General features: G+C 42.8%; 1 protein-coding gene across 1 annotated transcript; it reads left to right on the top strand.

Annotated features, from left to right (window-relative positions):
- Positions 1 to 17,190: 17,190 nt before the first annotated feature.
- On the top strand, positions 17,191 to 54,381 carry LOC307126920 (tripartite motif-containing protein 16-like). Its single transcript, XM_079817791.1, has 6 exons — positions 17,191 to 17,842; positions 38,453 to 38,548; positions 38,635 to 38,868; positions 41,143 to 41,302; positions 41,456 to 41,503; positions 52,369 to 54,381. The coding sequence occupies exons 1-6, from the start codon at positions 17,279 to 17,281 to the stop codon at positions 52,899 to 52,901; spliced, it is 1,635 nt and encodes a 544-aa protein (XP_079673917.1). The 5' UTR covers positions 17,191 to 17,278; the 3' UTR covers positions 52,902 to 54,381.
- Positions 54,382 to 57,274: the final 2,893 nt, after the last annotated feature.

The following is a 57,274-nucleotide window of genomic DNA, read 5'->3' on the forward strand; positions in this document are numbered from 1 at the left end:
ACTACTCCCTGGTGAGACTCGTGTGCTAAGGAAATCAGTGTATGTCGAAGAGCTACAGGGACTAACAACCTTGTTCCTCTGAAAATGAAAGCATCTTTAACAGCAAGTTCATCTCTCACCCTGAAGTATGGAATCATGTCTTGACTCACTGCTTTGATGGAGGGTGGCCAGCCATGTGCAATTTGTTTTCGCAGTGTTTCCAGTTCCGGACACTCAGCAGAGGCAGTTTCAAAGTCAGGTACTGAAAGAGAGCATAATGTTGAAGAAATGAATGCAACAATTTCAGGCTCTAGATCAGCCGAGACGTCAGCAGGTGCTGGTATGGGAAGACGAGACAAGCAGTCTGCTGTGTGATTCTGGGACCCAGGCCGATAGACAACGTCATAATCGAAACAAAGCAGACGTGCTGCCCAACGAGCAATCCGCATTCCGGCTCTTCCCATTCCTTTTGTGGTAAGTACGGTGGTGAGTGCCTGGTGGTCTGTGCGAAGTGTAAAGCGATGGCCCCACACGTACGTTCGCCATTTCTCAGTAGCCCACACGCATGCCAGAGCCTCCTTCTCCACTACAGAATACTTTTTCTCAGCATCAGAGAGTGTGCGGGAAGCGAAAGCCACTGGTTTCTCAGTTCCGTCAGATTGTATTTGGGCGAACACTGCACCCAACCCGTAGTCACTTGCATCTGTTGAAATTACTGAATGAAGTGTGGGGTCATAAATGGCAAGCGCAGGACTGGACACAAGCATCTGTTTAATGTTCTCAAAACTGCTTTGAGCAGCCGGAGTCCAAGAAAACTGTGTTTTTTCTTTAGCACATTCACGCATTGGGGCAACAACTGTCGCAAACCCAGGAAGGAATTTGGAGTACCAGGACACTAATCCAAGGAAGGACTGAAGAGATGTTGCATCCGATGGAGGAGGAGCTTTACGGACAGCATCCAGATGCTCCTGGTCAGGTAAGATTCCATTGGCGTTGATTATGTGGCCCAGGAACCGCAATGACGTCTGTCTGAAATTGCATTTATCATCATTCAACACCAGCCCAGCTTCTTTCAGTTTAAGCAACACGGCCCTGAGGTTCAAGTCATGCTCCTTCTCCGTTCTGCTGTACACGATAAGGTCATCCAGGTAGTTTTTTACACCTGGTAGCCCTTCCAGAATAGTGGCCATCATCTTTTGGAAAGCAGAGGGTGCCGACGCCAGGCCATAGGGAACCCTGCAAAATCTGAACAGGCCTTCATGAGTTATAAAAGCTGTAATGTCTCTACTATCGTCATGCAGGGGAAGCTGATAGTATGCATTAGCTAAGTCAATAGTAGAGAATACTGTTGCGCCCCTGAGGCTGGTAAGCATTTCATCGATGTGTGGTAATGGATAGCAGTCAGTAATGACGGCTTTGTTAACTTCTCTTAGATCAGCACACATTCGTATACCAGCGTTTTTTTTCCCAGTAACCACGATGGGGGACACCCAGGCAGAAGCATCCACACGTTCAATTACACCTGCTTTCAGCAGACGGTCTAATTCAGCAGAAACAGAAGCTCGGACTGCAAATGGTAAACGTCGAAATTTCTGACGCACCGGTTTTACTGTGGGGTCGATTTTTACTTTGTGGACAAAGTTCTTTACACATCCTATTCCTGTGTCTGCCAGAGATGTGGTATTGGTGGCCAGAACAGATGTGCAGACATTGTCACCGTTGATCTGGAGTTTTAGGGCAGAAATCAAATCCATGCCTAGCAAAGCAGTCCCCTTATCCACAACAAAAAATGTGGCATCAGCTGAAGCATTTGATACACACGCTTGTGCTTGCAGACATCCGAGAACAGGTATCTGTTCCTGTGTATACGTCACAAGACGGATGGCAGGTGTTGATAATTGTGTGGTGCTGAAGTGGCGTTTGTACATATGGAGAGGCAGTATAGATACAGACGAACCTGTGTCCACCACGAATTGTACTGCAGTGTCAGGTGAAGCAGGAGTGCTGACAGTCACTTCGCAATGTAGTTTCTTTGGTACTTCGGCAGAGTTCTGTAGGTACAGCACTGTGACGTCATGCACTTGCACCTCGCGCACATCGTTCGCTGGGGCTGAACGGCACACCCGAGCGAAATGTCCCTTCTTGTTGCATGATTTACAAATCACTTTTGCAGCAGGGCACTGTGCAGAGTTAGCTAGGTGTCTGTCTGACCCGCATCTAAAGCATGACTTACAGGACGAAGCGGGGGCAGCGGGTGGGCGTGAACGGTATTTCCCTCTCGCATGGTGCGGCTTGACTTGTACGGCGCGCACTGGTGCATCTCTGTCGGCCGTCATTCTCTTTGCGTGCTCAGTCGCTGCTTCTAATTGTGTTGCGAGGTTAGTTGCTGTCTGCAATGTCAGGTCCGGCTCGAGTAACAGTCTCTGTCTAATATCATCACTGTGCAAATGTTCCAGCAATTGGTCGCGGATCATATCGTCCACTTTATCCCCGAACTCACAGTTAGCGGCGAGTGCATGCAAAGCAGCAACATACTGTTGTATGCCTTCATGTGGCGCTTGTACTCTTTTTCTGAATGTATGCCGCTCCACGACCACATTGACTTTGGGAATGAACTGTTTTTTTAAAGCAGCAATTGCCGTATCATATGTCTCACCGGTGTCTGGCAGTGCGTAAAAGATCCGTTGTCCCTCGGCGCCTAAACAATGAAGCAATGTAGCCCTCTTTCGTTCGTCAGGCCAGGCAGAGCCCACTGCGTTGATTACCAGCAAATAGTTGTCGAACATGCGTAACCACATGTCGAATGGCATAGTAGGCTCTCCCGGAACGTAGACGGTGCAGGGACATTCACAGACATGTTGATCAGTAACGTTACTTAAAACTTAGTATGCTCGTCGCCAATTTGTTAGATCTGCTGGTAGTAAGCACCGACACCATGTAGCTTCGTAGTTCTCGTATATTTTATTTGTCAGTCAGAGACCCGCAACTTCACATGGTCATATCTAAAACAACTCTCTTCTTCTCCCCTATACTAACTCTTCCTCCCGCCTACTACCCAGCGTCTCTAGAGGCAGCATAAGGAATTACATTACAAGACACAACATTGAGTAAATGATGAGCTCCCACTAAACGAGATAAAAATAATGTCAGAGAATATTTAGGGATGAGTGAGGGTATAAACAACTGCATGCTACCAAAAATATATTATGTATCATGAAAATCAATAGCTGCATTGTGGTTTGTTTAAATGCAGCAAAGGTATAACAACAAACTTGTCATGAAATGGCAGTCTGATATACTTTTGTACACTCTCCACTATCTGAAAATGTTTCACCGTCATCGACAAGTTAGAAACCATGAAGATGTCTAACTCTCTAGAGTCAAAAGGGTATTCAAAGAATGATTCCTGGCATCTGTACTCCCTACCGACAATATATTCCACTCCCCTATCAACAATAATATTTTCAACCAACACAACCCTTTTCTTTGTTTTGATGCAGGAATCTCTATTTGTAGTTTTGATAACTGCACCATCCATGGACAACACTTTGAACTCTTTTACTTCTCCCGTGAAAAATTTTATTACTGGTCCTTCAGTATGTTCCGATTTATAATATTTGGATGTCTGCGCATTAAGATTACAGTTGGGGCTGGCTTCATCAATTTCAGACAACCTGCAGATCACTTGTGTCGAAGGATTTCGTGGACCTGTAACCAATTTTTTAAGATGACCCAAGAAATTCTCAAAGATTAAAATAAATACATTTTTACATCTTCACAAAGAAGCACCAAATCATGAATATTGTAAGCAAAAAATGATTGTCCATAAAGCTTATCAAAATGTTCAACAAAAGATACGGCCAGATTGTTCATCGTCAAGCAATATTCTGAACTCAGTAATATGTATACGCCAACTGACAAAAGCATGAAATTGTCATATATTTGAGACTTTAACACACCCTTCAGTACAACAGGCCCAGTGTACAGCAGGAACTGACAAAATTCTGATGCTGCGTTCACACCAAACGCGAATAGAGCGTCAAAATCGCGTCTACCGCGTCTAGTTTGACACGTGAACATTTTGAATCCATTTGCGCATCTGCGGCGAATTGGACGCGCGTAGAATGCGCTCCAGGAGAAATATGTCATAAAAGACCTCTCTGCCTCTTTTCATTCTCATTAAAAATATATATTAAGCATTAATAGCCACACAAATGTGGTCCAGGCAACTCCTTCATTATCTTCACTGCATGTATATTTAAATATCCTTAAAAAATTAAGTTATGAAACTTCTCTTTGCCCTCAGTCAAAACGATCTGGCAGACAACAAATTATAGATTCATGACAGCAAAGATCGGCCGTTAGATCCACACAAGATGCACCACTACAGGACATCAGAGCCAGCAGCAGACGTCAGAAGGACTAGGCGAGGTAAGGCTGCTCTCGTCGGGGTCGCTGAACGCCCGGTGATCGCCTGGATTTCACAACTCCAAAAACACATTTTTCACATTTTTCAACTCGGGCGTCAGACACGAATTCGCTTCAAACGCGTGAATGCACAAAAGCACCACTCGCATGTAACATGCGTATCGCGCAAGACGCTCAATTCGCGTCCAATATGCGTCATTCGCGTCACCATGTCAATATTAAGGTCAGCCAAAGGTGAGCGTTCATGGTGTTGGTTTACATCTGTATTTTTGTCTAAAGCATTCATCCGTTCTACGCCTTGCACCTAAATCAGGAAATGCCATTCAATGTCCTATACGGACACCAGTTTGGTGACACTTGTCACATCCATGGTATGCACAGTGTGATTTCACTCCTTTGACAAAGGCTCAGGCTGGGGTGTCACATACAACAGAGCAGATGTTCAAAAAGAACCTCTTTCCCTGAAATACAAACCAACTGCTCAGTGACTTTAATTCACTCACCAGATGTTGCAAATACTCTGACAAAGACTTTGGTTTAATGTTTCTCGCTGTACCCCTGCAACATACCAAGAATGGGCCAAAACTGAGTACTACAGAGGTTTTGAACAGAGGTAGACCGTCAAAATTCAGCTGTAATTTAAATAAGTGTCTATCTGGGACAACAAACCACACCTTATTCAACGGTCCATGAAATGAGCTTAGTATTCCAAAGTAGTGAAACATTCCACCTGATAAAGTTTCTGGGCCCTATCTTGCACCCAGCGCAATTGACTTTGTACACCGACGCATGTGTCATTCCTATTTTGCACCCGGGCAAAGCGCGCTTTTCCCTCCACAGAAGCACGTCGCTAAACTAGTGAATGAACTTGCGCGCCCTGGGCGGTTCAGCGCAAAAAAGGAGGCGTGTTCCGGCGCAAACAATCCCTGGTGCTATTTTGCTGTTCCATTAAACAATTGCGCCACTGACCAGAAAAAACCTAGTCTAAAGTCAGTGGCGCGTTGCGCGTTGTTCATTATGCTATTTTAAGGGCGCATGCTTGACCATAATGTATAGCGTGCACAACGCGCATACACTTTGCTCATGTAATCTACACAGATGCAACAGTTATTTTTGCAAATCATAAATTGTTACACTAAAAAAATATTAACATATGAGATGACGGAAATCATTGTGGTGTGCCACGAAGATGTGAAAAAATAGGCATAAATCTAGCTTACAAATGATTCAGGCTAATTGTAATAATTAAGGATAAGACCTGTTTGCCCAATAGTGGCAAGACATATATGTATATAAGGACATCTGACAAATTGGTTTGTCCGTCAAGAACCAGGAAAAAAAATCGACTGAAAAAACTGAAAGACTGAAAAAAAAGACTGTGAAATCACCTTTACCATAATGTACGACATTACAACTTCACTTCTCTCTTTTTCACTGCTCTTACAAGCACATCAGTCTCCTCGGCTGTGAACCGCTCCTGGCGTGCGCCTGGTAAATACGCCATAATAATAGCAATCCATAATGGAACTTGCGCACCTGCTTTTAAAGGGAATGTTGGATGACGCTCGGATTGGTTTATTCACGTTACGCCCAAACCACACCTATGAATAATGAAGCTACTTCAGACCAACCCATTTTAGATTTGCGCCGGGCGCAAGAGCCATTTATCCCGCCGGGAAAATAGCAACAGCGCCGAGACCCGCCCACAAAGTTACTTGCGCTTCGCGCTTTGACAATTGCGTTTCAGATCGTTAAAATAGGGCCCTCTATGTTGTATGTTGTTTTTGTTTTAAGTAATGTTCGCCCATCTTTTGGCAGAGAGGGATGGTGAACGTGTAAAATGCAGAGCAATGCTGATAACGCAATCAAGGGAATGCTAAACTCAGTGGCCCAGTCAGCAAGAGAATCCTTCAAGTCATCAATAGTGTCACTGCATGCATCACTATGATCCATTTCCTCCTCATCGGACACAAACCTATCCTTTGCAGTAGGTCCATTGCTCCTCTCATTGTAACTCCAATTACCCTCCATCCAAACAGTCTGTCTCAAGTTTTCTTGCCCAAGCACAGTCCTGTAAGAGAGAGAGAGAGAGGGGGGGGGGGGGGGGGGGGCATATTCAATGTTCAATTTAACATTGAATATGCCTATTCAACTATTCAAGATTTACCAATCTAGGACACTACTAGGCCAGAGGTTCCCAGTGTTTGTTTGTTTTTTTAAGTAACTAATTTCATTGTTTTTATCAATCAATTTATATCCGCATCTAAATATTTTATATTTAATTATTTTATCCATAATTATTACATTCCCTTTAATTTTATACATTTTTATTCAATTTTATATTTATAAAGTTAATACTTGATCCTGGTTTCAGTTTTGGCCAATTGTTCATTGCATTCCTAGATGTGACCTCTAATCATTACCCAGGTTGAGAACTATTGTTTTAGACAACAAGTAAAATCACGTGATCTATTTAATTCTTTCAGTGTAGTTATTTTAATGGTACAATATAATTATTTTTCTGCCAATCTCATACAAATATGGCACACATGGGAATGAGATGACTAGCAAGACATGAAAGAACTAAGCAGGCCTTTGTGATCACAAATAAACGAAACATGGAGGATGTCGTTTTTATGTGAAACAATGAATAATTTAAATTTTTTTACTCTACATGACTGATGCAAAATGCTAACACAATAACAAATAGCTTTCTTATTTTATTACGAATTTCTAGCTAAAACAAAAATATCAGACATATTCTGATTATCAAAGTCACATATTCGATTTAGATATAATTAAATCTGATTATACAACCATTGAATCACTTTCAACTTTTCAAGTAAATTACTGTTGCTGATTTCGCTGTGATTTTTCCTATCCTTTTAACAGCATTACATTGTTCCACACACCGGATAGGAGGCACCGCGCCTCGGACATCCCGCAGGCCGATCTATCACACCCCGGCCGTGTCAGTCTGTACTCGCGTACGCGTGTACTCACGCCACAGGCTCCAGTTCAGAGTTCTATAGAAGTCTATCGGACTACCCTGCACCAGAGGTGGGTAGTGTAGCCAAAATCTGTACTCAAGTAAAAGTACAAGTACTTACGGAAATATTTACTCAAGTAAAAGTAACAATCGTAATATTTACTTGAGTAAGAGTAAAAAAGTATTCGATGAGAAAACTACTCAAGTAGTTAGTTACTAGTTACTTTCGATCTGATTGATAAGAAGCGAAAACTCTGAATGTTAACTAATGTAAGCTAATGAACTATATATATATATGTGTGTGTGTGTGTTTGTGTGTGTGTGTGTGTGTGTGTGTGTGTGTGTGTGTGTGTGTGTGTGTGTGTGTGTGTGTGTGTGTGTGTGTGTGTGTGTGTGTGTGTGTGTGTGTGTGTGTGTGTGTGTGTGTGATTAATGGTTAAACAGTGTAAATTAATAGTGTGCTGGGCTAACTAGAGCTCTTCTTAAAACATACTTTGTTCTTATATTTTTATAAGTATATAGGCTATTCTTTAGGTAGGAATAAAATACAATACCGTTTTTATTTGTATGTATTTTCTACACTTCAGACAGGTGTCTGTCCGGATTTGTGTATAAATGCAAGACGTCACATTAGGCTATTCAATTTGTTTCGTTTTGTGAAGAAAAGGATATGTAAATGTGAAGATGTGAACGTTTGTTCGTGGACGTGTGTTGTTTGGAGGATTCAAACGATTTGTCATTGCTTGCACAAGAGCGCATATGAGGAAAACACTCGGACATTGCGTGAAATAGTATTATAATAAGGGAAAATTTCTCATAGTTACCAAATGACCGTTAATAGTGTTTGTTCAAATATAGGAATCATTGTGACACTTACCGCTACATGTTCTTTTCAGGGTGGAATTCTTGTATGCTGAGAGATGTCAGTTCGTTTTGGTGCACACAACATGCATCATCGCATTATGAAACTATTCTTTTTGACATCTTGGAGTGAAAACATAGACTGAACTTGAGGCCACGGGTGATCTGCCTCCCGTAGCTCACACACATCTTCCTCCGACTAAACGCACGCTAATTATAAGCGGGTGATGCGTAGCCACCTCTCGCGAAGCAGCCTCTCCAACATTTTCGCAAGACTTGCAAAAGTCATATTAACTTATTTAAAATAAATAATATAATTATTACCATTTGACAGTAACGGAGGAACGCCACCAAATGTAACTAAGTAAAAGTACAGTTTTTTCACAAGAAATTTACTTGAGTAAGAGTAAAAGTACCCATCTTTAAATCTACTCTAAAAGTACAAGTTACCCAAAAAATTTACTCAAGTAAATGTAACGAAGTACACAAAGCGATTGGTCATGAAGAGTCGAGTAAGCGCAACAAGTGCTGGAAATACTGAGACCGTGTATATTGCTCAGTGTAGCACAGGCTAGAGTAGGGAGGGAAAAAGGAGGAGAAAGAGAAAAGGAAAGTTTTTTTATGAGGTTAAGTAGTCACGGAAGGAGCTGAGTTTTTAGTTGACTTTTGAATGATGTCAATGATTCTGCGTTTCGGATAGCGTTGGGAAGATCGTTCCACCAGCTGGGAATGTTGAATGAAAATGTTCTGGAAAGGGATTTTTTGCCTCTCTGTGATGGTACCACAAGCCTTCGCTCCTTAGCTGAACGAAGGCTTCTGGTGGGGGTGTGACGACGTAGAATCGAGTCAAAGTATGCAGGAGCTGAGCGCGTGGTGAATCTGTAGGCAAGCATCAGCGCTTTAAACTTGATGCGAGCAGCGAGTGGTAGCCAGTGCAGAGAGATGAAGAGAGGTGTGATGTGGGTCCTTTTGGGCTCGTTGAAGACCAGACGTGCCGCTGCATTCTGGATCATTCGAAATGTTTGGATCGCACAAGAGGGGAGTCCAGCCAGAAGCGCATTGCAGTAGTCAAGTCTAGAAATAACCAGGGCCTGGACAAGAAGCTGTGTTGCGTGCTCTGTTAGGAACGGTCTGATCTTCCTGATGTTGTAGAGCGCAAACCTGCACGAGCAAGCTGTCTTAGAAATGTGTTCTCTGAAGGACGTCTGGTTTGTTATTGTTTGACCTCGTGCGAACTAACGCGTTTCACTGGGCGTGGCCATAAGCCAGCGTGGTATATAGAGCGTTCATTGTTTACTTTGAGTTAGAGAGAAGCATCGAACATCAGGGAAAACAGCTAGTGTGTAAGTACTGTTTACATTTTCCTCATTTGATCTGTAGTTCAGCTGTTCTTTAGAACGCTGTCTGTTTGCTGTAGTTGGCTGTTTGTTGTAGTCTGGTTTGTTATTGTTTGACCTCGTGCGAACTAACGTGTTTCACTGGGCGTGGCCATAAGCCAGCGTGGTATATAGAGCGTTCATTGTTTACTTTGAGTTAGAGAGAAGCATCGAACATCAGGGAAAACAGCTAATGTGTAAGTACTGTTTACATTTTCCTCATTTGATCTGTAGTTCAGCTGTTCTTTAGAACGCTGTCTGTTTGCTGTAGTTGGCTGTTTGTTGTAGTCTGGTTTGTTATTGTTTGACCTCGTGCGAACTAACGCGTTTCACTGGGCGTGGCCATAAGCCAGCGTGGTATATAGAGCGTTCATTGTTTACTTTGAGTTAGAGAGAAGCATCGAACATCAGGGAAAACAGCTAGTGTGTAAGTACTGTTTACATTTTCCTCATTTGATCTGTAGTTCAGCTGTTCTTTAGAACGCTGTCTGTTTGCTGTAGTTGGCTGTTTGTTGTAGTCTGGTTTGTTATTGTTTGACCTCGTGCAAACTAACGCGTTTCACTGGGAGTAGCCAGCTGTATTCAATAACGACATTTAATGTGAGTATAAATGGAGTAGTACTCCGCGGCAGCGGAAGCGGCAGCCCTCGTGTGAAGCCCTCCTCGTGTGAAGACCGAAGAGTGTAAAGACCATTCGACTCTACTCTGCGCGACTCCACTCGAGCAAGGACACGACAAGGCACTTGAGTATAGCTATATACATATATATATATACTTTGTCCACTTTTGTGTTTTTGCTTGTTTTCATCTGTTAATTTCTCTGACCCGTATTCACAATGTGCTTCCAAATCTCTACTATTATCACACACACCCGTAAATCACGCTCTGTACATTCTAGACGCCGTAATCCTACTAATCTGCGTAGTGTACCTATTTCCTCTGCTACATTAATGTCCATTCCAATTGGTCTCTGGAATTGCCAGTCTGCTGTAAACAAAGCAGACTTTATTGCATCGATCTCCACTCATTCACATCTCAGTCTCATGGCTCTAACTGAAACCTGGATCAAACCAGAAGACACTGCCACTCCTGCGGCCCTCTCAAATAATTTCTCTTTTTCACACACCTCTCGTCCGATTGGGAGGGGCGGAGGTACTGGTCTGCTCATCTCAAAGGATTGGAAATTTGAGCCCATCCCTTCTCTATCTGGCAATGGGTCATTTGAATCGCACTCAATCACTGTCACTCACCCTGCTAAAATCCATGTTGTAGTTATTTATCGTCCTCCAGGTCAACTGGGTAACTTCCTGGAGGAATTGGATATGTTACTCTCTCACTTCCCTGAGGATGGCACTCCTCTGGTACTGCTCGGTGACTTCAACATTCACCTTGATAAACCCCAGGCTGCAGACTTCACCACTCTTCTGACCTCATTTGATCTTAAGCGAGTATCTACTACAGCTACTCATAAATCAGGTAACCATCTTGATCTTATCTACACACGCTACTGCTCCACAGACGTCACTTTAGTTACTCCTTTGCACACCTCAGATCACTTTCTCATCACTCTTAACCTCCTACTGACTCCTAACACAACACACACTCCTCCGCTGATTACCTTTCGGCGTAATCTACGCTCACTCTCTCCCTCCCGTCTATCCACTATGGTTTCCTCCTCACTCCCTCCACCTGCTCAGTTCTCAGCACTGGACACTAACAGTGCTACTGACACTCTTTGCTCCACTCTAACATCTTGCTTAGACAACTTCTGTCCCGTTTCATCCAGGCCAGCCCGCACCACTCCCTCTGCCCCCTGGCTGTCTGATGTTCTCCGCGAACATCGCTCTGGGCTCCGGGCGGCAGAGAGGAAGTGGCGCAAAACTAAAAACGCTACTGACCTGACCCTGTATCAGTCTCTTCTCGCTTCCTTCTCTACTAACGTCTCCACTGCTAAAACTACATACTACCACAACAAAATCCACAACTGCTCTGACTCTCGTGCACTCTTCAGAACGTTCTCTTCGCTCCTCTGTCCCCCCCCCCCCCCACCACCCCCCCCCCCCCCTTCATCAACTCTTACAGCTGACGACTTTGCATCATTTTTCACAAAAAAAACCTCCTCCATCAGCACCCAATTCTCCGCACCACAAACCGACACGCACATCTCAACAACCATAACACATACGCTCCCCTCTTTTTCTCTGCTCTCTGAAGCTGAAGTCTCCAAACTCATCCTTTCCAACCACCCCACTACCTGTCCGCTTGACCCTATCCCCACTCACCTCCTTCAGGCCATTTCTTCTTCTGTTACTCCTGCACTCACTCACATTGTCAACACCTCTCTTCACACCGGGACCTTCCCCACAGCATTTAAGCAGGCTCGGGTAACCCCACTGCTTAAGAAACCCTCTCTTAACCCAGCACTTTTAGAAAACTACAGACCGGTATCCCTTCTGCCTTTCATTGCAAAGACACTCGAGCGAGTTGTTTTTAACCAGCTCTCTACGTTTCTTGAACAGAACAACCTCCTGGATATCAACCAATCTGGCTTCAAAAGCGGTCACTCAACTGAGACTGCCCTGCTCTCGGTTACGGAGGCACTGAGACAGGCAAGAGCGGCTTCCAGATCCACAGTACTTATCTTACTGGATTTGTCTGCTGCTTTTGACACAGTTAACCACCAGATCCTCCTGTCAACTCTCATGAAGATGGGCATCTAGGGAACTGCTCTCCAGTGGCTCAAGTCTTACCTCTCAGGTAGGTCCTTCAGGGTGTCATGGAGAGGTGAAGTGTCTAAGTCACATCATCTAGCCACTGGAGTTCCACAGGGCTCAGTGCTTGGACCACTTCTCTTCTCCATCTACATGTCATCACTGGGATCGGTCATTCAGAAACATGGCTTTTCCTATCACTGCTATGCAGACGACACTCAACTCTACTTCTCATTTCAACCAGATGATCCCACGGTTGGTGTTCGTATTGCTGCCTGCCTAACAGACATTTCTGCCTGGATGAAGGAGCATCACCTGCAACTCAACCTTGCAAAGACTGAACTGCTTGTGGTCTCAGCCAACCCAGCACTTCATCACAATCTCTCCATTCAGCTAGGATCATCAACCATAACTCCGTCCAGGACAGCCAGGAATCTTGGAGTTGTGATCGATGATCAGCTAAAATTGACTGACCACATTACTGCAACAACCCGGTCCTGCAGATTTGCATTATACAACATTAGGAAGATTAGACCCTTCCTATCTGAGCTGACCACACAACTCTTGGTCCAAACTCTTGTTCTCTCCAGACTGGACTACTGTAATGCTCTTCTAGCGGGCCTTCCAGCATGCACTATCAAACCCTTGCAACTGATCCAGAATGCAGCGGCGAGGGTAATCTTTAACGAGCCGAAGAGAGCGCACGTCACGCCTTTCTTCATCAGACTCCATTGGCTACCAATAGCCGCTCGCATCAAATTCAAGGCACTGGTGCTCGCCTTCAAAGCAACCACTGGCTCTGCACCAATATACCTTAACTCGCTTGTTCAGACATACACACCCTCCAGAAGCTTGCGTTCTGCCAGTGAACGATGCCTTGTGGTGCCATACCAGAGAGGCATGAAATCACTGTCACGGACCTTTTCCTGGACTGCCCCCACCTGGTGGAATGACCTGCCTATCTCAATTCGAGCAGCCGAGTCTGTAGCCATTTTCAAAAAATGGCTAAAGACATGTCTCTTCCAGCAGCACCTGACCAATCAAGAATAGCACTTAACATTCTATTCATTTTTCTGTCTGTCTAATTTATTTAAAAAAAAAAAAAAAAAAAAAATCCTGTGTGTTCTGTGTTAGATTAACTGAGACTTGTTACAGCACTTGCATACTGTAGCCTCTGACTGTTCTAGTTGCTTCTATTGCTCTCATTTGTAAGTCGCTTTGGATAAAAGCGTCTGCTAAATGACTAAATGTAAATGTAAATGTAAATTATCAACAAATGTTACTCAAAGATTTCTGACTGACTTTGATGGGGAAATCAAGGATGTACCTAACTGGATGGTGAAGTCATGTTGTATAGTGGGACTGGCGGGGAAGATGAGAAACTCAGTCTTTGCCAGGTTGAGCTGCAGGTGATGTTTTCTCATCCATGCCGAGATGTCAGCCAGACAGCTGGAGATTCGTGCAGCTACTGTGGGGTCGTCTGGTTGGAATGAAAGGTAGAGCTGAGTGTCATCAGCATAGCAGTGGTATGAGAAGCAATGTGCCTGAATGATGGGTCCTAATGAAGTAGTGTAGATGGAGAAAAGGAGAGGTCCAAGGTTGGGATTCCTCTCCTCTCCAGGCAACCTTGAAAGACCCACCTGTGAGATAAGACTCAAACCAAAGGAGTGGAGTCCCTGTGATGCCCAGTGATGAGAGGGTGAACAGAAGAATCTGATGATTGACCGTGTCAAAAGCCGCAGATAGATCGATCAGGACGAGGACGGATGATTTGGAATCAGCTTTAGCTATCCGCAGGGCTTCAGTGACCGACAGTAGTGCAGTCTCTGTGGAGTGGCCCCTTTTGAAACCTGATTGGTTGATGTCCAGCTGATTATTCTGTGATAGGAAGGATGAAACCTGGTTGAAAACAACTCGTTCAATAGTTTTTGCTATGAATGGTAGGAGAGAAACAGGTCTGTAGTTATAAATATCTTTGATTATTTTAAATTCCTTCAGCTTCTTCCTGGGCGTTGGCTCGTGGCGCCTCGCTGACAGATATTTGTAGAGCTGTGGGCTGGGCGACACCTAACACGTCCGCTAGATTCTAAAGCCTACGTGTAGAGCCGGTAGCTTCCCGTGTGCTCGCTTCCCATAGTCAGTAACACCGGAGTGCTCGTTCTAGTGTCGGCTTGCTGCGCCATTCCCTTCCCCATGGAACGGATACGTGCGCTTATCTGCTCCAGTCGAGTTCCCCTAATGATAGGCGAACCCTGTCGAGTCCTCCGCAACCCGCAGCAGTCGGATGTGGCGGAGAATCCGACGCCAGGTCTAACACTCGTATGCATTGGTGGAACTTGTGTTAGGCTGGGTTCCATATGTTGTGACCCCCACGGCGGCCCCATATGTGTATTCTTCCACGGTACAGCTCCCTACGGCGAGCTTGTGTCTTTCCCTCGGTAGAGTCTCCTCTGCCGTCCCAGTACGGTGTTGTTCCCCCGCCTGCAACAGGCCGGGGCCACCCCTGGGACTTCTGTATGTTGCGCTGCCCAAGGCCAGTCCATACATGCGCTTCCCAGCGTTATCCAATAGTCTGCTGAGTGGGTCTGAGTGGGTCTTGCGGAACAGCAGTGTGACTCTCCCGGCTTGAGTTTTCCCGCACGGAACAGACGGGGTCTGAGGGGCTCTTCACTGGGCGCTGGAAGTGGTAGTAACTGTGGCGTTTTCCAAAGGGATCCCAATTCGTCGGTGACATCCGACGTATGTCAAACGTGACCAACTGAAAGGGAACGTCTCGGTTACGTATGGTAACCCTCGTTCCCGTCGCCACAGTTGCTGTATCATCACTGCATGGCCGAGTCACTAGTTCGGCTCCTCAGTGAAAAACAATAGTGCGCTGCTCTCGCTTCCTGTTTATACCCGCAGTGCGTGGCGGAGCGCTAGATGCAAATCTCACACGCCAATGGCCCATTGGCCTGTTCTCTATATCTCGAAGCTGATAGGGGCTCCCTGAAGTGATCCCAATTCGTCGGTGACGTCCGACGTACGTCTCCGTTCCCTCCTCCGAGATCCTCGAGCAGCTGAAAGACGTTTCTTTGCAAACACTGAGGGAAACCTTATGCTGTGGAGTTACTGATGCTATGAGCTCTCACTGCACCTGTCACTCATATCTTTTATTTTATAATTACATGGTTGTATCTTTAACATTCATAATGATAAAAAACAACACCGTAACACTTTATAATAACTACACGATATGAAGCATTAGTTAAGCATTAGTAAATAGTTAATTCATCATTTATAAAGCATTGATAGACATTAATAGGCAGTTTATAAATACAGCTATAAACGCTTTATTCTTGATTTATAAGCACATCTATAATGTGTTTAATAATTGTATTTTCATACTTTATAAATTATCAATTTATAATTTCTAAATGAAGAATTACATTATTTATTTAGTAGTTCTCAGTGGTTCATATGATCATTTAGAAAGTGTAAGTAAAGGATTAATAAACTATCTAAATGTACATTTATACATATTATTTTGACATATAATAATAGTTACTCAGTGTGTTAATAAATGCTTTATTAACATGTATTCCTACTGTAATTCATGATTAATTAAGGTAGTTATAAAACATTTAGTAGTTGACAGTAACTCTTTCTGTGAGCTCATCTAAAGTGAGGACTATTTATGCCTCGTAAAGCTTTTACAAAGGAGATTTAAAAGCTCGGTTTTGATTGTTGTTTTGTTCTAACTTGTTCTTCAATGTGTATTTGCTTTGTATTCGCTTATGGTATATTTGTTTTGCTTGTTTTTTTTCATTTATAGTACATTATACATATTCTTTTGTTTTGTTCAAATTTGTTCTATAATTTGTATTTGCTCTGTGTTTTTTACTAAATTGTCTTTCAGTGTTTTTGTTTTATCTCCTGGTTTTGCTTTGTTTAAAGTTGCTGTTTAGTCAGCATTTACTTTATTTAGTATTTAATTGATTTATCTGTTTCTAGGTTTATGTGCTATTTGGTATATATGTGTTGTTTTGGTATTTGTATATTTATGTGAAAGTGGTGTAACTATCCACCTCCATTTTTGGTGATTGAGTCTGAAACTTCTAGCAGGTCTTTTGTTTCCCTTTTGGTTTAATTTATTAACTAAATGCTTTTCACTTGGTCTTTTAATTTCATTTAGGTTAAGCTTTAGTATCATAATTTACTATTTTGCTTGTTTATTTGGAAACAGCTTGGGTTGATTTTGTCTTTTGTTGCAGGACCCAAGGCTTCAGGGCAGGCCGCTAGTAGGCCCTTGTGTGCGGTGGTGTGTGTGTGATTATTGACCTTACTGGTGTGTGTGTGTGTGGTGAGACCTGTGCACAAGGTGGGAAGATTGTGATATAGTAGCCTGGTGCTCATTAAACTAGCTTTCCTGCCGTTGGTAAGCCTCTGTCTCCGTTTCACATTTTCTAGTGTCTTCCATGTTTGTCTATTCTAACCCGGTCCTATAGTATTTGAATGCTTTTATGATTACTGCTTGAATATTGTATGAATAAAACTTTTGTATTTTTGGTATCCATGTCTCAGGCCCTCTTCTTTTTGAAACAATACAATCCTTTTTGTATAACTCATAAGTATTAATATTTCCCTGGTCATCAGGGTGGCATAGTCAGCTATATTTTAGAGTTTCTTTTTTACAATTCTTTCCCGCCACATTCAGTTTTATAAATGTTAAATACAGAAATGTTTATAAGAAATAAACCTGCTCGGGGGGCATCAGATATAATAACTTTCTCACTGGCAACTATTGTAGAAAACAAACGTGTGATAGCAAAGATTTGCAGTTTTGCACATGTGACGTCACTCAAACACAGAAGCAGGAAACAGGAAACTCTTCAGTTCAGAGAAAGAGAAACTGAAGTGAAGTGGAGCTGTTGTGTGTTTGTGTCTGCTGTAAAATGGCAGAAGCCAGAATTTCTCAGGATGAGTTCCTGTGTTCAGTGTGTCTGGATCTCCTGAAGGATCCAGTGGTCATTCCCTGTGGACACAGTTACTGTAAGAGCTGTATTACAGAGTGCTGGGATCAGGAGGATCAGATGAGCGGCTGCACATGCCCTCAGTGCAAACAGACCTTCAGTCCAAGACCTGCTTTAGCTAAAAACACCATGCTGACTGATGTGGTGGACAAACTGAAGAAGAGAAAACTTTCTGATGACTGTTACGCTGGAGCTGGAGATGTTCAGTGTGACGCCTGTACTGAAAGAAAACATAAAGCCGTCAAGTCCTGTCTGGGATGTCTGGAGTCTTATTGTCAGAATCACCTTGAAGAACATGAGAGTTTGTTTAAAAGAAAGAGACACAATCTGACCGATGCCACTGGACGACTGCAGGAGATGATCTGCCAAACACATGATAAACCCCGTGAGGTTTTCTGCCGCACCGATCAGACGTGTATATGTGTGCTGTGTACGATGGACGAACATAAAAACCACAACACTGTATCAGCTGCAGCAGAGAAACAGGTATGAACTTTAAACTAGACACTGATGAAATAATGCTGACACTGTTTATATATCTCACGTCGCACCTTTGACCATGGGTATCCTCAGAGGATCGATATGACCTATGACCAGTGCATATTTGAAATAGCGATGTTGGCTTACGATCCTCTATATCCTCCAGGGGGATCAAATTGATGAAATATTGATTTAGAAGATTTTTAACTCTGATTTTGGGTTCTATCTGCAGGCCACGTGTTGGATTTAGCATTCCATCACAGAGGCATTTTATGTGTGCTCTCCCCTCATCTCTATGAGCAAGTGATAAAATACGTTTCTAATGATGAGATTAACGACATTTTAACAGACCATATCATAAGGGTGAATCACAATATTTTAGCTAGATGAATATATAAAAATATCTTAATTTTTTCAGAGGGTCACAGCAGCCGTTGTGAGTGGATACCAGCATTCAGACTGAGCAGTCGTACACACTTTCACATTTAGGGGAAAGGTTTTATGGGGGCTTTCCATAGGCATAACAATTTTTGTACTGCAACTTTATATTCTATCCCGTACACCTAAACACAGTCAGAAGAGATGGAAGCCCTGCACATGTTATTTGATCCCCTCATTTCAGTGGGTGAGGGCTTCTTAGTCAATAACACAAATACACAATAACAAGTCCTTAGTTGGTGTTATCTGCAGCTGTCAAACCTTCAGTGAAAACACAAAACTTTCCGAGAACTTGTTCAAGGCTAAAGACAACGAACACACTAGTTTTATAGAAATAAGTATCAAAGGTTATCAAACCAAAACCTGTTTACTACAGAAAACTAGAATTCCGCTTTTAACAAAAACATCTCATATGAGTTTAACATAATTAAAAACACTGTAACTTCCCATTACAGGGATAAATGTTGTGGTATTACTATCTTTTTGGCCACATTTTGTCCACACAACATAAGGGAATACCTGACCACACACACACACACACACACACACACACACACACACACACACACACACACACACACACACACACACACACACACACACACACACACACACACACACACACACACACAGGTGATTAAAGGAATATAAATAAAAAATATAAAACAATGAATAATAATAAATATGTTACTAAAATTTATTTAAACATGTATCATGCTTCAGATGCTCACAGAGACAGGAGAAGTTATACTGTATGTAATATGTAAAGTTAGTCTGCTAACACCTTTCCAGAGTGAATGTTTGATAGAGTCAAAAAATAATTTCAAACCATAATCTAAAAAGTCTAAATTGCAACTTTTAAAATGAAAAGATTGTCTAAATTAAATCTTTAAAGTTTTATTACATCTTCTATTTTTCTTCCTAGAAGACTACTGTAAAATCGGATGCCCAATGGTAGAAATTATATAGTTTAAACTTAACATTAAAGTATTTTATTTAAATATTTATTATTATTATATTTATATTAAACAGCGTCTGTTCAAAACTTTAAAGTGCTTAGTCATCTTTGATCAAAAGATTCAAGCACCATTTTTGTCCATGTGACATGAAACATATTGACAAAATCTGTAAACTAGAAATATTTTGTTTTAAAAAGATTTAAAATGTGAAGGTGTCTGACACCGCACAGATACAACTCTCACATCGATTGTAAAACGAGGACTGCTCTTATTTAGTTTAAGTTATTTCTTAAATTATATTATATATAGGGAAGGCGGGGATATTATTGTGGAAAATCTGTCCAAGACAGGGTTTAAAATACAATTGAAATCTTCCCCTACAATAAAATTTTTGCTGTTCATTCCTGAGAATGTTGAAAAAATCTGGTGGGTGGGCTGGAGGGCAATAGACATACATCAAGAAGATTTTGTATCCTTGGACAGAGCCTTTAATCATAACATATCGCCCATATTTATCATTAACAGATGTTTAAATGGTAAGTTCTTACTTATCAATATTGCTACACCCCTACTCTTAGATAAAAAAGAGGAGAAAAACACCTGCCCAAAGCCTCCTTGCTGTAGTTTCATATGTTCTATATTGTCTTTTTCCGTCTTATGGGGTTATGGAACCCTCGGACATTCCATGTACAAATTTTCAGACAATTACTTATCATAATATGAATTCAATTCAATTCAATTCAATTCAAATTTATTTGTATAGCGCTTTTCACGATACATATCGTTTCAAAGCAGCTTCACAGAAAATGCATGCGTCTACATTACAATTTAAATTGATTTGTACATGTTATGCATTTCAGAAATGCACATATACAAAGCACACAGATTAGCTAACTATCTATTATTAATCAATATAATAACTATGGCACAGAAATAAGTGAAATAAGAATACATGTTGTTAGTGAATAGGGTATATGGAGATGAGCATGAGTGCGTGTTGATGCAGAGCTGCGTCATCTGAAGTCCTCGCAGGAGTTGAGTCGTCTCTTCGCAGGTGTTCGTTATCTGAAGTCCAAGGGCGTAGGTTTGGTCTCAGCTTTGGTGGGGACATCCCGCGAGGTTTGCCCAGATTATATAGTCTATTATTTATGTTACTGAGTATGGAAATGCACCAGTTTAGGAATAAATACGCCTATGAATTTATGAGGCTCTAAATTATATTTGTATTTCTTTATTAATGCTTAACTGTACTTGGAATTCTTTTTGTAAGATACTAGTGCCTTAATGGTGATTTCCTATGTTATTTCAGACTGTTGGCAATACAGAATATCACAAAACAGAAGTGAATTAATCTACTTCATCTCATTATACTGTATCCTGACTGATACACCATCCTGTATACTGTCCCTAAATAACTAGTATAACTGTATAATAATAAAAAATGCACTCTCTCTCCAAAAAAAAGAGACTGTGTGTAATGCTGAACAACCACATTTTTTATTAACAAATTATTATGTACAGTAGTATTTACACTAACAAAAAATAGTGTCACAATGAAGTACTCCAAAAAAATTAACCAAAAAAACAAAGCAAAAACATCTTTATTCTACTATTCGCACTCAAAATTAGAACTCCATTATGGCTACTTTCCACATTTTACTGCATTTTCTTGATTCCTTCCTTTTATCTAAACTTGCCAAACAGATGCCTACGTCTGTCATTTACAGATACAAACTGTTGGCCTACATCTTTAAGGTCCACTTTGTCAAGGGCCTCTTGATGCACATGGCATACAGTTACATTATTAAGACGCTGCTGAAACAAGTAGATCGTAACCAAGTTTTCAGTCTCGTCAGTGCACTGAAGCTTCGTTCAGCTTCAGCTGAGGCCACAGGGACAACCAACAACAACCTAACAAGCTTCTCAACCTCATCAAATAAGCCTCTCACCTCACTTGGCATTGCTTTGAGAATGCATGCAGCTTCATCATTTGATGTGATCCTATGCTTTGAAAGAAACTTTGGTAGCTGAACCTTCAAAATGTCCCTGTTTATTTCTGGATACTGTACAATCACATCATCCATCTGCCCAGTTAGGAGAACATTCTCGATCTGTTTCAGTTTCTGTAAGTCTGGTTGGTTAAACCGTTCCTTGAATTGAATGCTCAAACTGTCCAACACCTTGAAAAATTCTATTCTATAGTATTCCTCTGGTGTTTTTGGCTTATGCTGACTAGCACCGCCAGTGAATCTTCTGGGGGGATTTCTTTGATGAGGGAGTTGAATAGGTTAAATTCCCAGGGAGTCTACCATTACCACTGCCTTCTCAAACACTTCTGCAAACTTTTCTTCACTCCTTTTTTCTTGAAGAGTTAAACAAACATAGTCAACAGCAGCTTGCATGCCTTTAATTGTTTGGGACTGCTTTTGCAATGATTTGTTTAAGCACTCAAGCTCTTCCAACACCTCTGATGCTAGCAGCAGTCCAAGTACAGTCTTACCCTTCTGGAAGCGATCTAGGAGACCATTGGCTCTAGTGCCAGTTTCAGAACCAATTGAGGCCATTTCCTCCAAACTACATAACACAGCCTCATACTGGCTAAGAACTGTATCAACAGCTTGACCACGCACTGTCCACCCAGTTGGACACAGAGGTTTAACTGTTTTGGTAGGCCCCTCAGATGTTAGATGGCTAGCCAATACCCCTTTGAATTTCCCTGATTGGTTGCTCAGAGTTCCAAGTTCATGGACCCACTGCAATGTGTCACGTAGTAAGGTAGAGGCACTGCAAGCACTCTGTGTTATAAGATTCACACAATGTGCACAACAACGCACATACAAAGCCAATGGCTGTTCTCTCTTCAACACTGCCTGTGCCCCTGAGAACTTCCCTGACATATTGGCTGCTCCATCGTATGTCTGACCTCGCAAGCCAGAGATTGGAATATTCAATCTCAGGAGCACATCAATAGCTAGGTTAGCCATCTGATCACCAGTTGTCCCTAGTGCCTCATACAATCCCACAAAGACTTCCTGCGGCACAAGATCATGATCCACATATCTGAGACATATGGAAACCTGCTCTTTCCCCTGTCAGTGATGCGCGGGTCAATGTATAAACAACCCGCACCCGACCGACGTTTTCAACTAACCCGCCCGCAACTCGGACCGCAAAAAAAAAGAAGAAAATATTGTACCCGACCCGCTTCCTGACCCGCATTTTATAAAAGTAGTAAATGCTCATCGTAGCTCATTGGGCCATTGAGAAAATGTTTCAGGCCCTGACGTGGTGTGCTCAGAGGTGCAGCGGCGAGAGCAGGCAGTTCTTGAGGCGGCCCATCATTTTCCATTTCAGCTCCAGATGCATATTATTGATGAACGCGATGTTTATGTTTCGACCCGGCTTGAAGAATTCATCAGCCCACATTTGGAAAACATTTGGAAAAGTGTGAAAGCCCTTAGGAGCGCAAACTGTTATTTTTCTAAAGCTGTATGATATAGCCTAGTGTTATGTAATACAGGCTTGATTTATTCATTTATTTCGTTTAATTTTCTTAACAATTAAGATGCTGCATGTGTTTATCCAGTCTAATCGAAGTGTGCGTCTCTCCCCCGACTTTCCCAACAAAAATCCCGCCCCCTCTCAGAAAATACATAAAACTGACTTTAAATGCGTTTAAAAGTAGCCTATTAAAATGGTACAATGGCATTGCTCAGTTCAACGTTTTGGGAAATCGGGCATTTTGTCCCGCGTCAGCATTTATTCAAAAGTTAATAAGGCTCAACATTCAAAAGGTAAATAAGGATTTATTGACGATCCGACCGACCGTGACCCGAATATCATTAAAAATATTTTTGGATGACTCGTAACCGCGGGTAACTGCGGGTGGCCGCAGGCACCCGCTCATTTTGGATCAACCCGCGCATCACTGTCCCCTGTATATCCTGAGTACCATCCATTATGATGGAAAACTGAAGCACAGACAAGGACCTGATTGTTGAGGCAATTTCCCTCACAATTGTGTTGGCAAATAAAGCTAAGTACTCATTTTGGCACTGTGGACTGATATAATCATGGCAACGTTTGAACCAAGAGGATAGAATAGGGTCCTTGGTTGCAAGGAATTTCACAAGATGGTAAAAATTACCCTCATTAACCTCATGTCCTCGAAAGGCAACTCCTTGCCTTGCTAGATATCTCAAAGAGCCCATGATTTGCTCGAGACAGTACCTCACCTCCTCCTGTGATCTAGCCATTGAACTGGATATTTGTGTGTGCACTGGATTTTGCTCCACTGCATTGACAGTAATGGCGTGATGGTGGGCTTTGCTTCCCTTGTGGCGATTAAAGCCTTCTACGGCATGTTTCCAATTGTTAAACCCATTAGAGCAAAAGGCAGAGTCATTTCTTTTCTCTAGAGTGGTCTTTTTGATGGTGTATGCTTTGACACACTCAAAACAAAGAACTTTCTGCAATGTAGGACTATAATGCAGCCATGGATATTGACTAAACCACTTTGCCTGAAACCGTAACTTCTTGTTTTGAAGTTTCTGTACTTTTATAAATTTTGGATCAGGCTGGTACGGCGCACTTCCCATGTCCAGGACACTGGTACACTGACTTGCTTGAGGATCACTGTTGCTCTTACTGACTGTCTACTGAAGTGCAAACAAAACTTACCCTGGTCTTTATCCACAATGATATCCTTTTATACTAAGTACCAATTCATTTCACTTTCACATAATAAAACAGGTAGACTATATTTATATTTAATAATTTGCTACTAATCAATAGTAGTAGAGGAGCGTGGGGCACAACCTAAAGCGGGTTAGTTGTAACACATGGTTTAACACTTTCCACACGTAAGGATGACCAAACTTTGTGTATTTACTAGTCACCATATCAACTTTATTTAGAGGAAAATATTGCGCCAAAATTAAAAAAATCTTTGGAAGATATCATTGAACATTTATTTAACCATCGCAAAAGTAAATTACTTAAGTTTATTTTTAATCTCTGTTTTTTGTGTTAATTTAAAATAAGAAAAAACTGATATAATTTTAATCTTATATCTGTTATTTACCAGTTGATATAGTTCTTTAATGCTGATCTAACAGCAGAAGACACGAGCCGGGGTTTAAATCCCAGTTGTGCAGGCGGGGCATGTTGTCGCACTGAGCCCCTATTAGAAATAGAATCTGCACTACCGCTGCTAGTTTGTTTGGCTAGTTATTTTGCCTACTTACACTCTGCTTAATGAAAAAGCTTTGTATGTCCCCTTTCTTCTTCTTGGGTGGCATAGCTGATGTACAAAGCACAAAAAGGCAAACATGTACATGCTGAAGGGCAAAGGGCATAAATGTTTTACTCTGGCCTTTTATAGGGTATGCAGACAGCCCTGGTAACTTACCGCTGTCTTCGATAGACACACCCGCTCGCTTGTCTGCCAGTGTAAGCTTTTGACACTCCCGTGAGTGTAGATACATGCACACCAACCACCCCCACCCCCTCCCTCTCCCTCCCCATGTGTTTTCAGCCAATCAAATGGCGGCGTTTCTTGTACTGTCTTCCTGGCCGTCGGAATCAATCCATAACAGCCCAAAGAAGTTCGCGAAAATATTGGTGGGGACAATTTTGTAATCTTAAAATATTGATTGGGACTAGTACCTAGCGTCCCCCCCCCCCTAAACCTACGCCCATGCTGAAGTCTTTATTAGAAGCTGGATCCAGACTGGAGCTGACGGACTCTCTAGTTACCTCGGGATGGCCGTCCCGAGATAAAACAGAACAGAAAAATAATTAGCGTAGCTGCTGTTCAAGGCATTAAGCAAAGACGATCATGTGCATTGATATAACTATAGAGTACAAGGTTAGGAGAAGCATCATGTGAATGCCTGGCTAAAGAGGTGCGTCTTTAATCTAGATTTAAACTGGAGGAGTGAGTCTGAGCCCCGAACATTATTAGGAAGGCAATTCCATAGTTTAGGTGCCAAATATTAAAACGTTCTTCCTCCTTTAGTTGACTTAGATATCCTCTGTATGACCAGAAGCCCAGAGTTTAGTGATCTTAAAGATCGTGATGGGTTATAAGGCGATAGAAGATCAGTTAAATACACAGGAGCTAAACCATTTAGGGCCTTATAGGTCAGTAGCAATACTTTATAATTGATACGAAACTTAACAGGTAACCAGTGTAGAGATGTTAGAACTGGTGTTATGAGATCATATTTTCTTGACCTAGTAAGAACTCTAGCAGCTGCATTTTGGACTAATTGTAGCTTGTTTATTGAGGAGGCAGGACAGCCAGCTAGTAGTGCATTACAGTAATCTAGAGTATAGGTCATAAATGCATGGATGCGTGGAAGAAGGCTGTTTTTGTAGTATTTGAAATATGATTTTCAAAAGACAAGTTGCTGTCTAATATAAGTCAAGTCAAGTCAAGTCAACTTTATTTATATAGCGCTTTTAAAAATACAGATTGTTTCAAAGCAGCTTTACAGTGTTAAACAGGAAAATAATGCAGCATAATTTTATTCAGACGTCTAGCCATTCTGGAGAAAAAAATTTCATCAGTTCATTTCAATTATCACACAGTGACAGTGTGGGCTTTATATCAGTAATTTGAGCAGTAATTTAGTTTATATGGTTAATTTAGTTTAATAATTCGATTTATTTCGTTGAAAAATGTAGTGTCCCCAACTGAGCACGCCAAGCCAGAGGCAACAGTGGCAAGAAAACAAAAACCCCATCAGGTGACCTAATGGAGAAAAATAAACCTTGGGAGAAACCAGGCTCAGTCGGGGTGCCAGTTCTCCTCTGGCCAATTAACAAACAGCGTATGATTATTATTCTGGAAACTTTACAGGTCAGAGGTCATTATAGATCGGAATATTCAAAGGATCGGAGGCAACACGCCGGAGACGGGTTTATTGAGGATGACATATCGATTTAAGTATTATTAAATTGCAATATTCGAACAATCGGAGTCATCACGCCAGAGACGGGTTTATTGAGGATGCCGTGTCGATGAGGCAGTTGCAGGGGGAGTCTAATTGACACGGTCTCTGCAGACACTTCAGGGTCCTGCGTTGGTCATGTCTGGGCGCAGGTCCACCATCTGATCTGGATATGGCCTGGATCCGGCTGACTTCAGTAAACCTCGGGATAAAACAGAGAGACTATCATTAGCGTAGATGCCATTCTTCCGATGATGTAACGAGTACATCAGGTGTTATGGGAAGTGTTCCCGGTTCCGGCTGACCTAGTTAATGCAGCCTAACAATCATTTAATTGAAAAAGTGTTTTATGTGTATGCCACAGTAAAGAGATGTGTTTTTAGTCTAGATTTAAACTGACAGAGTGTGTCTGCTTCCCGAACAATGTTAGGAAGACTGTTCCAGAGTTTAGGTGCTAAATAGGAAAAGGATCGACCGCCTGCAGTTGATTTGGATATTCTCGGTATTATCAACTGGCCAGAATTTTGAGACCGCAGTAGACGTGATGGGGTATAATGTGTTAAGAGCTCGCTCAAGTATTGGGGAGCTAGACCATTTAATGCTTTGTAAGTAATAAGCAAGATTTTAAAATGTATGCAATGTTTAATAGGCAGCCAGTGCAATGTTGACAGAACTGGGCTAATATGGTCGTACTTCCTGGTTCTAGTAAGAACTCGAGCTGCTGCGTTTTGGACCAGCTGGAAATTATTTATTAAGCGAGCAGGGCAACCACCCAGTAGAGCATTACAATAATCTAGCCTTGAGGTCATGAACGCATGAACTAACTGTTCAGCATTTTGCATTGAGGGCATGTGCCGTAATTTAGATGTATTTTTAAGATGGTAGAATGCAGTTTTACAGATGCTAGAAACGTGGCTTTCAAACGAAAGATTGGTATCAAAGAGCACACCCAGGTTCCTCACTGACGACGAGGACTTGACAGAACAGCCATCAAGTGTTAGACAGTATTCTAGGTTACTACTTGTGGAGCTTTTTTGTTCAATAATTAAAAATAAAAAAAATTCTGAATTGAGTTGCAGGAAATTACTGGTCATCCAATGTTTTATATCAGCTATGCATTCTGTTAATCTTGTGAATTGGTACGTTTCTTCAGGGCGTGAAGAAATATAGAGCTGAGTATCGTCAGCATAACAATGAAAACTAACGCCATGCTTCCTAATGATATCTCCCAGTGGTAGTATGTACAGGGTGAAGAACAGCAGTCCTAGCACTGAGCCCTGCGGTACTCCATACTGAACTTGCGATCGGTGTGACATCTCTTCATTTACTGCTACAAACTGATAACGGTCGCATAGGTATGATTTAAACCATGATAAAGCAATTCCACTAATACCTACATCATTTTCGAGTCTATTCAAAAGAATGTTGTGGTCGATAGTATCAAATGCAGCGCTAAGATCGAGTAACACTAATAGAGAGATACAGCCACGATCGGATGATAATTGTAAGTCATTTGTAACTCTGATGAGAGCAGTCTCAGTGCTATGATACGATCTAAATCCTGACTGGAAATCCTCACAGATACCATTTCTTTCTAAAAAGGAACATAATTGTGAAGACACTGCCTTTTCAAGTATTTTTGACAGAAAGGGTAGATTTGAGATTGGTCTATAATTGACTAATTCCGTAGGATCAAGTTGCGTTTTTTTAATAAGTGGTTTACTAATAGCCAACTTAAAAGTTTTCGGTGCATATCCTAATGACAAATATGAATTAACCCTCTGGAGTCTGAGCTCTTTTGGGGCCCTTTAGAAGTTTTGACATGCTCTGACATTTGTGTTTTTTTCAGTTGCTTATAAACAACTGAATGGCAAAAGTGTAATTACACTGTATTCAGCACAAACTGGGCTACCAGAATATGTGAGAAACATGTATGTACATGCTTGTATTTTTGAGAGAAAAATGTTTATGCACGGATTTTGAAAAAAAAAAAAAAATTAAATTAAGGCCTCAAAACAAACAATAGATACTTTTGACTCCATCTTGTATTTCCATAGAGTTTTTTCTTTAAACTGATGTGAGAATCATTGAGCCTACTCATTCACATAAAACAATACACTGATTTATAATTTGTAAGACAGTTTCTCTTCTAAAAGCCAATATGCGAGGAGGCGTGATATCTAATGAATAATGATGAGATAGCACCTGAGATAACAAAGGACTCGCATTAATGAGCTGCATAATGAATGAGCTGCAGGTAAGTCTGTGACAGAGAGCAACAGGGCAAAGGAAATATATATTTTTTGTAGTTTATTATATTTGGAATGTAATCAACAAAGGCCTATTATATTTTAAATGATCAGAAGATTTGACTACACTGCAAAAAATGCTCTTCTTATTTGGTATTTTTTTCTTGTTTCCAGTACAAATATTTAAAATTCTTAAATCAAGATTAATTTACTAGCTAAGTACAAATTTCTGAGCGGAAAACGTCTTAGGTTACGTATGTAACCATGGTTCCCTGAGAGGGAACGAGACGCTGCGTCAAGCGCTGCGGGAACGCCCCTGCGTTTGCGTCATGAAGCACTCGTAAAATCAGTCCAATGGCGTGACAGGACGTCATAGGCGGGTGACGTCAGCGACCAGGAAACTATAAAGCACCCCTGAACCAAACAATGTCAGCTTCTGAAAAAGTCGAACAAGTCGGTCACGGGCATGCCGGGAGTATGGCAAAGCGACGCAGCGTCTCGTTCCCTCTCAGGGAACCATGGTTACATACGTAACCTGAGACGTTCCCTTTCAAGGGAACTCGCGCTGCGTCAAGCGCTGCGGGAACTCAATACCCATGTCGCCATAATTCTCAAGTGCCCGTACATGTGAAGTCGTAGCGCACATTTAAGCTATAAGCACCCGAGAACCTGGAGTAGAGGCTACATCCAGGTTGTAAAACCTCACAAAAGTGTGCGGAGAGGACCACCCTGCCGCATCACAGACCTCCTGCAGGGAGACTCCTGACAGAAGAGCCAAAGAGGCAGCCATACTCCGAGTAGAGTGTGCTCGGACCTTTAGTGGTGAAGGTTGGCCGGCCGACTCATATGCAAGTGAAATAGCCTCGACTATCCACTTGCTTAGCGTTTGCTTAGATGCGGGTTTCCCCTTATTTGGAGACCCGAAACAGACGAACAGTTGCTCAGATTTTCGCCACAGGGCAGCTCTGTGGACATAAGCATCTAGTGCCCTCACTGGGCAGAGCAGATTTAATTTCTCCTGGTCTGAATTCTGAAAGGGAAGCGGAGAGAAGGCCTGCAGCATGATAGGACCTGCCACGTTCGTGGGAACTTTGGGGACATATCCTTCTTTTGGAAACAAGAATACTTTCACCATCCCTGGCGCAAACTCAAGACAGGAAGGGGCAACAGACAATGCTTGCAAACCCCCTACTCTCTTCAGAGAAGAAATGGCCAAGAGAAATACAGTTTTTAGTGTTAGAAATTTCTCTGGCACCTCCTCGATCGGCTCAAAGGGGGCCAATGCTAGACCTTCTAGCACCACGGCCAGATCCCAGGTCGGCACCCTCGAGCGTGCCGCAGGCCTTAGCCTCAGAGTACCACGAAGGAAGCGAGTAACCCATGGGTGTCTCCCCACCGATGCACTATCCAGATGAACGTGATAGGCAGATATTGCCGACACATAAACCTTCAAGGTGGAAGGGGATAAACCCGAAGAGAACTTCTCTTGTAGGAAATCCAGCACCGAGTTGACTTGGCAGTTAACTGGATTTAGAGAATGGTTGGAACACCATGCAACAAAGACTCTCCATTTAAGGGCATACAGCCTCCTCGTAGAAGGAGCTCTGGAGTGCAACATGGTCTCCACTACCTCAGCAGAGAGACCTGAGTCTGTGAACTGATCCCCCTCAGGGGCCAGGCCCACAGTTTCCATAACTCCGGCCTCGGGTGCAGAATCGACCCCGACGCCTGGGAGAGAAGGTCCCTCCTGATGGGAATCTCCCACGGGGAACCCTCTAGAAGGGACACAATGCCCGAAAGCCATACTCGGCCCGGCCAGAACGGGGCTATTAGCAACAGACGAACCCCGTCCCGGCGTACTCTCTCCAGGACTCCTGGTAGCAACGCCAGAGGGGGAAAGGCGTACAGACGCAGCCTCGGCCACGTCTGCACCATGGCATCCAACCCCAGAGGGGCTGGATGTGTGAGGGAATAAAATAGGGGACAGTGCGTTGTCTCCTGAGACGCAAACAAATCCACCTGAGCCTGACCGAAGTGGTTCCATAGGAGCTCCACCACCTCTGGGTGGAGTCTCCAGTTCCCTGGCACCACTCCCTGCCTCGACAGGGAGTCTGCCGTCGTGTTCAGATACCCCGGAATGTATACTGCTCGTAACGATAACAGTTTGCCCTGGGCCCAAACTAAGACTCGATGAGCCAACTTCCAAAGCCGGCGCCCCCTGGCGATTTATATAGGAGACCACCGATGTGTTGTCCGAGCGAACCAACACATGATGGCCCCTCAGGTCTGGGAGAAAGTGCCTGAGCGCCAGGAACACGGCCATCAGCTCCAACTGGTTTATATGCCAGGAGAGCTGATGGTCGCTCCACAAACCTTGAGCTGGGCGGCCACTCATGGTCGCCCCCCAGCCGGTGAGAGATGCATCCGTCGTTAGCGTTAAGCGACGACAAGGAGCCCCCAGCACCGGACCCTGGGACAAGAACCAAGGATCTTTCCACATGACTAAGGCACGTAGGCATCGCCGCGTGACCTTGATCATGCGAAACGGATTTCCCCTCGGGGAGAATCCCTTGGTCTTGAGCCACCACTGTAAGGGTCTCATGTACAGCAGGCCAAAAGGTATTACGTTGGACGCTGCTGCCATCAAACCCAGCAGTCTCTGGAACTGCCTTACAGTGACTGACTGGCCTAGCTTCATCTTGGTTACTGAGTCTAGGATCGAATTCACCCTGGCGGGCGCCAGGCGCGCCCTCATGGTGCTCGTGTCCCAAACTACGCCGAGAAAAGTAGTACTCAGTTGTGGAGATAGCACACTTTTCTTTGCGTTTAACCTCAACCCCAACGCCTTCATATGAGCGAGCACAGCATCTCGATGCTGAGCCGCTAGCTGTTCCGACTCTGCTAAGATTAGCCAGTCGTCGATGTAGTTCAGCACGCGAATGCCCTGGAGTCTCAGCGGAGCCAAAGCTGCATCCACGCATTTTGTGAAGGTGCGGGGTGATAGTGCTAGGCCGAATGGAAGAACCCGATATTGGAATGCCTCGCCCCCGAAAGCAAACCTGAGGAACTTCCTGTGTTGAGGAAGGATGGAGACATGGAAGTATGCGTCTTTCAGGTCTATTGTGACACACCAGTCCCTGGACCTGAACTGACACACGATCTGTTTTAGCGTAAGCATCTTGAATCTTAGCTTTTTTACCGCCCGATTTAACTGGCGCAGATCCAGAATAGGACGCAGTCCTCCATCCTTCTTCGGAACTACGAAGTACCGGCTGTAAAACCCTGACTCTCTGCTGTGGGGAGGGACCCTTTCTATAGCCTCTTTCCGCAGAAGAGTCTGTACTTCTTGTTCCATTACCAGAGCCTGCTCGGAGTTTACTACTGTGGGTAGTACCCCGTTGAACCCGTACCCTTTTTCTATAGTACGCAGGACCCACTCTGAGATATTCGGCAGAAGTTTCCACGCTGCCAGAAAATCTACTAAGGGAACCAGCCCCTCGGGGCTGGCCTCTGGATTTTGTTGTGTGGGCAGTTTGGTGTCCTGAAACGGCGCGTTTGAGCCCTCCATGGAGCCACTTGGAGGCCCACTTTGAGCCCTCCATGGAGGGAGCGAGCATCCCCGCGCCGCTACGTTTCCGGGCGGACGTGGAGATATGCGCTCGCCGAGAACCGCTGCGCCCTGAAGCACCAGAGGTGGCAGGGTTGGCAGAACGGCCCCCTGATGGCACCGAGAGGATACGGGTGCCTCGGCACACCGCTTCCCCTTGGAGGGGACTGCCATCAGAAGCCTGACACCCTTGGCGTCAGGACTTCTTCGCCGGGGCCTTCCTAGAGATAAGGACGGTCCTCAGATCCGCTCTACCTCGGGAAGACCTCGGCTGAGAGCGCTGCCCCGGCCCCCAGTCTCTCTGTGGGGGAGCGCGGGTAGCAACACTCTCTTTTTGTTGCGCTCTATATGAGGAGGACGTACTCGGCTGGGTCTGCTCCCGCCCAGCAGCCCCAGAGACATGAGACTTTCTGGGGAGAAACCTCTGAAACGCCGCCGCCTGCTTTTTTGACTCTTGGAACCTCTCGACGACCGCATTAACTGAGTCGCTGAAGAGGCCAGCAGGGGAGATAGGAGAATCTAACAGAAATTTTTTATCTTTCTCTGTGATGTCAGATAAATTCAGCCACAAATGTCTCTCCGTGGCTACCAGGGCTGCCATAGAACGGCCGATGGATTTGGCCGTCTCCTTGGTAGCCCGAAGAGACAAATCTGCAGCTCTCCTAATCTCTGCGATCGTTTCTCTCCCCACTTCTACACATTCGTCATCGATGTCTTTCAGCAGGTCAGCCTGGTATGCTTGAAGCACCGCCATAGTGTGTAAACAGGCGGCCGCCTGACCTGCTGCCGAGTATGCCCTACCCACTAAAGCCGACGTTGTTCTAACCGGCTTAGTGGGCAGCTGCGGGGCTTTTAGCGATGATGCAGACCCGGGAGAGAGATAGCTCGCGAGCGTCTCTTCTACCCGAGGCATCGCCGCATAACCATGCTTTTTCAACCCCACAATGTTGGAATATGCAGTAGTTGTAGGGTTAAATGGACGAAATGATGCCGGTTTAATCCATGATCTTGACACCTCGGTGTGGAGATCAGGAAAAAACGGCAAGCCCCGCTTTGGAGGTTGCGATGTAGATGGCAGGAAGCGTTCGTCTAATTTACTCGGCTGACGAACCACCTGCGTCTCGGCTGGCCAGTCTATTTGCAGCCTGGCAACAGCGCGAGTCACAACCTCCAACAGCTCCTCATTAGCGTGTGAATGAGGCGGCGAAACCTCATCTAAATAATCCAGGCTCACCACATCCAACTCCTCAGAGCTGGAATGATGCTGAGCCTGCGCTTCAGCGCGAGCAGAAGAAACCGCAGCGCGTGCTTCTAACTCGGCAGCTGAAGCGTCAGATCTAGCGGGTAAAGGCAGAGATAGGGGATCACCCGTCTCTAACCCCTCCGCTAGATCCCTCTGCGATCCCCAGGACATAAGCCTTCGCTGTGCCTCAGCAGCAGCGGGACCTGCACCCTGGGGAACGCGAGCCGAAGCGCCCTCCTCAAAGAGCGCTCGGCGGGATCGGAGAGTTCTCATGGGGAGCTTTTCACAGTGCTCACAGTCAGCTCTCTCGAGAGCTGACTGTGCATGCTCCGATCCCAGACATACAACACACAGCAGATGTGTATCCCCACCCGTGATGTAACGAGGGCAGGGAGAAACACACTGTCTGAATTGTTGTTGATTCGCCATTATTTTTCTTTTAGAGAGACACACACACACTTTGATATATATTTGGACAAACGATTTCACATGGAGCGCTTGTGAAGACACAGAAGCTGACATTGTTTGGTTCAGGGGTGCTTTATAGTTTCCTGGTCGCTGACGTCACCCGCCTATGACGTCCTGTCACGCCATTGGACTGATTTTACGAGTGCTTCATGACGCAAACGCAGGGGCGTTCCCGCAGCGCTTGACGCAGCGCGAGTTCCCTTGAAAGGGAATCAAAAAAATTCATAAAAAACTGTTCATACTGGCAGTCGGAGGGCACTCCGTGCACATTTAGTCCATATATAGCACGCATGAAGAAGATATCTTCTTCATGAGTGCTATATATGGACTACATGTGCACGGAGCGCCCTCCGGCTGCCAGTATGAAGTATGAAGAGTTTTTTTATTAAAGAGAGCAGCTGACGCTCGTATTACTATCTTTAGAAGGTACCGACGGTTTTCATATTCATAACTCCTGAAACATATTAACAAATTACGGTCACTATATGACTTTTAGAATAAAACAGAGGTCAAAAATGGAAGCTTGAGTCTTAGATCTTTTAAATGATATATAGTTTGTCAAGGTTGAACTTACATCTGACAGTAATTTTGAGCTAATTTAAACAAAGAAAGCTTCAGTGCGCCTCGTTACACGATGTGTTTGTTTGAGCTGGTGTGTGTGTGGGCGTCGCCTCAGTATTTGAATCTCAATGGAGCGCGCGCTTAGTGGGCGTGGTCGCATTAACGTATAATGAGCCGCTCAGGAATGACTGACAACGCTCTGCTTTCAAACTAATTACATAAACACAGAATATTTGTTTTTGATTTGGTTTACAGTGTTTAAAACCTGACATTTCAGCGTTTCTTCAGACACATTTCTCTTGTTTGTAAGACAAGAATTCACTAAGCTAGAGGTCATTTTCTGAAGACTATCTGAATGAACGACAGAGAGGCTGAAGATCGCGCATCATGTTTGATTTCTTTATTTTGCAAAAAGCACAAAAATTTGTTTTTATTGTGACTGTACTAAAAAAAAAAAGAAACTTAACAGATTATAATGATGTATAACACTTGCCTGAATGATAAAAAACGACAGTTATTTGAGTCTCTTTGGCACTGATAAGAAAAAAAGCAAGCCAATCACGCCGGCATGATTGCCGACTCGAGAGGGTTAATGATATTAAGAAGAAGATCTATGACCTCTGGTAGCATCTCTTTTAATAGCCTAGTCGGTATAGGGTCCAGCATACATGTTGTTGATTTTGATGATTTAACGAGTTTAGCCAATTCTTCTTCTCCTATAGCAGTGAATGAGTGTAGTTTTTCCTCAGTGACACTACAATGCTTAATGGTCTCACTACAATGGTCTGATGTGATACTGTAGTAGACGGCTGCATGGTTAAAATTTTCTTCCTAATATTATCAATCTTAAATTTAAAGAAGTTCATAAAGTCATTACTGCTGTGCTGTTTACAAACATCAGAAGTTGAAGCTATCTTTTTGGTTAATTTAGCCACTGTATCGAATAAATACCTTGGGTTGTGTTTGTTTTCTTCAAAGAGAGTCGAGAAATAAGCAGATCTAGCAGTTTTTACGGCCTTTCTGTATGCGATCATGTGCTCTTTCCACGAATTACGAAAGACCTCTAGTTTTGTTTTCTTCCAGCTGCGCTCCATTTTTCTGGCTGCTGTTTTAAGGGCCCGAGTGTGCTCGTTGTACCACGGCGTTGGACTATTTTCTTTAATCTTCTTTAAGCGCAGGGGAGCAACTGTGTCTAAAGTACTGGAAAAGACAGAGTCAATAGTTTCTGTTGCAACATCGAGTTCTTCTATACTATTTGGGATGCTGAGGAGATGATACTGATGAGGAAGATTATTTAAAAAGCAATCTTTAGTAGCGGCAGTGATTGTCCTGCCATTTTTGAAGCGAGGGGATGAAGCTAAATTCTATATATATACATATATATACAGTTTATATATATAAACTGTACTGGAATATTTTGTTCAGCTGATGTGCGTTTATTTGTTAATTTGGCCACTGTACTAAATAAAAACCTGGCATTGTTTTGGTTATTTTCTATCAGTTTATGGTAATGCTAGAGCCTTTTAAAAACGGGAAGTGCTGTCTTTCCACGCGATTCTAAAGACCTCTAAACGTGTTTGTTTTCATTTGCGCGCTAGATTACGAGTTTCTCTCTTGATAGCATGAGTAATATTGTTGTACCACGGTGCAGTATTTTTCTCTCTCACCTTGTTTAATCTGATCGGTGTAACCGTTTCTAATGTACTAGAGAAAATGGTGCTCATACTGCTAGTCATTTCCTCTGGTTCATTTGTGTGTTTGGGTTTACTGAGCAGCTGAGATAAATCTGGTAGGTTATTTGTGAATTCATCAATAGTGTTTGGGAGAATTGTTCTTCCTGGTCTATAACGCGGAGCACTATGTAAAATATCAGCAGTACGCAGTGTGCCCATTACAAGGTAGTGATCGGTGACATCATCACTTTGCGGTATGATGTCTATATCAGTAGGATTGATTCCATGTGATATAATGAAATCTAGTGTATGATTAAAACGATGAGTGGGTCCATTTACATTTTGCTTGACCCCAAAGGAGTTTAATAAATCTGTAAACGCAACCCCTAGCGCATCGTTTGTATTATCTACGTGAATGTTCAAATCACCGACAATCAGTGCTTTATCGACAGTAACCATTAGGTCTGATAGAAAATCCGCAAACTCTTTTAAGGAATCAAAATAGGGCCCTGGCGGTCTATATATGGTAGCCAAAGCAAAAGATAATAGGGATTTTTATCTGAGAGTGTAACATTTAGCACAAGCACTTCAAATGTTAATCTGTAATGTACATACTATTTTGATCTTTGTATTCCACAATCATTCCATCACTGTACCAGTAGCCTATGCACTATGATCTTTAAACAGATTGAGCTGATCAAAGCAAAAAACAAAAAGCAGAAAAACACTAAGTGAACACAAATTCAAGCGATCAGACAAACATTGGTGTAATTCCTGTAGCTTAACCTACGAGGGAATTCAGTCTTTTCCCTGAACTTTCCATCTACAACCTCTAATGATTTACATACCAGACTGATAAAGAAAAGGAGAACGAGGCTATCCCACTTCACAGCACACATGCCCTTAGAAAAAATAAAAATGAAAACCTACTCCTAACGAGCTACCAAGAGTATGCTTGCAAATTAAAAGAACATACGATTACAACATTGGGCTGTTAAACAAAACACATACTCTACTGAAACTAGAGTAGTAAATCCACCAGATAATCTGAATTTTACAAGACAAACCTGCACTAATTTATCCCAAGCATCCACAAAAGCAGATGCTTCTTCTGGGATACCCAATTTCTTAGGCTTTCCGTCGATCATCACTCTTAATATTGCTGGGTACAGAAGTGCATAATCAATCTTCTTTTCCTTCAGCCGTGCTTTCACCTGATCAAACGCCTTGTGTTTTTTTATCAATGCCGCTGAAAAATCATTGAAGAATAAGGCCCTTGTCGTCTCCAGCACACTGCGCTTCATCCATAACACGTTGTTTATCTGTGAAGTTGTGGAGTTTGATGATCACAGGTCTGAGACGTTGATTCAGACCCAGTTTCGTTGCTAGCGACCGATGCACCCGATCCAACTTGATGTGCCCAGCTTTAGTGGTTATCTGAAGATGATCAGGGATCCACTTTTACAAGAATTTAACTGGATCAGAGCCCTCTGCCGCTTCAGGTAGGCCGATGATTCGAACGTTGCATCTGTGTCCTCGGTTTTCCAGGTCATCGATGTGGTCCGTCAATTCGCGCACCTGTTTCTCCAAGGCCGCTGTTTTTGCGTCCACGGATGAAATAAGAGTCTCAACAGCAGCAATCCTCCCTTCCGCATCCCCAATTCACGGATTCATCATCTAAAGTTGGACTGTTTGGTCATGTATTGCTTCCAGGAACGTAGCAATTTTAGTATCTATAGCACACATTATATTTTATGTGTCATCTTTTCCATTGCCGTTAGTAAAACCAGCTCCGCTTCATTGACGGAGGTGCAGGCCTCCATAGTAGCTTGTTCAGGCTTAACTGGCCCGATTTTCATCTATTTTTTCATTTTCTTAGATTTACTACTAGTCAGTTTTGCGAAATAATCTTCTAGACTCATTATTAAAGATAAAGTAAATTTTTTGTGTGAATTAGCAAGCACTTAAAAGGATAATTGAACGAATATTGTCGGAGCTCATTCGAGTTGCGTCAGAACTCTACGGCGCCATCTTTCCACCTCCCAAAATCAATTTTTAATGGAAATGTGATTTCCAGATATCGCACCACCACTTCAGGCTCAAGACCGAAAACTGGACAAGGCATGACAGAGCGAACTCAAAACCACACACTTACACAATAAGACAGAGCGCACGAGAATGAGCGAAATGCTCATCCTGTGCACTCACAACAGAATAAAAACACAAGGAAGCACGAATGTCTGAATCCCGACACAGAACTGAAACCAAACTAGACATGTGTCGGAATCCGAACACCATGCTTTGAAAAGGAAACAAGGCACACAGACAAGAAAACGCACAAAAACAAGACAATACAGGAGTGTCAGGGCTCTGACACAAAACCAAGAATAAACTGACAGAACCTTGACAGATATACTGACAGTAATGTGATGGGACATCTCTGTTATTGGTTTGTGTTTTAGCACCAGCTGAAGGAGACGCAGATGTTGTTCCAGCAGAGAATCCAGCAGAGAAAGAAATTTCTTCAGCAGTTGAGAGAGGCTGTGGAGGCTCATAAGGTGAGTCTGGAGAAGAAGAGAAGTTTGAGAAATCTCAGCCAGGACTCACTGAAGCCACTGTGTGATTATGATGTGTGTCCTAACAGAGCACTGCACAGACAGCAGTGCAGGACAGTGAGAGGATCTTCACTGAGCTCATCCGCCTCATTGAGAGAAGCCCCTCTGAGGCCACACAGCGGATCAGAGATCAGGAAAAGATTGCAGTGAGTCGAGCTGAAGAACAACTGAAGCAACTGGAGCTGGAGATCAATGATCTGAGGATGAGAGACGCTGAGCTGGAGCAGCTTTCAAACACACAGGATCACATCCATTTCCTGCAGGTAACAGAGATCTAGAAGAAAGGGTTCATAGTAGATTTGAGCAAGAGACTCATAGAGAAACATTTCATGAGAGCAGAATGAGCCGTTGACTGCAATGTTGTCAGGAATTTTGTGTGTTGTCTTATATAATTATAAGGTAGATTTTCATCTGATCATCTTGTTTTAAAATAAACAACACTTATAAATGCTTTTCAGTTCTGGAAATCTCTTAATCCACAACTCCACAAGTGCAACAAACAGTTCAAAACTTACAGAACATTTAAAACAATTTTTTTAAAAAATGATCCCATCTGGTTTCTTACATCATGGTGAAATCAATTAACTTGATGATACCAATTTCATAATTGTTTGACTGTTCCCTTGAGGATCACACCCATGAGTATGTCCATGTAGATCACATTTGCATGCCGAGTCCCACCTACCCAGACATATGGGTAAAAATAGGACACGCATTACTCACTTCATTCCTATTTTTGCTTCGGAGCCAAAAGGTTGTACTGTGATCGCTCTTTCTATTCACCTTTCTAGACAAAGAGTACATTTCTACAAAGAAAAGAGCAAATCGAAATTTTAATTGCTAACAAGCAATTGCTTGCAGCTTGTCGTGGCGCATTCGTTGAAGGCGCATTCTGCGGTTTTGCACAATCCAGCTTGCTGTGCATGGAGAGTGCAGCGCTTCACTGTTCAGAGCAGTTTCCCTAATAAAGCGAGCACAGGTGATCGTCTTTTTCAAGATGTGACAAGAATGTACACCGACTGGACCCTCAGCATGGATGTACTGGCACAGAGATGGCCCCAGGGCCTGCGTAAATATGCGTTTCCCCCAGTAAGCCACCTTGCATAGACACTGTGCAAGGTCAGGGAGGATGACGAGCAGGTCTTGTTAGTTGTGCCGTACTGGCCCAACCGGACTTGGTTCCCAGAACTGATGCTGCGCGTGACAGCCCCTGGCGGATTCTCCTGAGGAAGGACCTGCTTTCTCAGGGCCAGGGCACCATATGGCACCCTCATCCAGCAGACCTCTGGAACCTCCACATGTGGTCTCTGGATGGGACGTGGAGGACTTAAGTGACCTACTGCCAGTGGTAGTTGAGTCTATCTCTTCAGCTAGAGCTCCTCTACAAGGTGTGCTTATGCATTGAAGCGGAGTCTGTTCGCTGAGTGCAGCCCGGGCCGAAAATGCCCGGTCAGCTCTGTGCTTTTCTTCCTTCAAGAGGGCTTGGAGCGCTCCACCTTGAAGGTATATGTCACCACCATTTCAGCACATCATGATGCTGGTGATGGCAGGTCATTTGGGAAAGCAGTTTGCTGAGAGGCGCCAGGAGGAGAAATTCTCCCAGGCCACGCCTCATCCCCTCCTGGGACCTCTCTGTCGTCCTTTCGGGTCTACAGAGTGCTCCCTTCAAGCCCCTAAAGTCAGTTAAGCTTAAAGTCCTGAAAGTAAAGAAAGCATTCCTAACCATGTGCACTTCATTCAAGAGTGTGGGGGGCCTGCAGGCATTTTCAATCAGCGAATCGTGCCAAGAGTTCGCACTCCCTTTCAGGACCATGTGGTGAATTCAAGCGCAGTGGCCGGAGGAGGCAAACCCAGCCCGTGTGTTGGTGAACTTAGAGATGGAGGTGATTGGGCTCCAATGAAACGTCTCTGTTCCATCCTTCAGTCAACGGGGGTACAGTAGTAATCTAGACGTTTTATTTCCAGATGTGAATGGATCACTTTCATGGTTTCTGGACAAATTGTTTATTTTTTTATTTTTTTTATGTGGTCATAATAAACCCAACACTGTATTTTGCTGTTGCTGTCATTCATTTTTTAAATATATAATTTCAATATGCACTAAAATATGTAGATTCAGCATCACAGTCTTTCTAATAACATTTAAAATATTTTTCTTATGGCTAATATTCAGCTGCTCACATGTTCTTAGCACATGGGGATTTTCTGCTAAAATGCAGTGTCACTAGGTTACCGTGTTAACTATTTCCCCTGTGTCTAGAAACGGCCCTGAATGTGACACCACTAATGCACTTGATCTGTTACATTTATGTTATTGGGAGATGCTTTATCTTCCAAATGATTTCCTAGAAAGTTCACATATGGTGTAAATGGCAAATGCTAGAATTTGTATCTCTAATGTCATATAATGAATATGAGAAGTAGTGCTGGATTGAGGAAAGTTACTAAAGATCAACAAGAGCCGCTCAAATCTGACAGTAGTGCAGGTTATTGGCTGAAGTGTGGAGGTGATGAGATTTGATTTCTGTTTCCTGTAGAGTTTCCAGTCTCTCTCAGCTCCTCCTGAATCTACAGACGTAAATGACAATTCCTTCAGTTCTCTCTCCTTTTTGGATGTCATGAAAGAAACTGTCAATAATCTGAGAGAAAAACTGGAGGATTTCTGCAAAGAGGAGCTGAAGAAGATCTCTGACAGAGGTAAAGTCCTGGAGATTCATCTACTCTCAGAAATCATCCTCCATCATCTCATATCATGTAGAAGATCATATTAGAAATGTCTTAGGAATGGATGCAGGGATCATTTTCTCTTGACATGATAATCACACTCTTCATGTCTGTTGATTTCCACAGTCACTTCCACCAACACTGTTCCCAGGCCCAGGGACGACTTCCTACAATGTAAGTCACCAAGAAAACAAGCAGAAAAACTCACTGAGTGTGTTCATGTTCTTCCAGTAGAAGGAGAAAGAAAACATGACAGAAGAGCTTTAGAGTTGATCATGTAAATGATGATTTGCACAGGATATCTGGTAAAGTGTACTGGGACTGCTGACATATTGAACTAGAAGAGTTCAGCTACACTGAAAAAAATCAGTTTAACACTGAGTAACACTTTGTTTTAAAGGTCCATAATTATGTGGTAGTTAAGCATTAATACAATGATGATTAACTTTACATATATTAAAGGCATATTAGCCACTATTTATGTGGTCATTAAGATTTAACAATCCAATAATTCATAATGAATTGAACACATATTATGGGCATATTAGCATTATTTGTAAATTATCAAAAATGTGATGGATAAATAAGCAGAAATAAGCCAATAATTAACCCCTGTGGGTCTGCACAGTTTTGGGGCCTTTTAGAAGTTTTGACATGCTTTGACATTTGTGGGGTTTTTTCAGTTGCTTATAAACATATTAATGGCAAAAGTATTTTTGAGAGAATAATGTTTATGCATGGTTTTTGAAAAAACAAACAAATTAAAAACTGAAATAAGGCCACAAAACACACAATAGATATGTGTCCACAAGACTTTTGACTAATGGGTGTTGTTGCCTAGAGTTTGTGCTTCAAACTGATGTGAGAATCATTGAGCCTACTCATTCACATAAAACAATATATTCATTTACATTTTGTAAGACACTTTTTCTTTACAAAGGCAGTATGCGAGGAGGTGTTAAGAATCATGAATAATGATGATACATCTGATACACACAATATCACTCAAATATCATGTCTCTGAGGCAAGTAGCCGATACGCTGAGTTTCTGTTCATTTGATATGTGCTCCAGTTTGCAGGTGCCTCATCATTATTATATCTATTATTATGTCTATTTGCTTCTTATTTATTAAATCCAGGCAATTGGCTGATGAAACATTGATTAAAATTAAGATACAATTTATACAAAATGAAAGTGAAAATGAAACTTTTTTCAATCATTTTAAAAAATATGTCTTTATTTGAAATTATTCTGAACATTCAAAAAAAGTTAAATGACCAATAGTTCAATTAACTTAATTCAATTAAGAACAACTTTTCCACACAATTAGTTTAGGTCAGGTCCGTACAACAAGACTAAAACAAGTTAATTTAAACAAATAATGTTTTTCTGAACCAAATTAATAGATTTAAGTTCCTGTTCTAGATAATAACTAGCAAATGCTAAAGACAATTATGTTAAGTGTTATTGTATGTAACATATGGTATGAGGAAGTAAGAAGAGACTAGTCTCAGTATGAGTGCAGTTATTGCTCATTGAATAAAGCGACACATGATGTTTGTCATGTCGCCTCACACGGCCTGAACACAAACATTCTTCTGAACTTACAGAAACTATTTTACATGTCAAACATAACTGATCATTAAACACTAACAGGCCTTTCCCTCAAAAACGCATAAAATAACACTTAACCCCCTCGAGTCGGCGGTCGCGCCGGTGTGATCGACTCACTTTTTTTCTTACCAGTGCCAAAGAGACTCAAATAACTCTGTCATTTTTTTATCATTCAGGTAAGTGTTATACATCATTATAATCTGTTAAGTTTCTATTTTTTTGTGTACAGTCACAATAAAAACAAAATGTTTTGCTTTTTGCAAAATAAAGAAAACAAACATGATGCGCAATCTACAGCCTCTCTGTCAAAGACATTCATTCAGATAGTCTTCAGAAAATGAACTCTAGTTTAGTGAATACTTGTCTCACAAACATGAGACATGTCTAAAGAAATGCTGAAATGTCAGGTTTTAAACAATGTAAACCAAATCGAAAACAAATATTCTGTGTTTATGTAATCTGTTCGAAAAGAGAGTGATGTCAGTCACCTGCGAGCCACTTCATTATCCGCTAATACGACCACGCCCACGTCCACGGATCAACTCCATAGACTGTAAAAACTCATACAAACATCTAGTGAAGCGCTGTAACGTTACTTCAGCTTCATCGTTTTGAGACGCGTTGAGGAATAATTCATCTCATGAAAAGCTGTTAATTTCTTAAAGCAACGGATTTAGGGATGATTGTAAGGTAGGTTTTATTCTGTTAAGTTTATTCTGTTAGCATCTGTGAATATTAAAACCAAAAAGACTGTTTAAGTATAAATCCTGCTGCAATATAAATTGTCATACACGCAAGACTGTTTAGACAAGATTTATTTGGCCTGTTTTGGACAGATTATAACGTGTTTATTGTAAAATAAAACCTAAAGTGTCACATCAATAAAGCTTTTATGCGCAAATGTCTGCTCAGATGCTATAAATATAGTACCAGTCAAATGTATTTTGCTTCATATTGATGTTTAAATATTATAGCCTAATGTTATTTTTCAAATTTTATATCAAAGTTTGTTTTATCGAGTTACAGTTTTTCTTGATTGCTTTGACCTGGTTAAAGAAACTAGGATCCACTCAGTTTTCATCATCACTATCTCAGCAGAGCAGAAGACCTGTCTTGCAAATGTGTTAACCCTTTCTCATTGGATTGACACATTTTCCCCACCCTTTTGCAAAACAGTTAACACGGATCTCATTCAAGTAGTCCAAACTCCATTGTTTTAGCTATGGTAATCAAACAGAAACCATGTGTTCCTAACTATTAGAAACTACCTAGATCAGTATGAAATCACTGGAGCACCTGTTTGACACTCCTTTACACAAATCTTCAATTAGCAATCAGTCTGCAGGCCTTATTAAAAAAAAGGTGCCACGTCTGTGTTGTTCTGTGCCAGCATGGATTGAGGAGGTCTAAGGCAGATGAGAGTGAGAGGAAGAGGTAGAGGGGTCAGAGGAAGAGGGGTCAGAGGAAGAGGAGTCCGTGTGCGAGGTGGAGGTGTAGTTGGAGGGCTCAGGTTTCAGATTAAATTCGGGCAACTGTTATTGATCACGTTATCAATCATTGCCTTTCTCTTAGAGAGGCTGGACAAAGAGTCCCTAAACAGGAGCACTGTTGCATCCATTGTCAGAACTTTTTGACGGGAGAACAGGTAATGTTGCTGTACAGTAGATACAGAAATATCTTCAGTGATATGCTTTATGTAATTGTTTACTCATTCCCATTGTGTAATGATTGACTGAAAGAGCTCAAATACTTGTTTGCAAGTTGTGTTTTTTGAAGGCAAAATTTGCTTTTGTTGCATATTTTAAATGTTTTGGCGCAGTTAGAGTCATTTTGACCATGAGTGCCACTGTTTAGGCCTGTGTGTTAACCGTTTTGAAAATGTGGAGTTTGAGTTGACAACAAGTTGCAACACATACTGATAGATGAGAGACACTATGGCGAGCGAGCAGCATTACAGACAGTGTGACAGGGTGACAGTGATGACATGAGGACATGATGGCGCCAGTGTGCATGGCAAGCCGTCTGTCTCGTCTACTTAGTTTGTTGTTTGCTATCGCCCTATTTATCTGTACATACTGTCGAGATGTCTCTGCTTTGCTAGTTTATGATCGCCACACACTTTTCAACATTCGAATATCTGCTGATATATTGTCTGAAAAACATGTTTTGGGAGACCACTGGACCTCGAGGCTTCCTCCTTTGCTGTCGGATATACCTGAGTATCTGCGCCGTTCACCTGTTGTTCTTCCCCGTAAGAAGCGCTACAAGCAACAGGGTAAACGCGGAGGTGTACTGGTCGGATTCAGGGCTTACCTGGCGTCCACCTGTGTGACGGGTCCTGATGGACGCTACATTCCTGCTGCCGGGCGTTTGCTGAGGATGAGAGGCCGCTGGCTCTGTCCAGTTGTCCCTGGCTCATGGGTTATTTCCGAAGCCCACCTGCTGATGGCACCATCTTCTCCCATGCGGGCTCGGATCCACCGAGGCGGTGTGGATTTTTCGAACCTGCGCCCGCTAGATCGTGCGGCGCCTCCAGGCAGTGAGGATCAAACTCTTCGCCTGTCTTTGTTTAATGCTAGATCGCTAGCCAACAAGACTTTTCTCCTCAATGACTTCTTCACTTCTCGTGAGTTGGATTTTATGTTCTTAACAGAAACCTGGCTTCATGATGGCGAGCTCACGCCTTTCTCTGAACTTCTTCCTCCTCGATGTGGCTTCCTTAGTTTTTCCTCGGACCACAGGTAGAGGTGGAGGATTGGCCGCTGCGTTTAAGTGTGTCTTTCAGTGTCGGGAGATTCCGTTTGACCGCTGCTCTAGCTTTGAGCTGCAGCTGTTTGAGGCGAATCTTCCAGTGATGGTATTATGTGCGGTGGTGTATCGACCTCCAAAGTTTAATAAGGATTTTATTCAGGACTTTGCTGACTTTGTGGCTGGGATTGCGTTAAAATATGATCGCTTTTTAATCGTTGGTGATTTTAATATACATGTGTGCTGCGAATCCAGACCTATGTCTAAGGATTTTCTTAATCTTATTGACTCTTTTAATCTTACGCAGTCTGTCTCTGGCCCGACACATGAAAAAGGACATACTTTGGATCTCATACTGTCATATGGTTTAGATGTTGCCATTGATGAAATATGTGACACTTGTATGTCGGAGCATCTGCCCGTTATATTTACTATAGTTGTCCCCTGCTCGGTCACTTCAACTGTTGCTCCCGCACGCAGTGTGCGTGCAATTAATCCTCTAACTGCCTCTCAGTTTTCTGCTGCCTTTAAAGACTCAGTGCTGTTCAGTATTGAAGATTGTAATCTTAATGTGGAGGAACTCACAAACCTTTTTGACTATACTTGTACTAAGATACTCGACTCTGTTGCTCCATGGAGGGATAAATGCACTAAAGCGCTTACTGAACCTTGGCTAAATGACTATACCCGCTCTCTCAGACGTACCTGCAGAACTGCTGAGAGAAAGTGGAAGAAGGACAAACTACAAGTGTCATTTCACATTTTAAAGGACGCCTTACATAAATACCAGGGAGCAGTTAAATCTGCTAAAACTCATTTTTTATCTCACCTGGTTGCTAATAACACCCAGAGGCCTCAGGTTCTCTTTAAAGTGTTCAATTCTCTTGTTAACCCTTGTGAAATTGACTGTGCTGTGCCATCCACATTGTTGTGTAAAAACTTCCTGAAACACTTTATAGATAAAATTGCTGGCCTGAGCTTTTCATCCTCTGCTTTTACCAGTGACCCCTCTGTTCCATCTTTATGCCCAGCTGTCTTCCAGCAGTTTGAGCCGGTTACATTACATGTTCTCTCGGACATAGTTAAGCAGCTTCGTCCTGCAAACTGCCTGCTGGACAGTATCCCTGCCCGTTTACTCAAAGATGTTTTTAACACTGTTGGGTCCAGTATTTTAACCTTGGTTAACACATCACTCAGCTCAGGTTGTGTGCCAGCTGCTTTTCAACATGCTGTCGTGCAACCTCTTTTAAAAAAGAAAAATCTGGATCCTTCAGTTTTGTCTAATTTTAGACCTATTTCTAAACTTCCCTTCTTATCTAAAATCTTGGAGAAGGTTGTTTATAATCAATTACAATCATTTTTAGATGATTTTAATATTTATGAAAAGTTCCAGTCTGGTTTTAAGCCCCGCCATAGTACTGAAACTGCCCTTCTAAGAGTCTATAACGATCTACTCTTAGAGGTTGACTCAGGAAACTCAGCTGTTTTAGTGCTCTTAGATTTGACTGCCGCCTTTGACACTGTCAACCACTCTATCCTTTTATCCCGACTCAATCAAAGTGTTGGCATTACGGGCATGGCCCTAAAATGGTTTGAATCATATTTGGCAGATGGAAGTTTTTCTGTCCACCTTGGGAATTGCTCTTCATCTGCTGCCCCTCTTTCTTGTGGGGTCCCCCAAGGTTCCATTTTGGGACCCATGCTCTTTTCTCTGTACATGCTGCCCTTAGGGTCCATTTTAAAAAAACATAACATGTCTTTCCACTGTTTTGCAGACGATGTACAAATCTATTTGCCTGTAAAAAACAATGACAAGGATACTGTCCAGCCTTTGTTGAACTGCTTGAGTGATATCAAAATTTGGTTGGATCAAAACTTTCTCTGTCTCAATGATAATAAGACTGAAATTGTTGTGTTTGGTCGTGCTGTACATTTTAGTGCCTGTGTTGATGCTCTTGGTACTTTAGGTTCTCATATTCGACCTTTTACCAAGAAACTGGGTGTGATTTTTGACAGTGATTTTAAATTTGATAAACAGATTAGCTCTGTTGTTAAAACCAGTTTCTTTCAGCTGAGACTATTGGCTAGGGTTAAACCTTAGCTGCTACGTAAAGACTTTGAAAGAGTCATACATTGCATTTATTACGTCCCATTTAGATTACTCTAACTCTCTGTATGTTGGATTGGATCAGTCATCTCTTCGCCGGTTACAGTTAGAACGCAGAACGCAGCAGCTCGACTTTTAACTGGGACTAAAAAGTGCGACCACATCACACCGGTTTTGGCAACACTCCACTGGCTTCCGGTTTGTTTCAGGATCGAATTTAAAATAGTTTTAACTGTTTTCAAGATCTTAAATGGGTTATCGCCCTCCTATTTATCAGAGCTTTTGCATGTCCACACACCTGTCAGAGCACTGAGGTCTTCCAATCAGATGCTCCTTGATGTGCCCAGATCCAGGTTAAAAAATAAAGGTGACCGAGCCTTTGCAGTGGACCATCTTTGGAATGGTCTACCCATTCATGTAAGAACAGCCCAGACCATTGAAACATTCAAGTCCTTGCTTAAGACCCATTATTATGCATTGGCTTTCAAATCAAGTTGAGCTTTGATATCTTGACCTTGACTTTGTTGTTGTGCTGTTGGTTATTTTGTATTGTATACTGTGTATTGTTTGTGTATATTATCTCTTTGATTTTGAATTTTGTTAAGCACTTCGGTCAACTATGGTTGTTTTTAAACGTGCTATATAAATAAAATTGAACTGAAAATTGAACTGAACAGTGTGTTCCTCCCTGCCCAAGCTATATCACGAGCGGCGATACACACTTGATGTGTGTTGTTTGTTTGGGAGAGCAGCACGCGCAGTCGGCGCTCGAGGGTCAGGGGGGTTAGAGATGGGCCCGCCCCTTTTTTAAAACCCTTTTTTTTTTAAAGCCTGCGCTGCAGTTTCTGCGGCTCTGAGGAGTTGGATGTCTGCAGTATCGTTGCAGGGATTGAAGACTCGCCACTTCAATCTCCTGCCAGTGAGGAGCTCATGGAGGTTTTGTGCAGAGCTGTGTCTAAATTAAACATCGACTGACCACAAGATAATCAGGAGCGTGCCTCAGTTAAAAGCAGGCTCGAATGAGCTCTTCCTGCCACCCCTCTCTGTGCAGCCTCCACGTTGGGGCATGCCGTTTTTCACCTATCTCCACACTGAGGTGTCGAGATTGTGGAAGCAGCACGCATACACTCACCACAAACAGTGTCCGAGGCTGCCCCTGTAAGCATTTTCCCCAATTGCTCTGCTTCCGGGAGTTCTAGAGAGAGTGCGTCAGGATAGTGCCCGGCCCGTCTGTTGTTAGTAGTCCCATTCTGGCCGGGCCGAGTTTGGTTCTCGGACATTGTGTCTCTCCTCGACGGCTCTCCCCTGGAGATTCCACTCAGGAGGGACCTTCTCTCTCAGGCGGGCAGTGTCTTCATACACCCTCGCCCAGAGTTGTGGAAACTGTGGGCTTGGCCTCTGAGGGGGCCCAGCTCATGAGTTCTGGTCTCTCAACCGAAGTTGTGGAGACCATTCTACACTCTAGAGCTCCTTCCACGAGGAAACTGTATGCTTTGAAGTGGAGACTCTTCACCTTATGGTGCAGAGATCCCCTGTGGGATCCAGTTAACTGCCCTGCGAGCGCGGTGCTGGAGTTCCTGCAGGAGAGGGTCTCCGCTGGGTTAACTCCCTCCACATTAAAGGTGTACGTGGCGGCCTTAGCAGCTTACCACACTCCTTTGGGTGGAGTTTCATTGTGTCGCTCCAATGAAACACCACCCAAAGGAGTGTGGTATGCTGCCCTTACGTTACTCGTTTCCTTCATGGCACTTTGAGGTTGAGACCTGCAGTTCGCACCAGGGTGCCGGCCTGGGACCTCGCTGTCGTCCTCAAAGGCCTTTCCGAGGCTCCCTTTGAGCCGCTCGAGGAAGTTTCTGAGAAGTTTCTCACTTTAAAGACTATCTTTCTTCTTGCTATATATTCTTTGAAAAGAATAGGGGATTTGCAAGCCCTCTCTGTGGCACCCTCATGCTTGGAATTTGCCCCCGGCATGGCTAAGGCCTTTTTGCATCCTAGGCCGGGTTATATTCCTAAGGTCCCTATTAATCCTGTAAGACACTTAGTACTGCAGGCCTTCTGTCCTCCTCCATTTCTTAAGTCAGACCAAGAGAGACTTAATCGGCATTGTCCTGTCCGGGCACTAGACGCCTATGTCCACAGAGCTGCCCTGTGGAGAAGATCAGAACAGTTGTTCGTTTGTTATGGGCCACCCTCGAGGGGGGGCCCTACGTCAAAGCAGAGGATGAGCAAGTGGGTAGTCGAGGCTATCTCACTTGCTTATGTTGCGGCCGGACGGCCTTCTCCTTTGGCTGTCCGGGCCCACTCAACTAGGAGTATGGATGCCTCTCAGGCACTTTTGGCAGGGGCCTCCCTGCAGGATGTTTGTGATGCGGCAGGCTGGTCCTCACCGCACACTTTCGTCAGGTTCTACGAGCTCGACATTAATGCTACTCCTGGGACTCGGGTGCTCGCCCCTTAGACAGAGTCACTGCGGGCACCCGGCTCCTATGGGGACGTGGGTATTCTCGTTCCCAAAGCGGTGACGCAGCGCAAGTTCCCTTGAAAGGGAATGTCTCGGTTACGACTGTAACCGTAGTTTCCTGAATAGGGAACAAGACGCTGCGTCACTCTGCCATACTCCCCGCATGCCGCAACAGTCTTGCTTCATCCCTTCCAGAAGCTGTGGGCTTGTACTTCCTGCTCTGCTTTATAACCTCCGGTCAATGACGTCATCCGCCTATGACGTTCCGTCTCTCTATTGAACTGATTACATACACGCTTCACGACCCAATCACGCAGAGGCGTTCCCAAAGCGGTGACGCAGCGTCTCGTTCCCTATTCAGGGAACTAAGGTTACAGTCGTAACCGAGATGTTTTGTAGAAAGTGAATTGCTTTCTTTACTTTGAATTTCGTTTTGTATAAATTGTATCTTAATTTTAATGATTTAATATTATTTTTTTACATGTGACTACTTTTAAAAACATAAAAATAGTAAAAAATGCTCTTAGTAATTTTAGTCTTGTTTCTAGTCTAAATATTTAAACATTCTTAAATCAAGATGCATTTACTAGATAAGTAGGGGCGCAGTGGTTCAGTGGTTCATGTAAGTTGTCTACAAACCGGAAGGTTGGTGGTTCAATCCCCGGTTCCACCTGACCAAGTGTCGAGGTGTCCATGAGCAAGACACCTAACCCCAGCTGCTCCTGATGAGCTGGATGGAGCCTTGCATGGCTGACACCGCCGTCTGTGTATGAATGGGTGAATGTGAGGCAAGATGTAAAGCGCTTTGGATGGCCATGGGTCTCTTGAAAGCGCTATATAAATGCAGTCCATTTACCAAGTACAATACATAATATATGTCCTTTGTCCTGTTGCTCTCAGTCACACACCTGAATTAAGTTCATTCATTATGCAGGTCATTATGCAGACTATTATGTTCTTCTGTCCTCTCAGGTGATATCCATCATTATTCATTAGATATCACGCCTCCTCACATACTGGCTTTGTGAAGAAAAACTGTCTTACAAATTTTAAATCAGTGTATTGTTTTATGTGAATGAGTAGGCTCAATGATTCTCACACCAGTTTGAAGCAAAAACTCTAGGCAAATACACCCATTAGTCAAAAGTATTGTGGACACATATCTATTGTGTGTTTTGAGGCCTTAATTTATTTTTATTTTTTTCTCAAAATTCATGCATTAACATTTTTCTCTCAAAAATATAAGCATGTACATTGTAATAAATCCACTGGAGGCAAGTTGCTGAACCCAAGTGCAGTTTAATCAAAATTCAAAATGTAAAACAAAGACTTGGCATGAATTGGCATAAACTATAAACAAAGACATGGCTCACATAGCATGGCTAAAACAAAACTCACCAACAGTGGTAACAACCTCAATATCAGACCAGGACACACAGCAAACATGAGGGCTAAATACACAGAGACTAATGACTAGACAAGTGACACCTGTGAACAGTGATTAAACAATGAACCAATGACAGAACTGAGGGCCTGGGAATCACATGACAAGACCGGGAAACAAGACAGTGAACATGACACACTCAGAAAACATGATAAACTAAAAACATGAAACATGAACCAACACCAAAACACCCTGTGACATACATACATGTTGCTCTCATATTATGGTAGCCCAATTTGTGCTGAATACAGTGTAATTACACTTTTGCCATTAATGTGTTTATACGCAACTGAAAAAAACACAAATGTCAGAGCATGTCAAAACTTCTAAAGGGCCCCAAAACAGCTCAGACTCCTAGGGGTTAATTTCAAAATGTACTCTCCTGATCCAGACCTGTGCAAAGCATGCTGGGAACTAAAAATCCACTGCAGTTTCACTTTATTCAACACTAATTATTCAGATAGTCCAAATGGATTAAGTAAACTTCAGTTTTACATATTTAAGTGGATTTTACACATTAAAATTAAACAAAATATTTAGTAATTGTGTGGTTTTAACTCATTTTAATTAAGTAAATTTAACAAGCAGTAAAAATCTTTTTACAGTGTACATTAAAAGATCAGATTCATAATGCCTGATTCTGATATGTTTTCTCTCCATCAGATTCCCATAAGCTAAATCTGGATATGAACACAGTGAATGAACGCCTCTTTCTGTCTGAGGGAATAGTTAAATACACTCGAACAGATCCTCAGTCGTATCCGGATCATCCAGACAGATTTGATGTGCATCGTCAGGTGTTGTGTGGAGAGAGTGTGTGTGGACGCAGTTACTGGGAGATTGAGTGGAGTGGATGTGGACGTAAAGGTGTGTTTATATCAGTGTCATATAAGAGCATCAGCAGGAAGGGACGGGGTAAAAATGGTTTGTTTGGAGCTAATGATCAGTCCTGGAATTTGCTCTGCTCTCCCATCAGTTGCTCATATACACACAATAGCATAAAGACTGATCTCCCTGTAGAGTCCATCATCAGCAATAGAGTAGGAGTGTATGTGGATCCCAGTGCAGGAACTCTGTCCTTCTACAGTGTCTCTGGAGACACAATGAGCCTCATCCACACAGTCCAGACCACATTCACTAAACCGCTCTATCCTGGGTTTAGGCTTACACGTGGATCATCAGTGAAAATGTGTTGATGAATGAGCCGCATTGATTGAGTAAATGATGAGCTCCCACTAAACGAGATAAAAATAAAGTCAGAGAATATTTAAGGATGAGTGAGGGAAACAACGCGAAAAGCAAGATAAAACAAAGAACAAACAGGCAGGGAAACTAACAGAGAAGAGAGAGCAAATATGAGACAGAAGAAGACTCACTGCAAATATGTCTGGATGATACCAGCAAATCCAAGACTTTCAACTCAAAACTTAATTTAAGACATCCAAAGATGATCTCAAAAGACATGTGGAGAGTGAATTTGCAGAGTTTAAAGAACAGTGAAAGAAATACAGGAACAGAACGTCAATGTCGAGGGAGTTAAGACTCAGATTGAAGAGAATGAATCAATCACACCGTTTGTTGATCAATTCCTGTGTAAATGAAGGATCTAATGATTCTAAAAGAAATCTGTGTGTGTGTGTGTGTGTGTGTGTGTGTGTGTGTGTGTTACTTCAACCATGCATCTGTGTTGTGCTTTATTTTATTTTATTTTATTTTATATTATAATCGATCATTTATAATCATTAGTCATGTTTATATTTGTCATTTGATTTATACCATTTATCATTTAATCATTTATTCATTTTATTATTATTCATGTCATTTTATGTTTTTTATATTTTATATTATTTCCTTGTTACTGTAGTTTAATCATCTGATTGTGGGGTTTCACAGAATGTGGCACGTTTGCCTTCATGAATAAGAGATAGTTTCATGGTTTTATGGGATGTTGTTGTGAATCAGTCAGAGTAGAATAAACACACTTGTTGTATTTATGCTGGTCAGATTGTGATGATGGGGAGTCGACTACAAAAGAGTGGATTCCTGGACTCTGAATAGCCGTAGAGTCGGGCTCTGACTCTGTGTCTGAACTCTCTCACTCGTTCACTGATTCTCTGATCCCTATATAGTGCATGGCAGTCGAGTGCACTATAAGGACTGAGAAATTCAGACACTGCCATATTACACTGCGTGTCAGAGCTGGAGTACAAACAACTGTCACACACATTTATCCTACATGTAGTTTACTGTAGAAATAGATAACAGTCATAGCTGTTACGATATAGGTTAGCCAATAGGTGACAACAGTGAGCTATCAGGAGATGGGGAGGACACGAGGTGAAGAACAGTGTGAAAACAGAGAAATGCATGTGAAGTACGAGGAAAAGTGAGCGGAATAAAAGCTAGTGTTTGACCCATCCCAAGTCTCATTTATGAACATGAAACATGGTGTCAGAAGTCAGAACCAACAAAGACCACTCAAGCCGAACAAGCAAGTAAACGGACAACGTATTTGTTAATCAAGTTAATCGTTCAGTCAAGTCAGATCAGCAGCTAGCAGCCATGGCATACAGCATCCCGGTTCCAGAACCCATGGACATGAAAGGTGACACACACAGCAACTGGGCGTTTTTCCGTGCACAATGGGACAATTATGAGATTGCCACTGGCCTGGATAAAAAAGACAAAAAAATTCGAGTGGCAACACTACTGACAGTGATGGGAAAAGAATGCCATCAACTTCAACGCCATCTACACATGCCGTCGGCAGACAGGGAGGATCCGACTAAAATACTAGATGCATTACAATCACATTTTGAACCATGCAAGAATGTGATCTACGAAAGGTTCGTGTTTAATGACTGTAAACAAACTCAGTGTGAGACAGCAGAACAGTTCATTGCAAAGTTAAGGAAGCTAGCAGATACATGTGAATTTGGTGAATTAAGAGAAGAGCTGATCCGTGACCGGCTGGTCATAGGCACAAAGGATTCAAGTGCTCAAGCACGGATATTACGCGAACCAAAGCTCACACTAACCACGGCTATAGACATGTGTCGCGCGAGTGAACAGGCGCAATTGCAGATACAGAAAATAAGCGGAGCGGAGCGGGATGACGTCATCAATTTCACTTCTCGAGAAAATTACTCTGAACGCGGCAGGCAGTGGTATAAACAGACAAACGTTTCTGAGGATCACAAAAAAAGGCAACATAACAACTCATGCCATTACTGTGGATCACTGCATGCAAAAGCCAAATGCCCCGCTTATGGTGTAACCTGTAAAACATGTGGCAAGCGAAATCATTTTGCACGCGTGTGCAAACAAAGACAACACAAACCACAGCTGAACTTAGTAGAGGAGGACATCCAGTCTGAAGAACAAGCAGATGCAATGTGGTACATTTCACATGTAAACTGTATGCAAGCCAACCAAAGTAAATGGTTCATAAATTTGAAGCTGACCCCACACAATATTAAATCTGTCAATGACGATTCCCATTGTACCCTGAAGTGCCAGCTAGACACAGGCTCCACAGTCAATGTAATCGGTTTTCGTGACCTCCAACGCTTACTGCAAGATGGCAATCCAGCTTTAATGCCCAGCAAAGCCACACTCAAGCTGTATGATGGCACGCTAATCAAGCCTAAGGGTGAATGTGACCTCAAAACAGACCATGAAGGGCACAAATACATCCTCAGATTTCAAGTAATGGAGACATCACATATACCACTGCTTTCAGCTGAAACCTGCCAGAAACTCAATCTACTTCAAATAAACACCAACCATGTAATACACAACATTGACACGAAAGAGTTGCCAGGCGCACCCAACACAACGGACGAAATCATCTCCAGGTATGATGATGTGTTTGATGGATTAGGATGCCTCCCAGGGGAGCTACACCTTGAGATTAACCCCACAGTCCAGCCTGTACAGCAGTTACCAAGACGGATTCCTATTCCCATCAAATCAAAAATCATCAAAGCCATTCACGAAATGGAACAAAAGGGGGTCATTGCTAAAGTTACGGAACCGACTCCGTGGATAAGCAACATGGTAGTTATTGAAAAGAATGACAAGCTGCGCATATGCATTGATCCTACCCCATTGAACAAAGCTTTGCTCAGATCACACTACCAGATTACAACAATTGAAGAAATCCTTCCAGAAATAACCAATGCAAAAATATTCACAGTTCTTGATGCAAAGGATGGCTATTGGCAAGTAAAGCTAGATGAGGCCAGCAGCTACCTCACCACATTTTGGACGCCTGAAGGAAGATACAGATGGCTTCGGATGCCATTTGGAATCAAACCGGCAGCTGAAGAGTACCAAAGGAGACAGCATGAAGCATTGCAGGGCCTCAGAGGAGTCAGTGTAATTGCAGATGACATTCTCGTCTATGGGTGTGGCAACACTACAAAAGACGCATTGGCAGATCATGACAAGAACATCTCAGCCCTGCTACAGAGAGCTAGAGAAGTCAATTTGAAGCTGAACAGAAAGAAACTCCGGCTGAAGCTCCCTAGTGTGACGTACATGGGTCACCTCCTCACGAATGAAGGCTTACGCCCGGACCCGCAGAAAATAACCGCAATCCAGAACATGCAAACACCGACCGACGTCAAATCCCTCCAAAGGCTTTTGGGGTTTGTAAACTACTTGGCAAAGTTCCTGCCCCGTCTGTCTGACATATGTGAACCTCTCAGACGCCTGACAGACAAGGATTTTGACTGGACGTGGCTACAAGCACATGATGCAGCTCTGGAAAAGATCAAAGATTTAGTCACTCACTACCCTGTACTTAAATACTATGACGTCAAAGAGGAGGTCACACTGCTATGTGATGCCAGTGAGAAAGGGTTAGGGGCAGCCCTCCTACAGAATGGACAACCTGTAGCATTTGCGTCCAGGACGCTGATCCCAACAGAACAACAATACGCACAGATTGAGAAAGAGTGCCTTGCCATTGTCTTTGCATGTGATAAATTCGACCAGTATCTACATGGAAGAGAGCACATCACTGTGCACAGTGATCACAGGCCACTTGACAGCACCCTGTCTCATATACGCTGACAGCACCCAAGCGATTACAGAGAATGCTACTGAGGCTACAAAGATACCAGATACACTTGCAGTACAAACCAGGCAAGGATTTGCATGTTGCCGACTTTCTCTCGAGAGCCGTCAGGCGAGCGTGACACACTCACAAATGCAGACGCCAGCCTCAGTATATGCAATGGGCCTTACCTCACAAGACTTTGAACAAGTTAGTCATTCCAGCTGTATCAATATCTCCACAAAGACACTGGAAACCATCAAAACACACTCTGCCAAAGATGCACTGTTCCAAAAACTACATGCTTGCATTAAAACTGGGTGGCCCAACCGCAAATGTGCTGTCAACAGCTTATTGCGACCATTCTGGACTTTCAAGGAGGAACTAGCCAGTGACAGTGGCCTAATATTCAAAGGACAGAGGATCCTCATTCCTGAAGCTTTACGCCCTGTTTTTTTTTTGAAAAAATCCACACTGGTCACTCTGGAATTGAGGCTAGCCTGAGAA

This window comes from Gobio gobio (genome assembly GCF_949357685.1).
Source record: "Gobio gobio genome assembly, chromosome: 5".
In the NCBI taxonomy this organism is placed as follows: domain Eukaryota; kingdom Metazoa; phylum Chordata; class Actinopteri; order Cypriniformes; family Gobionidae; genus Gobio; species Gobio gobio.

Excerpts from the sequence above, each read along its gene's own strand:
- LOC307126920 (XM_079817791.1), top strand. The coding sequence starts at position 17,279 with ATGGCAGAAGCCAGAATTTCTCAGGATGAGTTCCTGTGTTCAGTGTGT. Across the intron at positions 38,549-38,634 it reads AGGCTGTGGAGGCTCATAAG|AGCACTGCACAGACAGCAGT; the intron begins GTGAGTCTGGAG and ends GTGTCCTAACAG. Across the intron at positions 41,303-41,455 it reads GAAGAAGATCTCTGACAGAG|TCACTTCCACCAACACTGTT; the intron begins GTAAAGTCCTGG and ends TGATTTCCACAG.